The 72,089-nt window shown below is 40.4% G+C and overlaps 1 protein-coding gene across 1 annotated transcript; it reads left to right on the top strand.

Moving 5' to 3' along the window:
• The first annotated feature begins 16,428 nt into the window (after nucleotides 1-16,428).
• Nucleotides 16,429-71,067, top strand: NTN4 (netrin 4). The gene is made up of 10 exons (XM_060777294.2): nucleotides 16,429-16,682; nucleotides 24,432-24,961; nucleotides 45,371-45,649; nucleotides 52,401-52,527; nucleotides 53,055-53,243; nucleotides 55,556-55,769; nucleotides 58,873-58,988; nucleotides 60,377-60,445; nucleotides 65,439-65,609; nucleotides 68,214-71,067. Exons 1-10 carry the CDS (start codon nucleotides 16,583-16,585, stop codon nucleotides 68,345-68,347), a joined length of 1,929 nt encoding a protein of 642 aa, XP_060633277.2. The 5' UTR covers nucleotides 16,429-16,582; the 3' UTR covers nucleotides 68,348-71,067.
• Nucleotides 71,068-72,089: the final 1,022 nt, after the last annotated feature.

The raw sequence follows: 72,089 nt of genomic DNA, 5'->3' as shown, positions 1-72,089 counted from the left end.
AGAGGACCCCATTACACTTCCAAGTAGCATATTCCACAGACAAACAGTTCTTATCATCCAGAAGTTCTTCCTAATGTTTAGGTGGAATCCCCCCCCCCTGCAATTTGAATCCATTATTCTGTGTCCTACTCTCTGTAGTAGCAAAAAACAGCTTGCCCTCTCCTCAAAGTGACATCCTTTCAAATATTCAAACATGGCTCTCATGGTCTCCTCTTAACCTTCTCCTTTCCAGGCTAAACATCCTGAGGTCCCTTTGCCACTCCTCCTTGGGCATGGCTTCCAGATATTTTACCATTTTGGTTGCCCTATGCTTCTGGCTGGATGCATTACAATAAATATGTCCTTCCCAGGAGTCCTCCAGAGGATCTGGAGAATGATTATGTAGTGGTATCTCTGGCTATAGGCACATAGACAGAGGTTTAAGCACAACTGCACTGCACTCTCTATCGGCCACTAAATGGCCAGGGTGTAGGTGCCCTGCAGGAGCAAGGTGGATCCTGTGACATAAAACCAAACGATATATATATATATATACACACAGAGTTTTCAGTACAGCCACGCTGTACTCTCTAGCCAGAGATATATAGAACATTAAATTAGATAGATAGAGTTTAACGTTTTGTTTTACCTCTTCTCCCTCACAGGTTCCACCTTGCTCCTGCAGGGCATCTCCTCCCTGGCCATTTAGTGGCTGATAGAGAGTGCAATGTGGTTGTGTTGAAACCCTCCCCCCCCCCTCTCTCTATATATATCCCATTCCAGGATCTCAGCCATAATTGTTTATGGATCTACAACAACTTTGCAAAGATCAACAAAAAGAAGTAAAGTTCAAGCACAGAATAACCATACCTGTTTACAAAGGTTTTGTATACTTTATATTATAAAAAAACAACAACATGTGAATCATGTATTTGGAAAAATCTATATATGATGTTCATATATAAATTGTAAAAATCAGGAATTCAGATCCCGTATATGAAAACATGCATTGGTAATATGTGCAAACGGAACAGAAACCTCCATTTTAATAAACAAATTATCTCGAAGAGAACATTAAACATAAGCTACATCCTTCAGATTGCAATCCTATACATGTGTTCGTAATATAATCTATTCTTATAGCATTATGGGAATAATCATTAATGCACACAGTTATGTGTGAATGGGTGTGTGCATGTATGATTATTCCCATAATGCTATAGGAATAGATTCTATTGAGTTCTCAGACTTTCAACAGGCATACATACAAAGGATCGGGCTGTAGTGTACTTCATTGTATCCTTTCTATTGATTGCAACAGGATCCAAACAAGCTTAGGTTAAAACCCTACATGACACTTACTTCTGACAATGCTGTTAATTTTCTTCGGACGGTTTTTAATGTTTTCATGGTTTTTAAGGTACTGTTGCCAATCCCTATGCATTTATTGGCTAACTAGAAATTTAGGAGGAAATGCTTTCTTTTTTGGCCAAGTTCCATCAAGAATTTTGAATACTGTATAATTTATTTCAACTTTCAGTCCTTCCAAAACATAATACATACCGGCATTATGTATGAAAGATGAACATGTCTGAACATCAATGAGCTTGCACTTAAATTGTTTGCCTAAAGCTTCTATGGGCCACCACCCTTACTAAAAAACATGTACAAGTTGAGTATCCCTTATCCAAAATGCTGAAGACCAGCATCATTTTGGATTCCAGTTCTTTCGAGTTGTCTAATACCAGTATTAACATAAAGGCGCACAATGAGATATAGGACCAAATCTATACACAAAATTAATTGATGTTTCATGTGTGCTTCATATGCATAGCCTGAAGGAAATTTTACAAATAATATTTTAATAAATTTGTGCATGAAATAAAGTTTGTGTACATTAAACTATCAGAAAACAAAGATGTCATTATCTCAGCCGCCCAATGTGGAACATTTTGGAGTATTTTGTTTTTGGAATTCCAGATAACTGTAGCTTCCACTTGTCTCCATGTTGGGTTCTTACTTTATCACCTTGGCTAAAAGTTCTTCATTTTGTCCAGAAATACAGGCTTGCAAGATAACAAGTAGGCTACATATATTAATTAATTAAGTTTACCAAAGTAAAAGCTGGAGAGTGTGTTTTAATACTTTTAATGGCTATGTAGAAGAGGAAATTTCAGAAGGTATTTTTGCTTTGTAGGCAAGTAACAAGCAACATATTCTGAAATCCCCACTTCTACACAACCATTAATGCTCCAGGAACCCTGCCCAGTTTTGAGTCTGGCAGCCCTGTGATCTGATTGCCTGTCACAGAAGTTGGCAATTTATGTGAGTCAGGAAGCAAATTTTGGCTTACTCCCATGTATCCTGCCTGCCATGGGCTACACTCCCCATCTACTGTGCTGTGTGGTACAATAACACTTAAAAGTAGACTTCCTACCCTTCTGGCTGAGGCAGAAGACAGCATGTTTTCATGTTAAAACAAGGCAGGCAGGGGAGTGTGTACCTTTAGTACAGGGATAGAACTGTGTGTCCCTCCAAAGATTGTTGAACTTCAACTTCCTGCATTCCTCACCACTGGCAGCACTAGCACTAGCTGCAGAAAGACAACATAAAGACCTATTTGGGAGGCTTCCTGGAGACTTTGGAGAATGTAAAATAGAAAGAACTAGTGGGGAGAAATATATTTCTCCTCAGCTTTGCAGACTGCAATGACCTCTTTAAAATAATTTTAAAAAATCACTTTGGAGGTCATTCAGCTGCTGAATTCAGTAGTACCCAGAGGGAATTACTGTGAAAACAGGACATTGTAGAAAATACTGAATTTTATTGAAATAATCAACTTCTACTGGAAGTTAACATAGAATTATTGGAGGACCCAGAATACCTCTCAAGGAATATGCAGCTAGACCCTCAAACATATTACGGAAACATAACATAGAATCACCTAGAACACATGTCATACTCAAGGCTCGCAGGACAAATCTAGCCCACCATGTCATTTTATGTGGCCCTCCAGATGTTAGACTGCAACTCCTGCATTCCCCGTCATTAGACATAAAGAATAGAGGTGATGGGAGTTGTGATACAATAACATGTGGAAAGATACCAGATGAGAAACTCTCTCCTGGGCACACAGAAGACTGGTCAACTTGAAAGATGCAGAACAGACTGTGCTCTGGTATCATGAGATACAGAGCCAATTTTAAGAAAGGGGACGACAAAGTGGAGTCCACGACATCTGGGTGTAGAGAAGAACAAACCGCAGACCACTTACTATAATACAGCCTGAGCCCTGCCACATGCACAATGGAGGACCTTCTTACAATGACACAGAGGCACTCCAAGTGGCCAGTTTCTGGTCAAAGGAAATCTAGCATAATACCAGGTTTTTAACTTTATGTTTTTTATACATTATAACTGTATTATCAATTTGCTTCTGATATGATAAATAAATAAACATCTGGAAGGTTACAGTTTGTTCTATTCAGTCATGATCAGTTGGTTTGGATTTATATACAAGGCTTGTGTATATGATGTCTGGATTTAAAATGCCATTTAATCCTTCCCCAACCTCAGAGCCACATGTGCTGTTGGGTTGGGATTCCCATTATCCCCAGTCTGCATGGTGGGTGTAACAGGACAGGGCGGGCATTCCCAAGGGTCTGTATATCAAGACCTTGGATATCCCACCTCTGCCTACATAGAACATATATGTATGTGCACGTGTGACAATGAGGCAAAACAAGGAGAGTGAGGAATCAAACTCACAAACTCAGTGACTTGTAGTTCTTGCCTGAAACACACTATTTCTGTCTCTGTGGCACCTTTCTTTATATGTGTTTGTTACAGGATGCAATTTTTAGATGTCTGTGTATATTTCTTCAATGTGTAACCCAAACCTGGAGTCAATATGTAGCCATGTGACATTAGTCCAGTAACTTGACACGAGACTTTAATATATATGTTGAAACAAAGAAATGCTTATGAATTCTTTTGCACATAAGCGTATCTGTTACAAAGTACTTTACTTCAGTTCCACTTGTAACTGTCTTTCACTCCTTTGAATACATAAAAATTGTTATTACATAACTTTCAATTTCTATTCTGTTAAGCCACTTTCTCCTCCTTCAAAATATATTTCTCCTCAGCCTCCTGGCTGGTTAGCTTATGACTTTTAGTCACTCTCTTCCGTCAATAGTTTCACTGAAAACTTAGTCCCAAAGGAATCTCTGTCTCTTGGTTTTACCTGAGAATTTAGACTTATATTATTTTGTTTACTTAAATATAACGATGGAAGCTACAAACTTAAATACTGATCCTCTTCCCTCTCAAGACTCCACTACTTTTTAAAATATTCCCTTCTTTCCTAGCTCCACCCCTTTTCTTGCTAACCACTCTAAAATGGACACATTTCTACTGCAAAGGCTATGTATCCATGGTAACACGACAACCAATCAAATGTAACCAGCTCCTAACTGCCCATGCCATAATATCAGCACTAATAACCATAGACAAAAAAAACCCCTCCATTATAATTAGTTTTTCTGTTACAGTGGGTAATAAGAAGTGATGGGAGTTTTTCAATAACATCTGAGAATCCAAATTGAGTAAAAACTAAAGAGCATTGACCCCTATGTAAATATATATATATGTGGTTGAATCTTCATGGAATCTCTGTCCATGGATAGATTCAACTTCCCTTTAAAGGCAACCATATGGCTAATGTGTCCCTTGGTTAAAATGAGTTTGACACCTTTGACCTAGAAAATGAGGAAAATCCCCAGAGGGCATTTATTTTGTAAGGTGAGAGTTTGTGAAACTGCAGATACCGGTCCCTTGAATATGATGGTCATATTAAACATAGCAAAATGGCTTGTGTAGCTCACAAACTGTATTGGCCACTTCTGCTTTTCCAGATCTTTGTAGAAATATTGTGCTTTTCTTAAACCAATATAATTAAGGTATTTTATATTGGTTGTACTGTTTGTTATCTTTTTCATGTCGTTATGAACAAAAGATTACAGTAAAGTCTTGCTTATCCAACCTTTGCTCATCTAACGTTCAGTATTATCCAGCACAGTCTGCCTCCCACCTGGATCTACCGCTGTTTCAATACATTGCGATGTTTTGGTTCTAAATTCATAAATACAGTAATTACTACATAATGTTACCATGTACTGAACTGCTCTGTCTGTCAATTTGTTGTAAAACATAATGTTTTGGTGCTTAATTTGTAAAATCATAATGTAATTTGACATTAATAGGCTTTTTCCTTAAACCCTCTTTATTATCCAACATTTTCATTTATCCAATGTTCTGCCAACCCATTTAGGATGGATAAGTGAGACTCTGCTGCATAGAATAGGTGTTGTCTACCTTTTGCACAATGAAGATATGACCAGATTTCCCTTGGTCCTCTGATGTGAAGTTATTTTCACTTGTCTGAAAATATCCTAAAAATTGCATGCCTAATTTTATTCGATTTTCAGTGCACATATCACAGAAGTTCATGTAGTTGTATTTTAAAGCGAAGTGGAAAAACTAGTGCTGTGGTATTACAATACAGAATTAATAAAAATACATCAGAAACTATAGAAAACACATCAGTCAAGATAAAAAGCAACAACCAAGTATTGTTTGCATAGGCTAATGACACAAAAAATATGTTAAGCTAACACAAGTACACTCACTTGAATTTAGCCTTGTTCACTCTTGTAGTTGACACTAGATGTCACTTTATCTCACTTACAATGTTTTGATTAAGACACCCTGTTCAATTTATTCTCAATTTTGGCAGTGTTAAGTGTGTTGCATGTTACATCTGTTGCAGCAAAATACCAAAGTATATTTGTGTCAACATATCTTATTTAGCATAACTATTTGTAAGCCAAGATGGGTAGAGTGTTACATTACTTTGCAGTGTTTAGTATATTCAGTATGATTAGTTTTTACTTGTTACTTCCTTCCTTAATGTTGCTTCATGGAAACATCAGTGCAATAACAATGACCACTATTTAATGTGTTTTACTCTTATACCTTTGTCTTTTAATATATGTATTTTAATAGTTCATGTTTTAATGTATTCTAGCTATGTTGTATCCTGCCTCAAAACTCGAGAAGAGTCAGACAGAAAATAAAATTGTTGTTGTTGTTATTTGCCTTTCGGTTATTTCACAGGACTTTCTTTGCAAAATTGGTTCTGAGTGGGTTTGCCTTTGCCTTCCTCTGCGGCTGAGATAGTGTGTCCTGCCAAAGGTTAATATGTGGGTTTCATGGCCAAAGTTTGGATGAAGGTTTGCTGTGTGAGGACTTGGCTGTTGAACTGTTAAGCAGGCTAAGGAAGAGTTAAGAAAAGGCTCAGCTGAGGAGTCGCAGTGGCACAATGGGTTAACCGAACTGCTTAACTGAAGGCTGGTGGTTCAAATCCATGAGACAGGTTGAGCACTCTACTATCAGCTCCAGCTTCCAACGTGGGACATGAGAGAAGCCTCATATAGGAGGTTAAAATATACAGGCGTCCCTTGGGCAACATCTTTGCAGACGGCCAATTTTCTTACACCAGAAGCGACTTGCAGTTTCTCAAGTTGCTTCTGACATGAAAAAAAAAAAGCCGAGGAGATCAGCACAACTTGCTGAGAAGAAGGCCGGAAATTGGGATCAGTTGTGTGTTACCTGATTGCTGGCTGTAACTTTTATATCCATGCCTGGTTTTTGGAACCTTGTATTTCATGTACTTTTTGGAATTTGGACTGCTCCTGGACTACAACTCTTGACTTGTGGAGGCACCCTCGTTAATTGATATTCTGGTATTTGGCTTTGACTCTGGACTGGATATTTGGCTTTCCTTTCTGCTTGTTCCCTTGGATTCTGTTTCTACCATGAACTGATTGGCTTGGCCTTGGACTCTAATACCCTCCTGTCAATGTTTCGAAGTTGAGGCTCATGACAATATCTTGCTGGCTCTCAAAATTATTATTATTAGTAGTAGTAGGAGTAGGAGTACAGTAGTAGATTACCATCATCCTTATCTTCCTCCTTGGCATTTTGACAATACTTCTAATCCAAGACAAGAATCTGATGTGAAACATCTGAGGCTAGAAGAGTTTGCTGTTAACACCATTTGGAATCACGAGTCCTTTGATTTTGTTCATTCATTTGTGAGCCTCTAAAATATCAAAGAGGGAAGTCTTTAGTCATAACTTGCAGTTTCTCATTTTCCACTGATAGCTCACATATGAGAAACCACAGAAACAAACTCTCCACCAGCGTAACAGATTAATTGTGAAATTTTATTTTAGGATTGTTTAACAACTTTGCAGACCTTTTTGAAAAGCTCAAAAGCTGGGTTGCAGTTAAACATAAAAAAACCAATATTATGGCATCAAGAATGATTGACAACTGGGAAATAGAGGGAGAAAATGTGGAGGCTGTGACAGACTTTTATTTCTAGGTGCAAAGATTACTGCAGATGCAGACTGCAGCCAGGAAATCAGGAGACGCTTACTTCTTGGTAGAAGAGCAATGTCCAATCTCGATAAAATAGTGAAGAGTAGAGACATCACACTGGCAATGATGACCCGCATAGTAAAAGCAATGGTATTCCCATAGTCACCTACGGATGTGAGAGCTGGACCATAGGGAAGGCTGAGTGAAGGAAGATAGATGAGATCCTTGAAGTGACTGGATTGACCTTGGAGGAGCTGGGGGTGACCACAGCCAACAAGGAGCTCTGGCGTGGGCTGGTCCATGAGGTCACAAAGAGTCAGAAATGACTGAACGAATGAACAACAACAACAATAATGAAAAGATAAGAAGCACACGGACAACTTTGCGCATATGGCATACATAGTCATTTGTACCAAAGGCTGGATGAATTAGATAGATGCCAATGATTTACAAAGAGCATGACTCATAGGAACTCAAATATAAGGCAGGTCAGTTTGAATAAAAAAATAGGAATTCTATTCAGATAGCTGATTTTAGTCTGCTGGGTATGTAGTAAAACCCTGTTTACCATTTATCAGGATAATACAGATTACCAGGCTACCTTTGGGTGAGTTCATCCCAGGACTGTCTGGCTATGTGCCTAGATTCATTCTCTGCCACAAGGCAACCTAATTTTTTAGTGTTCCGAAATGTCAGTTTAACAGTATTTACATTCAAAAATAAGGTTAAGTCTCAGAAGTACAAATGGCGTGGTTATCATCTTCCAGTTAAATAAAGTTGAAAAGCTATCCCATTACAACCAAATGACAAATAAAATTGGTAAAGTCAAGATGTCGTAGGTGCCCCCCCCCCCCCCCCCGTTCCCCTGGCATTAGATAGCAACGAGTGTATTGCCATGGACTAGCAAAGGTTTGAATTCCAAGTCCAAAGAAGCAAATAATTAAGACACTGGCTGAAACAAACTAAAACACATGACACAACTTCAAGTAGCCAGAAGAATCTGACTAATTGAACTCCATGCAATGACACCTAGTTAAAGTATAACAAGAATGGTGCATGGCCATAGAGGTGCCAATATATAAAAAGCGATCTTTGATCAGGCTTGTAGTTAAAAAATTAACCTTATTGTTCACATTTTTGAAATTCTTTTATGACAATAATATGCTTGCACTTTAAATTAATGATACTGTTCCATTATCCGGGCAGAGGCCACAAGGGGGCGCTAAAGAGGGAAGGATGGTCAATTTTACGGGAGGGGAGTTGAAGAAGGAAAACCACCCCCACCCCCGTTTTCACTGGTTATCCCCCTCGCCACTTTCTTTGTCATAAATGAGGGTTGTTTTCATGATGGGGATATGGGTGGGGGGAATAACAGGAAACAGTGAGAAATGGTTTTTCTCCTTCAATCCACCCTCAATCTCTCTCTAGTGCCCTCATGTGACCTCCACCAAGATAATGGAACAATACCAAATTAATTAGTAGGAAAGCAATTAATGTATCCCAGTTCAATAGTTTTTAGATTTATACATAAGCATATGCAGAATGCTGTAAGCATTTTGGGGTCCGACATTGAGTGAAAAGCAGGATACAAATCAAATAGAACAATAAAATCGATTAAATTAAAGGTCTGAATTATTTTGGTCAATTAGAAAATTATTGACCATTACAAGGGAAACAGTTGTGGATTCCCATCCCTATGTATATCTTATAATGTTAATTCAACAATAACAACAAAAGTTTATTACAGTCAATTGACCCACAGCTGTTAAATAAATAACATACAGGAATTTACAGATCCCTCATAACCGGGGGAAAAAAACTATACAGACACATACTACATAGTGTCAGGTAATACCCTGATCCAGGCATGTAGCTGGGGGGGGGGGGGGGGGGGGGGCTTGAGGGGCTTCAGCCCCTCTCAAAATTCTCATGTTGGTCCGTGAGAAGGCCTTACTGGTACATTATTTAAACTGTTATGTTTATTCATATCATGATCTGATCACCATGCTCAATATATCCCATATGCATGGGGGTATTTGGGTAATGATACAAAAGGTTTGCTAGGGTAGACCCTCTTTCACTCAGACTCAGCCCCCCCCCCCCCGAATCAAACTGAGCCCCTCCTGAATCAAAATCCTGGCTACGGGCCTGCCCTGATCGGAAACTAGGCTCTTTCTCAGTCTTGCTGCCACTGCAAGGAACTTTGCTGCCATGAGTGTCACCCTGTGGTGCTTGTCCTCCAAAAGATGTCTGACCTTCCCTTGCGGGGAATGGTCAGACAATCGGGTCAGGATTGGGTGTAAGAGTTGGCCATGTTGAGCTGAGTAATAGTGGCATTGCAACAAGATGTGTTCTAATGATTCTATTTCATTTCCACTGTAAGGGCATAATCTTTGGGAGTAGAGGATGCCAGATAGTATGCCGTTTAGTAACTCTGATGGAAATACATTTAGTCTCGCTTTTGTGAAGAGTCTGCAGTAATTAGACACTGAGACTGTTAAGATATTTACATAGCTTGAATGGCTCGGTGTATGGTAAGTTCAAGGATATAGGGGGACATGATGAATTTGAGCGGGCTCTGAGCTCTCCCAAAGCAATGTCCCTCATCCATTGCTTCAATGATTCCTGTGCCATTTTGAAACCTAGATGCAGCAAAAGGGATGCTGATTCAGGTTTATTTCGTTCAGGCATTTTCTAGGAAATGGGTGAGGAATACTTGAGCTTCCAATAGTTGCTTGGTTTGGTGTGCAAATGTCTCTGTATTTCATTTTTGTCTACCAAATCAAATAGAAAATAATCCTGGCTGTAAGGGAACTGGCCTTAGAGGAGCATTTGCACGAGAAGAGTGGACCTAGCACAGTGGTTCCCAACCTGTGGTCCGTAAGAATTAAAATATGGTCGGCAGCCTTACAATTACTACACTGTTGACTCAAAACCGTGCAGCACTGAGAGCGGCTAGTCTCGCAAAACCCTCCTATAATGCTAAGCAGTAGTGATGTTGGGAAGGGAGAGACTGACTACCCACAAAAGATTACTACTATCACATCAGTTCTAGATTATTAAATATGGTTTTCTGTGGGCGAGCAGATGGCAACGACTGGCTGGCATATGTTCTATATCAGAAACTTGAGCTGATGTGGTCTATCTGGTGCAATTTTCTGAATCAGCACCCCAAATAACCAAATCAAATCTAAAGTTGACAAAAAACTGATTTTTAACCCTTTTGGTACTAATGTTGGCATGTGGTCCCTGGTCAAGTGGTTCCTGGTTTTAAAAAAAAAAGGTTGGAAACCACTGGCCTGGCAAAAAAAACTCTCCCTGCAAAATTCTCATCAAAAATATATCAAAGTCGCTTTGGAGTAAGTTATAATGCTGCTTTTTGGTTATAATCCACAGAAACCAAAAAACCTCATGTTTCGTTTCCCTCTTTTTCTGAATAATCATCAATGCATCATGGAGGAAACTCTCTTCAGGACTTCATGAAATGCATACTTCCTTCTTGCCATGTTCTCAAAATACATGTATCAATATAAGGGAACAGATACAGATATTTTCTGAGAAATATTTTAAGCACACTAATCATAAGGAATATTAATGACTACTGCCTTGCTGTAGATATTTTTCCTTGCTCTTTGAACCTATTTAGACTTGACTTCAGTGGCTCACTCTACTTCTGTTGCTGTGTTGAAATGTAGATTCCAAAATATAATCACAGTGATTGTAAACAGTTATCACACTGCTATGCCTCATGATGGCTATGTCCTGTCATAATCATTATAATCACTGTATGTTAATAATCATTTAGCATTTGCTCTGACTTGTTTGATTATCTTGTTTCTCTAACCAGAAAAGCAGCCAAGGTGATATTTTCTGCATCTCTAATTTTCAGTGTCAACTTAAATAATCAGAGAAAACATTTCTATGTTCTGTAGTCCTATCATTTTCTCTAAATGCCGTGGCATGTATAGTATTTGCCACGTCTAGACAGACACTTTCTACTACTACACATCTAATCTCTTTGTTAGGTACTGTTTTTTACAATCCCAGCACAGATTGCTAACTGTTATTATTTTCAAGAAGCCTGGAAACTGTAGCTCCAAATAATTTCCCTTTTATGTCAGAGAGAACAGCAGTCATTCACAGATTATATTTGTTTTCAGTGGGCAAAACATGTTTTTCTTAAGCAATATATATATATATATATATATATATATTCTATTTTATGTTTGAGATCCTCTGTTTTAGCACTGTATGTGCCCCAATGTCTGAGAAACAACTATTTGAAGAATAAACTATAATTTTATTTTCAACACAAGTCTGACTACTACTATTACTACTAAAGACTGATTACTACATTTGTTAAAAGAAGTGCAGAAAGCCCCCAAGTTACGAACAAGATAGATTCTGTAGGTTTATTCTTAAGTAGAATTCATTTGGCTTGTTGTGGAAACAGGTATTTGGTAATAATCTTCAGTGGAGACACCGTTTCCCCATGATAACTCTTTCTGGAGTGAATTTTCCTTCCAAGGGGTAGATTCCTCTCACTTCCTCTTGTCTCACCCCTGTCCTTAACTGTGAGTCATTTGGAAGTCGGATGTTTGCAACTCAGGGACTGCCTATATATACATTCTCATGGAAATATTATACTTTGTTATTTCCGTTTTGACTGAATAATTAGGGATAACACATTATTAATAATAATTATTATTATAATTATAACAACAACAACAACAACTTTATTTTTATACCCCGCCTCCATCTCCTCGAAGGGACTCGGGGCGGCTTACATGGGGCCAAGCCCAATAACAAAGTTACAATACATTAGAGTGCATCACAGCAATTTAAAACAACATAAAACAACATTATACACAATATAAAAAAGGATCAAAACCAGTCAAGCCTCGACATAAGTGGGCGGCCTGTTGTACAACATTTAAATTATCAACATGACTCTGCATTCATTTTTCTGCTACTCGGTGCCATAGATTTTGAAGCTCTAGCACATGCACCAAGGTATGCCCTGTAACATTTGACAGAACACACATTCAGCCACATTCACCAGAGTAAGGGGCACCAGATCCCATAAAAAGTGAAAAAGTGTGAATAATTCAGAAAAATGCATGAGAGAATACCTCTCCAGTGGCATTTTCCCACCAGAGTTATAGAATGGAGGTCAATTGTCCAATCTGCTCTTGCAGAATTCCGAGAAATGTAATGTAGAGAAGCTAAGGACCTCTCTAGCTGAGAATTCCAAAGGCTCCACCCTGAACTACATTTCCCAGAATTCTGCAGGAGCAGCTTGGACGATTGGCAGAGAATAGCCTCCATTCTAAAAAGCTGATGGAAAGATGTCCTTGGAATCTCTAGATACTTTAGTATGACTCTACGGTCAGCTCCCACTGGATCGCACTGGAGGAGCTAGAATTTCTAGAAAAGTGTTCTAGAAATCATGTAAGAGGAAAACATATGATGAAGAAGAAGCAATTGATTATTGACAGATTTGATTTTAAAAATTATCTCTAGAAATCTCTAAGTACTCCAGCATCTACTGTATGATCAACACCTGACAGAGTTGTACTGGAGTGCCTAGAGATTCTTAGAGAGAACATTTAAATCGAATTCATGAATAATCAAGTCAACAAAAGTGAAATCTGCAAATGTGGAGGGTCGACTATATTTGTTTCATCTACACTGATCTCCATAGCATGAAATGAAGACCTGTGTCTCCAGCTCTCATGTGCAGTCATCCTCCTAAGTCATAATTATCTGGCAGTTATGTGTTCTATTATTGTGTTGTTGAAGTCTTTCATGGCAGGAATCACTGGGTTGCTGTGAGTTTTCTGGGCCAGATGGTTATGTTTCAGAAGCATTATCTCCTGACGTTTCACCCACATCTATGGCAGGCATTCTCAGAGGTTGTGAGGTCTGTTGGAGCAGCAACCAGCCAGTCTTTGAAGCTGCAAGGCCATTCAATGGTAATCAAGGTGGCCAACGGCAACATTCACACTTGTCTCAAGCAGACAAAAGTTCTTTCTCCCATCCTGAACAGTATTCCACAAATATATAAACCTGACTTGCCTAGTTTCCAACAGACCTCACAACTTCTGAGGATGCCTGCCATAGATGTGGGTGAATGCCCAGAAAATAAGAGAATGCCCAGAAAACTAACAGCAACCCTGTTCAATTACTGTTTATCATTTTCTTCTAACAACTGTAAGTTACTTTGTTATAGAAAAATGGGAGGGGGTGTAAAATATGTGTGTATGTATAAATACAGTATATATGGTTGCTACATGGCAAAGGGCATATGAAACAACTGAGCCATTTTATTCCCTGTAGTCAAGGATGAATCTAAGACATTTTGCTGCCTGTTGTGTCTTACTTCAGCACTGACAAAGGGACAGTGTCTTCCATCACAACTGAGGCAGCTGCCTCATTCTCTGGTTTCAGAGTTTTAAAAATGGAGGTGCACATTAGATTAGGTGGCGCATTAGACTTGAGGAAATAGGCATAGTGACGTTTTAGACCACTTTAACTGCCATGGTTCAACACAAAATTGTGGCTCAGTGAGGCACCAGCACTCTGGGACAGAGGGCTAAAGACCTTATAATACAGTGGTTCCCAACCTGTGGTCCACGGACCACCAATGCTCCACAAGAACTAAAATATGGTCCACAGCCTCCCTGTTACTATACCACTGCAAGACTTTTTTTTCATTTTAGGCCTGTTAATTGAGTTATTTGGGGTGCTGATTCAGAAAATTGCATTGGCTAGACCACATCAGCTCTAGATTATTAAATAAGGTTTTCGGTGGGTGAGTAGATGGCGACTACTGGATGGCATATCAGACACTAGAGCTGATGTGGTCTATCCAATGCAATTTTCTCAATCAGAACCTCAAATAACCAAAACGAATCTAAAGTTGACCAAAAACTAATTCATAACCCTTTTGGTACTAATGTTGGAGAGTGGTCCCTGGTCAAGAAAAGTTTGGGAACCACTGTTGTAAAAGGACAGCGCCCATGATTCCATAGTATTGTGCCAAGGCAGTTAAAGCGGTGCCGAAGTGTGCTAATTCTTCACACTGAACCCTGGTTGTGGCGTTTGGGGCAGAAGTGCTTAGAGAAGGCCTGGACCAACTTGGGCCCCCCAGGTATTTTGGACTCCAACTCCCACCATTCCTAACAGCCTCACGCCCTTTCCTTTCACCCCTCAGCCGCTTAAGGGCCTGAGACTGTTAGGAATGGTGGGAGTTGATGTCCAAAATACCTGGAGGGCCCAAGTAGGCCCATGCCTGGCTTAGAGAGTGTGAGAGCAAGTCCTCGCCTGCAGGAACAAGAAAGAGGTCAGCAGGAACTCAATCCCTTAGTGCAGGCATTGGCAAACTTCGGTAGTCCAGGTGTTTTGGACTTCAACTCCCACTATTCCTGCCCTCAGACCCTTTGCTTTTCCCCCTGGCGGGCCAAAGTTTGCCCATGCCCGCCTTAATGGCTGAAGGAGAGGAGAGGAGGGGAGAGGGCAGAAGGAGGAGAAGTAGGAAGTGTGGGTTGTTGAGGGGAGGGGAGCCCCCATCTTTTCCCCTTCCCTTTCCCCCTTCGCCGCCTGTCAACCCGGCTGAGGCCCCTTCGCGTGCCGCGAGGTGACAGCGGGGGAAAAGTCAGTGGTTTCTAGGAATGCCGTGAGGTTGGGGCGAGAGGTTGGGGGGGGGGGCGCCCCGGTGCAAGCCCCTCTCCACCCTCGGCCCCACTCCCCTCCTCGCCTTCTCAGGAGCAGAGGGAGAGGAGGGCAAGCGGGGCTGGCGGGTGTTTAGGGCAGGGGGCAAGAGAGGCGTCCTTTTTCTCCCTCGGGGTTGGCGGGACAAGGGTTGGGGGAGCAGCCCGGTCCGTCCCTGGACTGCTGTGGAGGCGCTGTCCGGCCACAGAGGACCCTCCCCTCCCCTCTTGGACTGTCATCGGGGCAAGGAGGCCGGCCCGGAGAGGAAGGTCGGCGGCGCCTGGGCTTGAAGCACCTGGAGGACGGGGCTCCGGAGGAGGAGGAGGAGGAAGAAAAGGAAAAAGAGGAGGCAAGAGAAGGAAAAAAAGGGAGAAAGGGAAGAGGAGGAGGAGGAAAAAGGAAGGACCAAGAACAGGAGGAGGAGGAAAAGGAGGAGGAGGAGGAGGAGGAGGAAGGGAAGGAGAAAGAAGAAGAAAAGGAGGAAAAGGGAGGGAGAGAGAAGAAAAAGAAAAGGGGAAAGAGGAGGCAGAGGAAGGAGCGCCAGAGATGAGAGAATAAAAGGAAGAAGGAGAAAAGAAAGAGGAGGAGGAAATAGGAACGAGTAAGGACAGGCAGGAGGAGGAAGGAAAAGAGGAGGAAGAGGAAAAGGAGGCGGAGGAGGGAGAGGGAGAAGAAAAGAAACGGGAAAAGAGGAGGAAGAAGAAGGCGTGCCAGAGGAGGAGGAATAAAAGGAAGAAGGAGAAAGGGAAGGCGAAGAGGAGGAAAAAAGAAGGCGTAAGAACAGGAGGAGGAGGTAAAGGAGGAGGAAGAGGAAGGGAAGGAGGAGGAGGAGGGAAAGGAGGAGGAGGGAGAGAAGGGAGAGAAGAAAAGGGAAAAGAGACAGAAGTAGGCGCGCCAGAGAAGGAGGACTATAAGGAAGAAGGAGAAAGGAAAGAGGAGGAGGAGAAAGATTAAAAGGAGGAGGAGGAGGGGAGGAAGAAGAGGAGGAAAGGGAGGAGGAGGAGGAGGAAAAGGAGGAGGAGAAAGAAGAGGGGGAGGGGGAGGAGGGAGAGGGGGAGGGAGAAGAAAAAGAAAGGGAGGCAGAAGAAGACGCGCCAGAGCAGTAGGAATAAAAGGAGGAAGGAGAAAGGGAAGAGTAGAGGGAGGAGGAACAAGGGAGGAGGAAGAACAGGAGGTGGCCCTCGGCGTCCCCCATCCTCTTGCCTGGTGTCCGGAGGGGTCTGTAGCGGCGGCGGCGAAGGAAGGGAGGACCGAGGGAGGGAGAGAAGAAGATGCCCTCCGGAGGTGCCTGGGCGGGTCCGGGCTGCGTGGTCCTCCCCGGGCCGGGCTCCGGCGTGGGCGCGTGGGCGAGGGAGCCCCTGTAGCGGCGTCGCGCGAGAGCCCTCCCTGGGCGGGTGGAGGAGCCCATGCCCGCCCTGCTCCCGCGCCGCCGGCTCCCTCCGCCATGGGCGGCCCCCGGTGCTGGCCCCCGGTGCTGGTCCTGCTCGGCTGCTCCGCCCTGGCTGCTGCTGCTGCTGCTGCTGCCGCTGCTGCTCCTGCTGCAGGTGGGTCCCTCCTTCCCTCTCGTGGGTCTCCCCTCCCAAGTTCACACGCAGCTCTGGCTCCGAGAAAAGCTGCCTGTCCGGACCCCTTTGAACCTGGCTCAGAGGTTCGGATTCGAACTGTTCCTCTCCCTCCCTCCCTCCCTTCTTGAAATCCTGTTTAAATGCCTCTCTTTGGTTTTCCAATACAGTTTGGGAAGGGGGAGTTCAGAGGAAACGTGTTAATATAGCCTAACTCTGCAGGTCGAGGGATGAAACACCTTGCGTGGCCATCTGTCGGGAGTGCTTTGACTGCATGCCCCTGTCTGGCAGAATGAGCTTGGACTGGCTGGCCCTTGGGGTCTCTTCCAAGACTATGATTCAGTGACACATCAGTCTAGCCCCGTTTCCGTTGAAGTTTGAGCCTGCAAACCTCTGAAACTTCACTGACAGGATGCAGGTGGTTGCATCAGCATGCTTGGCTTGGATTTCCCTTTATGGGATGCTACCAACTGCAGTTCAGCAGCTCAGCAGCAGTGGGTTAGGCTGCTGAGCTGCTGAACTTGCTGACCGAAAGGTCGGCAGTTCAAATCCTGGGAGCAGGGTGAGCTTCCACTGTTAGCCCCAGCTTCTGCCAACCTAGTAATGGTAATAGTTTCCCCTTGATATTAAGTCTAGTCATGTCCGACTCTGAAGGGTGGTGCTCATCTCCATTTCTAAGCCAAAGAGCCGGCATTGTCCGTAGACTCCTCCATGGTCATGTGGCCAGCATGACTGTATGGCGCGCAGTTACCTTCCTGCCAAGTTGGTACCTATTGATCTACTCACATTTGCATGTTTTTGAACTGCTACTTTGGCAGAAGCTGCAGCGAACACCACACTTCCCAGATTCGAACCACCAACCTTTCAGTCAGCAAGTTCAGCATCTTGGTGGTTTAACCGCTGTGCTACCAGGGGACTTACTGTGCCAACCTAGCAGTTCAAAAACATGCAAATAGGTATCACTCCAGCAGGAAGGTAACAACGCTCTATGCAGTCATGCAGGCCACATGACCTTTGAAGTATCTATGGACAATGCCATCTCTTCAGTTCAGAAATGGAGATGAGCACCACCTCTCCAGAGTCAGACACAACTAGACTTAATGTCAAGGGGAAACCTTTACTTTTATCTTTTCCCAACTTCCCAGTGTTGCAAGATTCTTTCCAATGTTGATATTCCAGAAGAGCATGACACTGTCTTTGAATTCCTGGAGCCAGAGAAACGGTGCGTCGCACAGTAGAATTAATGTGGTTTGACACCACTTTTACTGTTATGGCTCAATGCTATGGATCATGGGAGGTGTAGTTTTATAAAATCTTTTGCCTTCTCTTTAAAAAAGTGTTGTTTTCTCACCAAACTACAACACAGAGTTGCAGAATTAAACCACCTTCTTTAATACTGGACCTATTGATGAAACTTCAGTGTATTAAATAGAAAGGAAGACTCTGTGACTAATAATATGTATTTGTTTGGTCAAATGACATGTTCAAGATTAAATAAGATGTCCTTTCAATGTATGACCAGATTTTGTGTGCTTTTAGGTAAAAGGTAAAGGTTTCCCCTGACAATAAGTCTAGTCATGTCCAACTCTGGGGGTTGGTGCTCAACTCCATTTCTAAGCGGTTGAGTTGGCGTTGTCCATAAACAACTAATCTGAGGAGACCCCACATCTTTATAACGTGTGATCTGTCATGGCTAGAACATCATTGCATGGAGTGCTGTTAACTTCCACCAAAGGTGGTACCTATTAATCTACTCACACTTGCATGTTTTCGAACTGCTAGGTTGGCAGAAGCTGGGGCTAACAGCAGGAGCTCACCCCACTTCCCAGATTAGAACCACCAACCTTTCAGTCAGCAAGTTCAACAACTTAATCTACTGTGCCACTAGGGGGCCCTTTTTTTTAAAAAAAAAAAGTTAAATATACTGAGTTGGATGTTAGTCATATTGCAGTTCTATAGAAATCCATGCGAAGTGAGTCAGTCGTGTCTAATTTTGCCCACTGATTTCATTTGGTCAAAAATGTGACCTAAAACTCACTATCTGAACAATGCAGGAAGGGAGGTTTTCTTTCTGCAAAGGCCATGATCATGCCAGTAGCAACTGAATACTGAAATTGTTTAAGGAGGAGAAGCAGCAGGAAGTTATTTAAGGGCAACTAAAATAGTGTGGCTTTCAAAGGTGAAGTGCTCTCTGAGAATTACATATGTCCCCCTCTTGTAATCCTTTGAATGAAAAAACCCTGAATTCACAACTTCAAATCATTGCAAGCATGGGTTGCTGTGAGTTTTCTGGGCTGTATGGCCATGTTCCAGAAGAATTCTCTCCTGACGTTTGACCCTCATCTATGGCAAACATCTTCAGAGGTTGTGAGGTCTGCTCGAAGCTGGGCAAGTGGAGTTTATATATCTGTGGATATCTATTTCCAACAGACATCACAACCTCTGAGGATGCCTGTCATAGATGTGGGTGATAAGTCAAAAAGAGAATGCTTTTCAGGCCATACAGCCCAGAAAACTCACAGAAACCCAGCGATTCTGGCCATGAAAGCCTTTGACAACATATTGCAAGCATATTCAGCCAATCATCAAAGTCAGATGTGAACAGCTCCATTGTGGAATATTTGAACTGTATATATTTTGATCTATCAGAGGGATCTAGATTAAAAAAAGGACCATATCATACACTGCATAAGAAGAACGTATACCTTAGTGTATAGTGGAAAAACATCCTCATGTATACTATTTATAGAATCACATAATCATTATGTTCGAAGAGACCTCGTGGGCCATCCAGTCCAATCCCCTGCCAAGAAACAAGAAAATTGCATTCAAAGCATTACCGATAGATGGCCAACCAGCCTCTGTTTAAAAGCCTCCAAAGAAGAAGCCTCCACCACACTCTGGGGCAGAGAGTTCCACTGCTGAACAACTCTCACAGTCTTCTTCCTAATGTTAAGGTGGACTCTCCTTTCTGTAGTTTGAAGCCATTGCTCCACGTCCTAGTCTGCAGGGCAGCAGAAAACAAGCCTGCTCCCTCCTCCCTATGACTTCCCTTCACATATTTATACATGGCTCTTTACCATCATTTGTTCATATCTTACTGTGATGGGAAAGTTGAACACCTACATTCTTTCTGAATTGACGAATACTATTGTAATGAGCAAGAGATGACCTCACAGATCATAAACATGATAACATCTGGACCGGATTGACCTTTACCACTGATATCACTGGTGTCTGTATCCTTCTCCTTCTGATCAAAGGTGAGGGCCTGAGCCTTTAATGGGATGAAAGATTGAAAGATACAAGCGATACATACCTTTGTGGTTGAAACTCCACCTCCCCCACTTGATTCTTCTAGGTATTGTGGTATTTGGAAAAACCCTGCCCTCCCCCTCCCCCCAACGTTAAATTGCAACTCCCCTTAACCCTTGCCAGAATATCCAGCAAGCAGAATTGTGGGAGTTGTAGTTCAGAGACATCCAGGGGATGTATAAGTCATAGAATCACAGAATCATAGAGCTGGAAGAGACCTCTTGGGCCATCCAGTCCAATCCCCTGTCAAGAACCAGGAAAATCACGTTCAAAGTACCCCCAACAGATGGCCATCCAGCCTCTGTTTAAAAGCGTCTAAAGAAGGAGCTTCCACCACCGTCAGGGGCAGAGAGTTCCACTGCTGAACAGCTCTCACAATTAAGAAATTCTTCTTTATATTCAAGTGGAATCTACTGTCCTGTAGTTTGAAGTCATTGTTCTGCATACTAGTTTCCAGGCTTGCTCCCACCTCCCTATGACTTCTCCTCACATATTTATACATGGCTATCATGTCTCCTCTTGATAGCATATTTATCTATTGTCAATGCCACAAGTGAAATATAACTTGAGTATTAAATAGAGGGCAGAGATAATAATTCTATTAGTAATTGTATTAGGTTCTTGTGAGTTTTTTCAGGCTATAGGGCCATGTTCTAGAGGCATTTCTCCTGACGTTTCGCCTACATCTATGGCAAGCATCCTCACTACCTCTGAGGATGCTTGCCATAGATGCAGGCGAAACGTCAGGAGAAATGCCTCTAGAACATGGCCCTATAGCCCGAAAAACCCCACAAGAACCTAGTGATTCCAGCCATGAAAGCCTTCGACAATACATAGTAATTGTATTTCTTTTGTTTAGTAAAACATTCGTAGCAGATCAAAATGAATCCTTTTCTCAGAGACACTTTTGAAAGTTCTGTAGATGTAAATAATGGATCATACCTATGAATTAAATTAACATCTTCAGTGTCATTTTTTTCAAATGCTTTTGAGTGTTTGAAGATATTTAAAAATCTAATGATTAGCATTTGATATTGATTTCATACCATGTGCTTATAAAATGCTTGATGAAATATTGCAAAAGCAAGAATAGTTTGGCCCAAAAGTGCTCCAGCAGGAAGCATACAGTCTAGTCCTGAATGTTTTACAGGTGAGTCATGCTGAGCCTTGTATGCTCTTGTCATTACGACAGATTTTTGTCCAGTGGCATTTACTGTATGCAGGCTGGGAGGTAGTGAGCAGTTAACCATAAATATTAAGTGAGAGACAAAGAGGCAGGGAGACAGGAAGAGCAGGACATCTCTGAGAACAGAAGCTGGCTTTTATGATCTTGCAGTTGGCAAGGTGAGAAGAATATTTTGCAAGCTGACATAGTGTGGAATAGTCTAGTGCAGGCCTTTCCCCCCTCAGTCTGAGGCTGTTAGAAATTGTGGGAGTTGAAGTCCAAAACACTTGGAAGGCTGAAGTTTTCCCATGCCTGGTCTAGTGGCAAACATTACAATGCTAGAAAAATGTCTTAACTATATAAAGGGGTGTAATCTGCATCCTTGTACTACATGCATGAAAACTACAAATGAAAAAATGGACAGCAATGTCAGATGTCACAAAAGATATATTGTGTTATTTTGGCTAAAAACAAGCCTACATGCAAAGTTGTCTTTGACTCCATGCCACTGAAGCACTACTAGTCATGAAGCTAATGGAAAGATCCTAACTTGACCCAAAGTAAATATGAATATCTTTAGAACTGAAAAACATTACATTTTGCTAGATTCTTTGAGAAATTACAGCAGTGGCTTTTTTTTTTTTTTACAATATTCATGTTTCATCAAATGGAGTAATTCATGTTTCATCAAGTGGAGCTAGAAATAATATCATATGAAAGCTGACTGGCACAACTTTGGGATCACAATCAGACACAGTGAAGACATCTGCCCTTTCGCTTTGCTACTCTGCTACTGATTACGCATGTCCAATGTGGAATACATCTCACCACATTAAAACAGTGGATGTGGCTCTTAAGGAGACATACCGCATTATCACAGGATGTCTACGCCCTACACCACTGGAGAAATTAGTTTAGCTGGTATTGCACCACATAACATCCACTGGGAAGTAGCAGCCAATAATGAAAGGACCAAGGCAGTGACATCTTTGCCCATCCTCTGTTTGGATATCAGCCAGCAAGCCAATGCCTTAAATCAAGAAATAGCTTTCTAAGATCTACAGAGATACTTGCAGGAACACCTCAGCAAGCAAGAGTCCAAAAGTGGCAGGCGAAAACCCAGAACCTCAATCAGAGACTCCCTCCTGGGCACACAGAAGATTAGGCCACCTGGAAGGTGCTGAACAGGCTGCACTCTGGCATCATGAGATGCAGAGCTAACCTTAAATGTATGTGTGGAGAAGAGCAAACCACAGACCACCTACTACAATACAACCTGAGCCTTACCACATGCACAATGGAGGATCTTCTCACAACAACACCAGAAGTATTTCAAGTGGCCAGCTTCTGGTCAAAGGACATTTAGCATAATACCAAGTTTTTAACTTTGTTGGTGTTTTAAAAAACATTATAACTGTACCCTCAATTCGCTTCTGACATGATAAATAAATCAAGTGGAGTATTCAGTTGATACTGAACATTTTCAAATAGTTTTCCCCTATAGGGTTCATTATTTGGTTTTAAAGTCTAAGCTTCTCTAAGAATTAAACGGTTTCTCAGACTGCACACTGTTTGTAGTACCTGTTCAGACTTAAAGAATGTTCATGGCTTCTTGTTCAGAGTTATATGGAGGTCTTTTTCTACTCTGTGTTTAGTTTCACAAAAATGAAATAACAGAATCGAGAAACGTACTGCAGTAAACATGCAGTTGTTTACATAGCAGGTAACTGGCATAATGAGATTGAAGATTCTTAGGAGCCACCATGCAAATTAAGGCAATCTATGGCATGTCTAGCTGATAAAACACATGATAAGAACTTACTTCCTTGCTTCTTAGGAGAGCCCTGCAGATTAGTTAATGTTTGTACAGCACTTTGAAAGGCTCTAAATGTTATTGTGTGACTTTTACAGTTGTATTTGTTTACTTTAGGTGGCATAAGTGTGCTCTTTTCACTTGGAATGGAGGCCTGCAACCAACGTTCCTCTTATATTTATTATATTTATATCCTGGTCCTAAACAGGTTTAATTATTTCAAATGAGCTTTGCATAGAAAAAGATACATAAAATGAACGAGACACATAAAGAAGGGACTGCAGAAGAAAATCTTTTGTAAAAAGTGTATGTTGGAATGCTGTTTAAATATAAACAAAGAAGAATCTTGCAACATAAAAACTAACACATTTAATTTGGCATAAACATCTGTGGGCTCCAGTCCCCTTGATCAGATACATTTGCCAGATCTATCAATGGATTTAAGTTCACGAGATGTTGTTAAAAGTGCCACAAAACCTGCTGCAAAAGACATGGTTTTATTACTATCGGCCTTCAAGTCAACTCCAGTTTTTGTTGACTTTATGAAAGAATCTTCTTGGAAAGATTCATTCAGAAGAGGTTTGATTTCGCTTTCCTCGGAGGCTGGGAGAATGCAGCTTACCTAAGGTCACCCAGTTGGTTTCCATTCCCAAGAGGGTACAGTGGGGAGGAAAGTATTTAATCAGATACCAATTGTACAAGTTCTCCCACTTAAAAAGATGAGAAAGACCTGAAATTGACATCATAGGTAGACCTCAACTATGAGAGATAACATGAGAAAACACATCCAGAAAATCACATTGTCTGATTTTTAACGAATTTATTTGCAAATTATGGGGGGAAATAAGTATTTGGTCCATAACAAAAGTTCATCTCAATACTTTGTTATATATCCTTTATTGGCATGACAGAGATCAAACATTTTCTGTAAGTCCTCGCAAGGTTGTCACACACTGTTGCTGGTATGTTGGCCCATTTCTCTATGCAGATCTCCTCAAAGCAGTGATTTTTTGGGACTGTCAGCTCTCTCCAAAGGTTTTCTATAGGGTTGAGATCTGGGGACTGGCTAGGCCACTCCAGGACCTTGAAATGCTTCTTACAAGGCCACTTCTTCATTGCCCTGGTGGTGTGCTTGGGATGTGACCTAATATTGCTCAGGAGGGAGTTCCACAGCCGAGGGGCCATGACTGCGAAGGCCCTGTCTCTCATCCCAACCAGCCACGCTTGGGAAGAAGGTGAGACTGAGAGCAGGGCCTTCCCAGATGATCATAATCTCCAAGATTGTTCACATGCTTGCCTTCACCTCTCACCACATCAAGCCAAAATTTTACTTCTTCATTCTAATGGGAGATTAGAAAGCCAGAACATCCACTGTTGATTAGGTACAGTTGTGGATTAAAATGCTGTTTATTAATTATTTCTTTTTCTTCCTGTTCAGGACTGAGCAGTATCATTGGAGCTGGGTCATACTGTGAGAAAGCATGCAATCCTCGAATGGGAAACCTAGGATATGGACGTAAATTGTGGACAGATACAAGCTGTGGAAGCAACTCCACAGAACATTACTGTTCCTACAGTGAGGATGCAGACCTCATATGTAGATGGCTTAAGTGTAGCAAATGCAACTCAATGCATGCCCATCTGGCTCACCCGCCTTCTGCCATGGTTGACTCTTCTTTCAAGTTGCCCTATACATGGTGGCAATCAGCACCAGGGCTGCACGGGGAGAAAATCCAACTGAACCTGGAAACTGAATTTTATTTCACCCATTTAATCATGGTGTTTAAGTCACCAAGACCAGCAGCCATGGTTTTGGAACGATCTCAGGATTTTGGAAAAACATGGAAGCCTTACAAATATTTTTCCACTAACTGCTCAGTGACCTTTGGGCTTGACGATGATGTAACCAAGAAAGGGGCAATTTGTACTTCAAGATACTCTAGTCACTTCCCTTGCACTGGAGGAGAGGTGAGTTCATTAAGATATTAAATACTTACAAAAAACTAACAGTAGACTTTTTACGGGTTACTGGCAAGCACTTGAGAAATGGTGTTTCCATCCATATTATCTTTCCTTGCATATTCCCACTCCTATTTCTCACTTTCCCACTAGCGACTTCTCCAAAGTATATATTTAGAATGCCAGTGTTAAGAACAGTGCAGCCCTCAAGACAACGGTCACTCAAGCAGTGTTGGCATTGCATTGGAAAAAGTGGTGCCGCTAGCTAGTTTTAGATGATGAAAAGTAAGACTCTCATTTCCCCGCCCCTATTTTTAATGGGTCCCGGGTATTACGTTGATTGTGAAACAAATACCATTTCAATACTCTCCTCTCCCATGTGATTCCAAGCTCTATAAATTCTTCTATAATCCTCATACCTTAGAGCAGTGGATCCCAAACTGTAATCCATGGACTACCAGTGGTCCGCAAGAACTAAAATATGGTCCGTAGCCTCACCATTACTACACCGTTGCAACGAGAGCAACTGATCTTGCGAAACCCTTTTATAGTGGTTATTAAATATGGTTTTCTGTGGGTGAGCAGATGGCGACTACTGGATGTCTGTATCAGAAACTAGAGCTGATGTGGTCTATCCAATGCAATAGGAGGTCCCAATGCCGCAATGGGTTAAACCCTTGTGCCGGACTGAAGACTGACAGGTCTGAGGTTTGAATCCAGGGAGAGTGTGGATGAGCTCCCTCTGTCAGCTCCAGCTCTCCATGTGGGGACATGAGAGAAGCCTCCCATGAGGATGGTAAAACATCATAAAGAACATCCAGGCATCCCCTGGGCAATGTCCTTGCAGGCAGCCAATTCTCTCACACCAGAAACGACTTGCAGTTTCTCAAGTCACTCCTGACACACGAAAAAAATTCTAATGCAATTTTCTGAATCAGCACCCCAAATAACCAAACCGGATGTAAAGTTGAGCAAAAACTGATTTGTAACCCTTTTGATACTATTGTTTGAGAGTTGTCCCTGGTCAAAAAAAGTTTGAGAACCTACTACCTTAAGAGCAAAGTAAAAAACCAGAAACGTATGTGCCAGCCCTGATTTTTTAAAAGGCCATTGTCATGTTAGCATGTTATAGTGATCTGCCAATGTGAGGGTTTTAAGAATTACTCTGTCCTGGCTAGTGGTATAAACCAGGAATCTTATGATCATGCTGCTAACAGCTGCAAGAAACTGCTCATTCAAACATGTCAGCATTACTTGGGCTTCAATAAATGTTCAGACAGGGATTTGGAGAGTAGACAGGCCGCATATTAAAGTTCTCTGTATTTTAACACTACTAGTATTTATTTGGCAAATTATATTTTCTGGTGACCAGATGTTATGGACTGCAGAATTTGCAAACATGATATTCAGTTTATTGTAGCCTGCTACACTCAAGCAATTACTCCTAACTGCCAATAGAAACATGTAGCTCAATATAAGACCTTAGTGAGTAGTTTTGAATTATGGTGAGTTGACTCTGATTCATAGTAATACCTAATTTAGATAACAGAAAAGTGACTTTATTAAAACATTTGCTGACAATGCACAGTTATCCCACATCATCCAGCTAAAATGACCTTATAAACTAGCATACTGCATTCTGTAGCACACTGCTGAAGAAATCCCAATGGAGCATTGCAGTACACCAAAATACCTGGGTTACTCTGGACCGTTCTCTGACATAAGAAGCACTGCTTGGATATCAAGCAAAAAGTGGGTGCTAGAAATAACATCATACCAAAGCTGACTGGCACAGCCTGGGGATCTCAACCAGACACAGTGAAGACATCTGCCCTTTTGCTTTACTACTCTGCTAGTGAATACGCACGCCCAGTGTGGAACACATCTCACCAAGTTAAACAGTGGATGTGGCTCTTAATGAGACATGGTGTATTATCACAGGATGTCTACGCCCTAAGCTACTGGAGAAATTATGCTGTTTAGCCAATATTGCAGCATCTGACATCCGTTGGGAAGTAGCAGCCAGTAATGAAAGGACCAAGACATTGATATCTCTGGCTCATCCTCTGTTCGGATATCAGCCAGCAAGCCAATGCCTTAAATCAAGAAACAGCTTCCTTAGATCTACAGAGATACTTGCAGGAAAACCTAAGCAAGCGAGAGTCCAGAAGTGGCAGGTTAAAACCCAGAACCTCAATCAGTGGCTAATACCAGATGAGAAACTCCACCCTGGGCACACAGAAGACTGGGTGACTTGGAAGTCGCCAAACAGACTGCTCTCTGGCAACATGAGATGCAGAGCAAACCTTAAAAAAATGGGGTTACAAAGTGGAGCCAATGGCATGCAACTGAGGAGAAAAGCAAAACACAGACCACTTACTACAATGCAGTCTGAGCCCCGCCACATGCACAATGGAGAACCTTCTTACAGTGACACCAGAGGCACTCCAAGTGGCCAGCTTCTAGTCAAAGGGAATTTAGTATAATGCCAAGTTTTTAAATTTGTTTGTGGTTTTTCTATACATTATAACTGTATTCTCAATTAGCTTCTGACATGATAAATAAATAAATTCTGGTTTGTTTATTTATCATGTCAGAAGTGAATTGAGGGTACAATAAATTCTGGTGAAGAAAAGGAAGATAATATAAAAATAATGGAAGCTAAATTTGTATGTACGATTTTAAGTGTTGAAAAAAAAAAGATTTGTATTAACAAGTAACTAAGGATAGTCTTCAGATTTAACCAGGATCAGCAAAGTATGGTTTTCTAGTGTACATCAATCCATTCCCAGACTTATTTTCTGATTGCAATTACTAATATATAGAATATATAGATTTATATAGAAATTCCAATCTCTTCTTATGGGGAGATTTGGTGAATTGCACCGCTTAAAGGCCAGAGTTTACCATTTTGGCTACAGAGGAATTCATTATTTGAGTAGTTCATAATGATGATGCTGATGACAAAGATCATATTTTTCATCCCAATGTCATCAATATAACATATTATTTACAATATATGTATTAAGTGGCTGAGGGGGGGGGGGGGGGAGAGAAAGGGCCTGAAACTGTTAGGAATTGTGGGAGTTGAAGTCCAAAACACCCGGAGGGCCCAAGTTTGCACATACCTGATCTATAATGATTCCACAAGTTTAAAACAGTGAGAGAATATTGCTACATGCCACTAAACAAGAGAAACACAGGTAGGCAGGATTCAAGCATTCAATTGGGATTTCAGCCAAAACACTGGAAATAATGGGTTTACTCGCATGGAAAGTACCTTGGAATGTTTAATGACCACAGTAAGTTAGATTCTTGGCTCAAGGTCTCTTTACAAACACATTGCTTGGGAACTAGTTCAACTGTCAGGAAAAATAAATGATGCTTATTGACCTGCAAACTGAAACGTCTGCATCTCGTTTTGAGGGAAACATTGGCCTGATCTTGTACAGGTGTCAAGATCTGATCCAGTTATAAATAACCCAATCTGAGTGCTATTTTATAATGAAAGACATTGAATGGTTAGGGCTTTTTCCCTCTTGTTTAATTAAGTTCCAGTGTCAAGGCCAAGGTTCAGGCACAGAGCTTTAGGCTGGAAAGACAGTGGAGAACCTAAAGCTGTCTTCATAGCTGTCCTAACCATACCACTGAACGTGTTCCTAACTTTTCCCAGAATGGCTTTGTGTCCTTTTAATAGCTGGGGGACCATTCCCAAATGAGATATGGGGGAAGCAGAAACAAAATCAGATCTAGTCTCGAGACAGCTGACTCACATTCATAATATATAAAAAGGCATCTTCAGAGTCTTTCCTAAAGACAGAGTGGTGTCAAGAAAGGACCAGCGTTTTACCAAGGATGGATACTAGAAAATGGGAACTGTTGTAATATATTAAGCAATATCAGTTCTAAAATAAAATTTAAATGCCACGTATGGAAATTATCAGCAAAGAAAGCTTTTGCTAAGACAAATTAATCAGACTTTAATGCATTGCTTCTCAACCTGGGGGGTCAGGATCCCTGGGGGGGGGGGGTCACAAGGGAGGTGTTAGAGGGGTCACCAAAGGCCATCAGAAAACACAGTATTTTCTATTGGTCGTGAGGGTTCTGTGTGGGAAGTTTGGCCCAATTCTGTCATTGGGGGAGTTCAGAATGCTCTTTGATTGTAGGTGAACTATAAATCCCAGCAACTACAACTCCCAAATGTCAAGGTCTATTTTCCCCAAACTCCACCAGTGTTCACATTTGAGCATACTGAGTATCCTTGCCAAGTTTGGTCCAGATCCATCATTGTTTGAGTCCACAGTGTTCTCTGGATGTAGGTGAACGACAACTCCAAAATTCAAGTTTATGCCCACTAAACCCTTCCAGTATTTTCTGTTGGTCATGGGAGTTCTGTGTGCCAAGTTTGGTTCAATTCCATCTTTGGTGGAGTTCAGAATGTTCTTTGATTGTAGGTTAACTATAAATCCCAGCAACTACAACTCCCAAATCACAAAATCAATCTCGTCCCATCCCCCAACACCACGAGTATTCAAATTTGGGCGTATTGGGTATTTGTGCCAGATTTGGTCCAGTGAATGACAATACATCCTGCATATCAGATATTTACATTACGATTCATAACAGTAGCAAAATTACAGTTATGAAGTAGCAATGAAAATAATTTTATGGTTGGGGATCACCACAACATGGTATTAAGGGGTTGTGGCATTAGGGAGGTTGAGAACCGCTTCTTTAAAGCATCACAGAACTCTTTTTCAGCTTAGAAGCATTGCTAGTTGCTGAATATCCCATTTTGCAAGCCTTTGGTGTTGTGTTATTATGCTCAGAGGTAGAGAGGGTTTGTTTTTTGTGTTTCTGGGGAGCCAGCCAGGTTTTCTAATGACTTTGCCTCTGAACTAGAAAGCAAAGCAGCTCACTCACTCTTTGGCTTAGTTTTGGGATGAAGTTCAAGCTTTGTTGATCTGACATACATCAACAAGTAGTGAAGGCATGCCAAATCCAAGGACATAAATCTTTGGGGAAGAGGGAAACTTGCCCGAGGAAAGAATATTTAAATATCATCTTTCTTGTTGATGGACCAAAAGGCTTCTCTATAGTTCAGAGTAGGGGGTATTTATTGCTTTTCCCATGCAACGCAGTACAGTACAGTGTTTTGTTTTGTTTTTAAAGGAGCGCATATGATTAAAGAGCTAATTGAAAGGAAGATTTTTGCTTTTAAATGTGGGTATCTTTCTTTTGTCTACAAAAGTTTGTGGCAAGAAATCACAGACTGAATTTACAGATGCCTAATCTTGGTTTCCTGGTTAAATTAAAGGAGATTTTCAAACAAATCATTTTCTTGTTGAAATATTAATTACACACACGGAGACACTTCCAAGAAAATACTTTATATCATAGTTAAAATATGATTACTTCCTCAAGCCTGCAGGATAACGTGGATTAAATAAATATATAAATGGAAGGACTTTGTAGTTTTGGGTATGGGGAAAAGGTTTCAGCAAAAGTTTCTGCCAGCTCTTTGCTCAACAGCAGTGCAGTATCTCTAAAGAAACTGCATGATAAGCACAATTCTGTAGGTGTAGATCTTCTGTCATTAGGTCTCTTATGTCTAGAAATATTATTTTTGTTGAATTGTTATGACCAAGCCCAGGCCCGGGGTCCAGATGCGGCCGCTTGGGCTCTTTTCTCAGGTCCTCCTCTCTCTCACCATCCTATCCTTCCTGCCTTCCCTCTTTTTTTCCTTCTTCCCTTCCACCCTCACTCCTTTCCTTACCACCCTATTTCGCATTCCTTTCCTTCCACCTTTTCGTCCTTCCTGCCTTCCCTCTTTCATCCCTCCTTCTGTCTCTTTCTCCTTACTTCCCTTTTCTTTCTTTCTTTCTTTCTTTCTTTCTTTCTTTCTTTCTTTCTTTCTTTCTTTCCTCCCTTCTCTTCCCTCCCTCCCTCCCTCCCTCCCTCCCTTCTCTTTTTCATTCCTTCTTTCCTCCTGAGCAATGTTTAACTAGGAGAAGAGAAGGTAGACAAGGGAACATGAGAACCATGTTTGAAGATTTAAAGGGGTGTCCTGTTGAGGGGAGGGGGGGCTGACTTTCTGCTGCTCTAGAGACCAGGGCACAAGGGAGCAATGGGTTCAAATGGCAGGGAAAGAGATTTGACTGAAAAGTTTAGGAAGAACTTCCTGAGAGAAAGAGCTGTTTGAGAGTGGTATAGACTGCCTGGGAGTATGGTGGAGTCTCCTTCCCAGAAGGCTTTCCCACAGAGGCTGTCTGTCGGGAGTGCTTTGATTGTGCCTTCTTGCATGGCAGGGGGGTGGACTGGATGGCGCTTTGGGATCTCTTCCATCTCTAGGATTCTAGAATTCTATATCATAGTTAAAATATGGGGTCTAATGGATACACTTTTTCTCTCCCATCCACCATCTCATCCTGGCCAAGGCCAACCCTTTTGGGATCCAAACGTTTCCCATCTTTCCTTCACTTTCTGCCTCAGAAAGAGAAGAGGAAGGGGAGGAAAGGGCAGGGAGGGGACTTGGGGAGACCCCCCCCCCCTTCCCGGCCTTCTCTGGCCCACCATGCGGCTGCCAAGTTAGAAAGTTTCGCCATGCCTGTTCTAGCTATTAAAGAACACAAAGCCATTCTGTGGAAAATTAGGAACACATTCAATTAAAAATCTTCCCTTTTAATTAGAACTTATAGGAGAGCAGGGTGGGCAACTCGTAGTCCTCTAATATTTTTAAAGCTGGCATCTTTAATAAGCCGTAGCCATGATAGTCCATGGTAAAGCATGTTGGGATTTGCATTCTCAACAATATAGTACTACCCCATAATTACAGAGAATGTATTCTGAAACACACACGCTCTGTAGATATCTAAAACTACTTTAACAATATTCAATTTCTCTCTCCTCCTTCCATTGTTACTCTCCTTACTTCCATTGCTACAAACTGAGTTCAATGTGCAAATGTAGTTTATATTCAGTTAACTCAGCAGCAAGGGGCCACGTTGGTGCAGCAAGTTAAACAGCTAAGCTGCAGAACTTGCTGACCGAAAGATTGGCAGTTCGAATCCGGGAAGTGGGGTGAGCTCCTGCTGTTAGCCCCAGTTTCTGCCAACCTAGCAGTTGAAAAACATGCAAATGTGTGTAGATCAATAGGTACTGCCTTGGCAGGAAGGTAATGGTGCTCTCCATACAGTCATGCTGGCCACATGACCTTGGAAGTGTCTATGTACAATGCTGGCTCTTCGGCTTAGAAATGGAGATGAGTACCACCCCCAGAGTTGGAATCGATTAGACTTAATGTCAAGGGGAAACTTTTGCTAATTCAGCAACAGACAAAGAACATACTTTCTCGAAAGGCTAGGCAAAAGCAATCTGCTGCTTCTTCCATTTTAAGTGGTCTTTCTCATTACAAAGGCATGTCATCTTGAACACATTCTGACTTTCTTGGCCACACTTGTCACAGTTAGAGGATGTGCAAGCATAATAATTGCACAATATAATTTTTTTGGCATGTGTGAATAATAAGTTATTATGGAAACACTGTGGCTGGTTTCCTCACAATTCCCCTGTGTTTTCCCAGTGCTGTTTTTCCCTTTCTTTTTCTTTTCTTCCAGAAAAAAACTACCCTTTTTGAGAGGAGGCTTTCAATGCGGTCTCCACATAAGTATATATTTTTAGCAGTATTTTCTATCTTGAAAGGTGATTTGTAATAGGTCCAACTGCCCAATGAGTTGCCAACTATGTCAAAACTATATTTCTTAAAAAGATGATAGAATATGAACAAGAACATAGTGGGATTTATCCAGAGAAAAAACATGCTTTCCAATTATGTGAAGCATTAATTCTGCTTATAGCTTGCAATGACCAAGCAATGATTTATGAGCACCAGAGGCTGTGTGTATGGAAGCACCCCAGGTCAGCTTATGAGGACAAATGAGTCCTGAACAAAGACAGAGCTTCTGAATGAACGTTCATTTATTTTTTCATAATATTTGCTTTATAAATATTATCAAAAAGGCAAAGGAAGCATTGCCAGGGTACAAGTGGCAGTTGTCTGAATGGTTCCTTTTGTCAAACTCTTCTGAACAGTCTGCTATAATGGACACAAAACGTGCAGTCCCAGAGACTTAACAATACAAAAGAGCAAACTAGTCATTTATGGTTGATGCCACCCACTAGTGAATGGCAGATTTTGTCATGAATTCTTTAATTTCTTACATTAGACAAAATAATGAGAGTTAAAGTGCACAATATTGATCTATAAATACATCTCGTAGGAACTAATTTCATATATAAATACAGAGGCATCTGTCATCAAGAATCCACTTCATCTGATAGCCAAACAAAGATACTATATAATGGAAGAGACCTCTAAGCAATAGCAGTCTACTTAAAGCTTCATAAACTTCCTGTGTGTTGTTAATCATTTACACTTTCTGCCAAGATGTCTCTTTTTACAAAAGCCATGCTATATGCAAGCTTATAGTTTATTTCCATTTAAGATTTAAGATGACATATGGAAAGGAAGTCAGATAAATCTTTGATATTTGCAAAACAAAAATGCTAATTATAGCCTGGCAAGGATTTGGAGATATTTTATTACTATCTTAAGTTTAGGGTAAACAATATATTTCAAATTGGAAAGAGTTGAAACAATACCATTTTTTACATATAAATCCATGTAAATTGTTGTATACACACACTTTTAACAAACCCACGTCCAGAGAGAGTATATTAGAAGTATATCGTTTAGCACTAAAGGGTTTGGGAGAACAGTATTCTAAACATTGGCAGACAATGTATTATTTGAAGTCACTAATGCTTAAAATCGTATTTCAAACTTCTGAAATTTATGAGCTACCTTAACTCTTGGTTTGAGATATGGGGTAAAACCATACAAAAGATTCAATGAACATTGTACCTTCATGAAAGACTTCTCATGTACCCCCAAATTTTAATTTTTACAGTTCTAGATCAGGCCTGTTATATTATATTATATTATATTGTATTGTATTGTATTGTATTGTATTGTATTGTATTGTATTGTATTAATAGTATTTATATTCAGCCTTTCTCACCCCGAAGGGGACTCAGAGCAGATCACAGAACACATATAAGGCAAAAATTCAATGCTGAAATATACTGACAAGACAGACAACTGTACATAAATAGAGGTATATATAGGCTTTTCCATCTTTAACATCTTGGAGGCTGTGCTCGATTCTGGCCATGGATGGAGGGTTCTGTCACTCCACTTTTCCCTGGTGAAGAGCTTTGTTCCTAAACTTTCTCCTTGAATGAATCATTGGCATTTTTTCTGGCATTTCCTTATGGGTGCTTAAGGGGTACCTATTTATCTACTATAACCTGCTATGCCAAAGCCTGGGCTAGGGAACGTGGTGGCCATATAACATTAGGCTTAATAAAGAACCACTGCCAATCAAGTGGTGAAATAAATGTGCAATTTTTGGCCAAATTCAAAATGAACATTTTTGCAAGAATTGCAAAAAAAAAAAAAAAAGGCCATGGTTTTTCTGGTTACACTTGAAGAGGCTTGACCCAGCATGGAGCTCAACGACCCACCTGCAGACTGGTGGAGATGTCTTTATTTAGCTTGCCTGCTGGGTTGACCAGGAATAACAGATGTGGAATTTCATATTAGTAGTTAGCCACTGCGTGGTTGCTCTTCCACTTGAGAGCAAGGCAGAGCCAAATACTAATAAGCTACATGTGTCTTAGATGCAGATGTGTGATAGTTATTTAGGAAGTGACTAGCTATCTTAAACTGGATATGTTTGATATGCAAACTGGGTGTGAACCTCATGCCCAAAACACCTGTTGTGACAAATCAGGATGAAAGACTATAACATACAAAACTAGACAACGCATAACCTTTAAGAACTACAACCAAAAAAAGATCTAATTCAAGGAAGGAGGTGGAAAGCTGCTCTAAAATGAATTAACATAAATTTGGAACATTAATGTACTTCATTGTCTTCCTTTGTGGAAATATTGTAGACCACAATATTTGATATACAATCTTTCCACAAAGGCATGGCATCTTTGTGTGTTTTTAGGATAAACTTGAGTGGAGTGTGAACAAAGTCTTGTTATCTATGGTTTTTGTTGTTCATTCCTTCAGTCGTCTCCATCCAATTAAATTAGAACAGGTCCATTACATCAATGGGAACTTGGTAAATCAACACTTATTCACCGAGTGTACTTTCACTGGGACTACCAAATGAGTTTAGAACAGGAGTTCCCAACTTGTGGTCTGTGGACCACCTGTGGTCTGCAAGAACTAAAATATGGTCTGCGGCCTCATTGTTACTACACGGTTGCAATGAGAGTGACTGATCTCGCAAAACCCTATTATAGTGCTGTGGCTTATTAAATATGATTTCTGTGGGTGAATAGATGGTGACTACTGGCATATGTTCTGTATCAGAAACTAGAGCTGATGTGGTCTATCCAATGCAATTGTCTGAATCAGCACCCCAAATAACCAATCTGAATCTAAAGTTGACCAAAAATTGATTTGTAACTCTTTTGGTACTAAAGTTGGGGAGTGGTCCCTGGTCGGAGTGGTCCCTGGTCAGAATGGTCCCTGGTCAAATGGTCCCTGGTCAAAAAGATTGGGAACCACAGCTTTAGAACTATAACTCATAACCATTTTCCAGATATTCAGGGATTCCATATCTACTGTATTATCTACAAAATGAATATCTTTTGAAACTCTGTATTCATTCAGATTTTTTCCCAAAGTCTCTCTCTTGTAGTTATACACTTTTTTGGTACTTTCTTTGGATAAGTGCAGATTAGCATTTACAATGTGGTCATCTTTCTAAGTGGCTTAGATGATGGAATGGAAGACATGTTTATCAAATTTGTCACATCAATTTGGATGGGACTGGGGGAGGAGGTAATATCCCAGAGGGTAGGATCAGAATTCAAAAGAACCTTGACAGATTGGTAAGCTGGGCCAAGACTAACAATATGAATTTCAACAGGGAGTAATGTTAATTCTTACATCTACAAAGGAAAAAAAATGAAATATACAAATATAGAACAGGTAACACCTGGCTTGAAAGCATTGCTTGTTACAACAAGCTAAACATAAAACAACAGTGTGATGCAGTGGCCATAAAATCTAATGCAATTCTGTATCAACAGTATAGTGCCCAGATCAAGGGAGTAGTAGTACCAATCTACTCTGCTTTGGTCAGAATTCACCTGGAATACTGTGTGTGGTGCTCACAGTTCAAGAAGCATATTAACAAGCTATACTGTATCCAAAGAAGGGCAATGAAGACAACACATGGGTTGGAAACCAAACCTTATGAGGAATGACTTAAGAGAGCTGGTATGTTTGACTTGGAGATGAGGAAACCGAGAGGTGACGTGATAACTTTCTTAATATATCTGAAGAGATGTCATGAGGCAAATCTGTTTTCTACTGCTCAAGAGAACAGAATAAGACCAGGTGGGTTTAAATAACAGAAAGAGAGTTTCCATTAGGAAAAACCTGTCAGTGGATTTTCCATTTTTAGAGGATCTTTAAACAGGGGCGAGATAAGCATTTTTCAGGAGTGCTTTAAGCTGTGTATTCCTGCATGCCAAGGGATTGGACCAGATGGTCCTTGTGATCCCTTGCAACTCTTAGGTTTTATTATTCTTCATCTATATAAATAAAAACGTCATGTTCGTTTGTGGGATTAACATAACTCAAAAACCACTGGACGAATTGACACCAAATTTGGACACAATACACCTATCAGGCCAACAAGTGACCATCACTCATAAAAACACAGCAACAAAAACAACTCCAACACCAAAAGGCTGTTAAGAAGACTGTTAGGAATTGTGGGAGCTGGAGTTCAAAACCCCTGGAGGGCCCAAGTCGGCCCCTACCTGATGTACACCATGGAATTATTGAGCCATGGTAGTTAAAGGGGCACCATGGCCATCCAGCCATGGTGCCCCTTCCTTTTGCAGCAAAGGAAGACACCATCAAAGCCCTCCCGAGAAATGGCCACCCAGTTGGAAATGAGCCCCAAAGGCCATCCAGTCCAACCTCATTGGGCAGTAAAGGAAGACATCATCAAAGCCTAACCGACAGACAGCCAACGAGTTGGAAGAGAGCCCCAAAGGCCATCCAGTTCAACCCCCTTGGGTCCCTTGAAGATGTGTGCCTGTCTGACCATTCATCTACCTACCTACCTATCTGTGTTCTATCCATCTCCTTCTGTTCTATCTATTAATGTCCCTTCCATATATCTCTTCTGTCTATTGTTTTGTGCCTGGAATTCCTCTGTTTTCTGAGGGCCACAGCAACGCGTGGCAGGGGACAGCTAGTGACGTGTATAACAACCTCAAGGAAAGATGTTTTTGTTGTTTTGCTTCAAATTGATGGGGAAGGAGCAAAAGAGTCATACTTTCCTCTCTATATGATTAGCTGCTTCCTGTGTGATTATATGTGCATCACTATGGTCAGTGCTGCTGCTAGATAATTTTAGATTTTGGACTTAAAAGGTCCTCTGGAATGTGTGAGCTTTGGATGGCCCTGTGTTTTACTTCAGTTGTACAGCTCACAACTAACCACATATCTTCCCCTTACTCATGCCACTCAATGCTTTATCCTTGCTTCAGCATTACTGTATTTTTAAAGCAAAAAAAGACCAGTTGTTTACCAACTTTGACTTTAAAAAGTTGGTATTTTAAACTGACTTCAGCTACATCAACATTATGGCTTGCTTCTGACACGATAAATAAATAACATTATGGGTTTCTCCTGCTGCCTTGATGCTAAAAACATTTCCTCAGCTATTACCATAGAACAATCCTTGATGCTGTGAGCAGGCTTCAAACCAGCTGATTATCTTGCTTCAGCAATGGTTGAACGTGTTTTATTTTGCCCTAACTGCATTATCCAACAGGACACACTGAAAGTGGGGAATTAAGAGCTGTCATGTGTATAAAATATTCTGTAAAGGATAACATGTATAACAGAAAGGATCGCAAGGCAAGGAATGAGCTACTGTTCTAGTGAGAAGCATGGATTAATAACACAAATAGGAACATTGATAAACTCAATCAGGAAGTATAAACATGTATGATAATTAATAAGAAGAAATAAAACAATCTGATCCCCTAAACCAGGAGTCCTCAAACTTTATAAACAGAGGGCCAGGTCACAGTCCCTCAAACTGTTGGAGGGCTGGATTATAATTTGAAAAAAACATTCCTATACACACTGCACATATCTTACTTGTAGTGCAAAAAACCCCACTTAAAAACAATAAAATAATTAAAATGAAGAACAATTTTAACAAATATAAACTTATTCGTATTTCAGTGGGAAATGTGGGCCTGCTTTTGGCTGATGAGATAGGGTTGTTGTTGTTGTTGTTGTGTGCTTTCAAGTCATTTCAGACTTAGGTTGACCCTGAGCGAGGGCAATATCCAGCCCCGGGGCCTTAGTTTGAGAACCCCTGTCCTAAACAGTTCCAACCCAGTTTACCTGTCTGAACGCATCTCCCTCTACGAACCACCAAGGACCTTAAGATTGTCCAGGGAGGCCCTGCTCTCAGTCCCACCACCATTGCAGTCGCGTTTGGTGGGGATGAGAGACAGGGCCTTCTCCGGGATGGCCCCTCGACTGTGGAACTCCCTCCCTAATGAGATCAGATGTGCCCCCTCCCTCTTGACCTTCTGGAAGAAACTCAAATCCTGGCTGTGGTATCAAGTATTTTCAGAATCGACTGATTTACTGGTGAAGATAAGATTTTAGTGGACTGCAATGGACTGATTTGGATAATGATTTGAACCGACTAACTGTTTTAATGTATAGTTATAACTGTTTATAATTTTATGGTAATTGTATTTTATATTATTATATTGTATTGGCATTGAATAGTTGCCTGCTGGAAACCATCCTGAATCCCTCTTTGGAGGTCGAGGAGGATGGGGTATAAATGTTCTAAATAAATAAATAATCCCATTTCTTCTTAGATGTTGGGAAACTATAGTGGTTCCCAGCAGTGAGAGAGAGATGTTCATATTTATCATTATTTTATACATTTCAAACTATCAGGAGATCCTGGTGGCACAATGAGTTAAACCCTTGTGCTCACAGGACTAAAGACCGACAGGTCGGAGGTTCGAATCTGGGGAGAGTGCACATGAGCTCCCTCTGTCAGTTCTAGCTCCCCATGTGGGGACAAGCCTCCCACAAGGATGATAAAACATCAAAACATCCAGGCATCCTCTGGGCAACATCCTTGCAGATGGCCAATTCTCTCACACCAGAAGCAACTTGCAGTTTCTCAAGTCACTCCTGACACGAAAGAAAAAAACATTTCAAACTAGAGTTGAGTCTTGGTATTTAAAACACAGTTTAGGTCTCATTCTAGTTGTCTTTAGTTTTAGCAGATGCCAAAGCAGGTCAGAGACCTAACTAGAATGTCCAGTGTAGGATTGACTTATTGTCTAGACAGGAAGACAAATAGTATATTTCACAAAAGTTCAGATTAAGCGGCTGAGGGGGGAAAGGAGGGGGCCTGAAGCTGTTAGGAATTGTGGGAGTTGAAGCCCAAAACACCTGGAGGGCCCAAGTTTGCTCATGCCTGCAATAAACTGTCCTAAGCCAGTGGGAGATGACAAAGCTTGCTGTGAGGGACCCAATTTCCAGCCCTGTGGAATAAACTACACTAGGAGCTCACAAGGCTCAACAGGTGTGATCCTTGTTCTCTCCTGTGTTCAGAGGTGTGGGAAAGAACCTGCTTTGATACAGGATTGTTTAGCATGGACCATGCTTTCCCAATGTGAAGGCAAGTTGCATATTTTGCTTTAAACATTTAACCAACATATAATCTATATTTATTATTCCCAGACCAGTCTCCTGGATAGAAGTTGAAAGCGCCAGCAACTCCTGGAGCCTTTCCATTATGGAAATTCTCTCCTTGCGCACACATGTTTTACCTCCTCCCCAATTACAGTTACTACAAATCAGTGCAATTGCCAGCTGCAGAGCTCCATAACAGTTATCCGGGGAACGCCTGCTTTTTACTTTGACATCTATAAATAGAGTGTAGTTGGTCCAGTAAAATATCCAACTTGTGTTTTTCATATAAGAATAATAAAGGTTAAATGCTCACTGCTGTTTCAGATACTGCCTGTAGTAAAATTCTACAAATATTGGTAGGGCTGGGTGTAGAGAAATGCGGCACATGTGCAGCAGAACAAGTAGGTGGTCTTTAAGATAGGAGCACTAAAAGCTTTTTTGCTAGTTTCTGCAGAATTCCAGCTGCATGTGGAACAAAACAGAAAGAAGGCCCCCAAAAAGGAAAGAATAGAAAGGAGGACAGAGCAGAGCACTAAAGCACAGTCAATGTTAATTTGCATTAAAAATGAGCAGGCATAAGTGCGTGAATGACAAGTTGCCTTAGAGGACACTAGTCCCATGACAGAATTACACAAATAACCCCCCAAAAAGGTAACTACATTTAATTGCTTTCTGATCTTCTAACTTCCACAAGCTAACTTGGGCATTGCTAACTCATTAATCCATACAGATGCATCGTTCTCAGAAACCAGTGTAAGAACAGTCAAGGGGGGGGGGGGGTAAGGAATACATTAGGTTTCTTGAACTATAAAACTATAAAATGCAAAATGTGAAATAGCTATTAATTTACTTGCTTACTTCACTGTGGAATTTTAAGGTTGACAGGCTCTACAAATCTTAGTTGCTGTGAGTTTTCCGGGCTGTATGCCCATGTCTCAGAAGCATTCTTTCCTGACATTTCACCCACATCTATGCCAGGCATCCTCAGAGGTTGTGAGGTCTGTTGGAAACTAGGCAAGTGAGGTTTATATATCTGTGGAATGTCCAGGGTGAGAGAAAGAACTTTTGTGTTGTTTCATGTCAGGAATTCCCTGATTTTTAGTGTTGCTCTTTAATTATTTTCCTGACTTTAAAGTTTTTTAAACATACTGGTAGCCAGATTTTGTTCATTTTCATGGTTTAAAAAGACTCTAAAATCAGGACAGTAAATATTATTTATTTATTTATATATTTAAAACCATTTATATTCCACTCTTCTCACCCCGAAGGGGACTCAGGGCGGAGCACAGCATATATATGGCAAACATTCAATTCCAGAAAAAGAATTCATTAAATGCATACATAAACATTAAAAACATTTATCACCATTACAATACACTGCTTAAAACCATCTCAATCATCGGCATCAAATCTAATTGGCCTGGTAAAGTTTCTTATCGCTGCTTTATTGCACTGTCCTGAAAGTTTGGTCCCACAGCCAAGTTTTTACTATCCTTCTGAAGTTCAGGAGGGAGGGGGCTGATCTGATCTCACAAGGAAGGGAGTTCCATAGGCAGGGGGCAATCACCATGAAGGCCCTCTTTCTTGTCCCCACCAACCACGCCTGTGACAGTGGTGGGACAGAAAGCAGGGCCTCCTCTAAAATAAAGAGCAACAAGGGAATTAAAAAAACAGGGGGATTCCTGACATGAAACTATCAGGGCCAGCTAACACCTCCCAGCAGAGGATTCCCCCAGGCAGGAAGCAGCAAAGCTTTGAAGCTGCAAGGCAATTCAATGCTAATCAAGATGGCCATTTGCAACATTCACATCTGCTTCAAGCTAACAAGAGTTCTTTCTTCCACCCTGGACATTCCACAGATATATAAACCCCACTTATCTATGGCAGTTTCCAACAGTCTCACAACCTCTGAGGATGCCTGCCATAGATGTGGGTGAAATGTCAGGAGAGAATGCTTCTGGAACATGGCCATACAGCCCAGAAAACCCACAGCAACCCGTGATTCCAGCCGTGAAAGCCTTCGTCAACATCAAATCTGACTTAGTTGTGAAAAACAGTTCCCAAATATGTTCTCCTCTTACTTCTCTGCTTCTTTCACCGCATTGAGTCGCCTGTTTGGGCTGAAAAATGCGGTATAGAAATAAAGCAAATAAACAAATAAATAAATAATTTCAAGTTTCAATGCTACCAACATTCCTGCCCTGTACTCAGCAACTCACTGTTATTCACCTGCATGTTCTCTCTGCATGCCGAAGTAGCTAGTGCCTCCCAGAAAGTGCAAATCTTAGAAAGTACAAAGATACTTTGAATACTATTTTGTATACTATTTGTATACTATTTTTGGAGCCCTCAGTGGCTCAGTGGGTTAAAGCGCTGAGCTGCTGAACATGCTGACCTAAAGGTCACAGGTTCGAATCTGGGGAGTGACGTGAGCTCCTGCTGTTAGCCCAAGCTTCTGCCAACCTAGCAGTTCAAAAACATGCAAATGTGAGTAGGTCAATAGGTATCGTTCCAGCAGAAAGGTAGCAGTGCACCATGCAGTCATGCTGGCCACATGACCTTGGAGGTGTCTACGGACAACGCCGGCTCTTCAGCTTAGAAATGGAGATGAACACTCTAGAGTCTAACATGACTGGAATTAATGTCAGGCGAAAACCTTTACCCTATACTAGTCTAATGTTGCTTTAATCAAAGTGTTAGTTCTCCCTCAAGCCAAAATTTCTTAGCCTAAATTTTCCATCAGTCCCATGGAAGGGAAGGCATTAAGGCAATGTCTACAACTTGGATGGCCTCCAAGCAATTTTCTTTCATATCCAAAGGCATCTCATGTTCACAAAGCTGCTAAGAAGGCATTGTAGTCAGAACTTTATGTCACTAATTTGAGATAAATAGAAAACCCTAAAGATGTACACAACTCTTGGCACTAAGATTTCTTTGAGTCTGTGTTCATACCTGCCTGACACAGCCTTTTTCTTGGGTAAGTATAAAAGTTTTAATGGGTTGTACAAAGGGAAACAAAGGCCTTTTGAAATGTGTTACTAATTATTTAGATCTCTCATCAAAGGCTCAACACTTTTACTCCTGGCAAACAACTCGGGAGCTTTGTATCGTCCCTGCCTTTCCCAATCTAACTTTTCTCTATTTATATTGTAACAGTCCTGTAAACAAAATGATAATATTCCAAATCCAAAAGAGCAGGTGCAGAACAAGTACCTATAGGAGAAAAAAAAAGATGTGTGAAGTACATCTCTTTTACACACTAATATAGGGCTTATATTTCACATTAGAAAAAGCCATAAATATTTCCTAACACCCTGCTTGTGCTTGTCTCCGCCACACTGGCCGCTGCCACATTTGGCATGCTGACAAGGTGCACAAAAGCACACTACCTCCATTCAGTTCAGAAATGTAAATGCTCCAAATCCTTTTCTGTCGCCTTAGAACTCCTCTCCGCCCCGGCTGCCCCCAGTCTTTTAAGGGAAGTCTGGCAGCTCTGGAAGGGAGCCAGATCTTGGCCAGGAGAGAAGCACAGCTAAAATGTTCAGGGGACAAAGAAGTGATTAGGCACGATGACACTAAATCAATATCACAATCTGCAGCCGTCAGAACTGACAGTCTAGTGAAGCGGTGGAATGATACACACGAATAAGTAAGTCATCATCTTTAGTAAGAGAAAAGGCTTTTCACAAAGGATGATGAATACTCTATACATTTGTCACATCCTTTAACAAGGGAGTATAAATAACATAATTAGTTCCTCTGAAATGTGTGGACTATTCCTATTGAAAATAAGAAAGAGCCTTTTGGTTAAGGCCCTAAATTAAATTGGATGAAAATCTTTATTTGGGTTGTTGTAGGTTTTTTGGGCTATATGGCCATGTTCTAGAAGCATTTTCTCCTGACGTTTCGCCTGCATCTATGGCAAGCATCCTTAGAGGTTGTTACAACCTCTGAGGATGCTTGCCATAAATGCAGGTGAAATGTCAGGAGAAAATGCTTCTAGAACATGGCCATATAGCCTGAAAAACCTACAACAACCCAGTGATTCCAGTCATGAAAGCCTTCGACAATAAATCTTAATTTGTTGATTTATTTTGCCACAATAAAGGCATGCTAATCTCAAATGTCTAATATCCCAAACCCCATCACTTCTTTGGTGCTGCACTCCCCTCTTCTCCAATTCCACAGTTCATACAAGTTGTGTGTTTTATTCAAAGGAAAGAAACACAGCAATAAGATCACTACAGTTTACTACTAGGAGAAGGTAAAGATTTTCCCCTGAAATTAAATCCAGTTGTTGTCCGACTCTGGGGTTGGTGCTCATCTCCATTTCAAAGCCAAAGAGCCAGTGTTGTCCATAGACACCTCCAAGGTCATGTGGCCGGCATGACTGCATGGAGCACCGTTACCTTCCCAACAGAATGGTACTTATTGATCTACTCACATTTGCATGTTTTTCAGCTGCTAGGTTGGCAGAAGCTGGGGCAAACAGCAGGAGCTCACCACGCCCGTCGAATTTGAACCCACAACCTTTCAGTCAGGAAGTTCAGCAGCTCAGCGGTTTCAATTGCTGCACCACTGGGGGCTCAGTTTACTACTATTACATTGCAATCTCATATAGAATTAGCACACAAACAGAAAAACCCCAAGTTTGGGAGACACCCATAAACATATGCTAGTCAACCTGAGAAAAGTGGAAGAAAGGTATATCTCTTTCTCAATCTTGCAGTTTTAATCCAAGGTGCATCTACATTGAAGAATGAATGCAGTCTGACTTCACTTTAACTGGCATGGCTCAATATTATGGAGTCCTGGAGTTGTAGTTTTATAAGCCATATCTGCCAAAAAATCCTAGTGCCTCATAAAACTACAACTTCCAGGATTCCATAGCATTAATTCATGGTAGTTGAAGTGATAACAAACTGCTTTAATTCTACTGTTGATGCACCTCAGATGAAACTGGTAGTTTGTGCAGGGATGCGCGTGTGTGATAGGTTTTTCATCTTTTGAAGCTTCTCTGCTAAAGCTGCCAACACATTTTCACTGTCTAGAAGAGCCCTGTTATTTTATTCATAGGCTTTTCCATGACATAGGAGCAAATTCTAAAATCCTCACCTTTTTCTCAAGTACAATTCAGGGAGAAATCCAGGCATTTTAATTAACAAACACTTATTTAGGTTCTTCTATATAGCAGAGAGGGGCTGCAGTGGCACAGCAGGTCAAACAGCCAAGCTGCAGAAGTTACTGACCAGAAGGACAGCAGTTTGAATCTGTGAGCGCCCATTGTTAGCTCCAGCTTCTGCCAAACGAGCAGTTTGAAAACATGCAAATGTGAGAAGATCAATAGGTACCGCTTTGGTGGGAAGGTTATGGTGCTCCATGCAGTCATGACCTAGGAAGTGTCTATGGACAATGCCAACTCTTCGACTTAGAAAAGGAGATGAGCACCACCCCCCAAAGTTGGACTCGACTAGGCTTAATGTCAAGGGGAAACCTATACCTTATCTAGCTAAGGTGTGATAGACATCCTGCCTTTCTGCATTGTTACGACAGCATTGTTTTATACATTCCAGGTTATATATCGGGCCCTATCACCGCCGTATGCTGCTGAGGACCCCTACAGCCCCGAAGCTCAGGCCCAGTTGAAGATCACTAACCTTCGAGTGCAACTGCTTAAGCAACAGTCCTGTCCCTGCCACAGCAATGACTTGAATGCAAAACCTCCACAGCTGAACTACTACGCAATCTATGATTTTATTGTAAAGGGGAGCTGTTTCTGTAATGGCCATGCAGACCACTGTGTGCCCATCAAAGGATTCAGGCCCATTAAAGCAGCAGGGGTCTTCCATGCGGTAAGTTGATGTTGCATTACCTTTGCAAAATAAAATTTAAAAAGAATTTCAGACAGACAGATCAGACTTTTACGAATTAGTAGCCAGCTCTGCAAAGTCTTCCAAAGGCAAGTTTTTTCCACCTAAGTTATCTTAAAAGTATGTTCCAGAAAAAATGAAAGTCTATGAAACGAATCTTTGTAAGTAGCACCTAGCAAACGTGCCTGTCTAAATTGGGCAAGATGGCATTACTGTCTCAATGACATTCATTTTGATTTAGGTGGCCAGTATCTTCATTTTTGAACATACGTTATACTTAGTGTTATCATAGAGCCGCGGTAGTGCAGCGGATAAATCTGCTAAGCTGCAGAGCTTGTTGACCGGAAGGTCAGCGGTTCAAATCTGTGAGACGAGCTCCTACTGTTAGCCCCAGCTTCTGTCAAAAACATGCAAATATGAGTAAATCAATAGGTACTGCTCTGGTGGGAAGATAACGGCGCTCAATGTAGTCATGGAGCCACATGACCTAGGAGGTGTCTCTTTGGCTTAGAAACGAAGATGAGCACCACCCCCCAGAGTTGGACATGATTAGACTTAATGTGAAATGGAAACCTTTACCTTTACTTTTTACATAGTGTTAAGTCAAACTAAAAGTTTAATATATCAATAGGAGACTTTGATTACTCACATCAGCTTCCAAGAACTATGATTCATAGGCTAGTTTCCATGAATATTTCATGATAAATGTATGTGCAGCAACCATAGCAATCTTCACAAAAACACAAAACCTGAGATAAACTCTGCAAAAGGAAACAAGTGAAGGATTCAGCAGAGGAAGACCTGTAGTTGTTCTGCTTTGCAGCTGCTATGAGAAGGGTTAAGTTCCAATGGATCCTCCAGACTAACTATTCTCTCGGCTTGATCTACCTTACAGGCGTGTTGCAAAGATAACATAGGAAGCAGAGACACACATACCATTTTGACTAATTAAAAGGATGGCAAATGTCAAAATAAATAAAATAAAATAAAATAAGAGCCACAAATGGTCCTGAAAGAGAGGCCTGGAAATGGATTTCCAGATGCCAAGTATCATCCTTTTTTACCACTCAGTTCTGGAAAGGTGTGGATGGCTTCAGTATGTATTTATATTCAATTTTCTTAAGGGTAACTTCGAAGCTCTGATTCCAGATGGCAGTGGTGTGGTATTAGCTAGAGAAAAGATATAAATAGCAACACTTGTAAATTGCTTTGGATCCAGATTATATGCAGCACATGTGTTTATGTCTATTATGAAGGGAAATTTACAACCAGTGGCCACTTGGAACAAGGAAGCAGCAGGAAGGAAAAGAGATTAATGCCTTCTGTTCACTTCCTCTTGGTCACTTCTGCACTGCCATTTACCTATAGTAAATGTAACTTTTCCTTTTCTATGTAGGCTGCTGGGTTACCATTACATTTATTTGCATGTAAAATAGGAATGCTCAACATTTTTTTAAGTGTTGGTGATTAGTTATATATATATATATATATATATATATATATATATATATATATAAATGGATATGTTAATTTAAAGTTCAGGCCAAAATTGCTTTAGGGTAAATAATTACAACCATTCCTATTTTGCGTAAAAATATGTTCGAAATATTATAATATAATAAAACTTTATTTATATTCTGCTCTATCTTCCCAAAGGGACTCAGGGCGGATTTTTGCAGTTTTTGCACTTAAAATGCACATTAGAATAAAAATAGGAAGAGTGGACATATGGACAGAAACGTGAAAATGATACATTCTTCTGGTGGCTCTCTTAAGGGCGAGGCATGGAGCCTTCGTCTCACCTCGCCAGCTGGCAGGGCAATCACATGGAGGAAAATGAGGAGTGTGCACGCGGCTTCCCCCCATGGAGCTGGCAGTACAGAAGGCTTCCCATGTTGCCAGATCCCCCATGTGGGGAGGGGGGGGGGAGCCGTGCACACTACGTGCACTCCTCGCTTCCTTCCATGTGATAGACCTGCTGGCCATCAAGGCAAGACAAGGGCTCCATGTCTCACTCTGAAGAAGAGTGCCCCCGCCGGCTGCCACCAGCCATATGATGAGTTCATAAGATATTATGGTAATCTAATGTGCATCATAATTTTGGTGAGGCAATTTAGCCAAAAATTGTGATCATTAGATTTGAGTAAATTCAAAAATAGAAAACTCTACAATCCCAATAAACCAGGCATGGGCAAACATTCTAACTTGGAGACCACATGTTAGCACTCCCTGCTAAGAGGACTGCCTTCCTGGTGATGGAAGGAAGGAAGGGAAGGAAGAAGGAAAGAGAGAAGGAAGGAAAGACAAAAGGAAAGGAAGGAAGCATGCAAGGGTAGAAGGGAAGGATGGAAAGAAGGAAGGAAAATGAAGGAAAGAAGGGAGAGCAGAAGGGAAGGGAGGGAGGGAGGGACGAAGGAAGGAGAAAGAAAGAGGGAGATGGTGGAAAGAGGGAATGAAGAAAGGACGAAATGGTGGAAGGAAAGGATGGAAGGAGAAAGAGGGATGAAAGGGAGAGAGGTAAGGAGGAAGGAAAGATAAAAGGGAGGGAAGGATGAAAGGGTAGAAAGATAGGATGCAAGGGTGGAAGGAAGAGGAGGAGGAAGGAAGGAAAAACCCAAGGGGAGGGGGAGAGAAAGGGGGGAGATAGGAAAGGAAGGAGGGAGGGAGCGAGGAAGAGAAGGGAGGGAAGGTGGAAGGAAAAAAGGAAAGAAGGAAGGATGGATGAAAGGGAGGAAGGGAAGGAGAAAAAGGAAGGGAAGGAGACAGGAAAGAGAGAAGGAAGGAAAGATAGGATGGTGAGAGAGAGGAAGGTCTGAGAAAAGAGACCAAGAAGCCGCATCTGGCCCCCAGGTCTGGGTTTCCCCATACCTAGAATAAAATATGGACAATATGAGATTCATATATATAGAATTGACGCAGCTTGAGACCATTTTAACTGCAATGCCTCAATGTGATGGAATCTTGGCAATTGTAGTTTGATGGAGCATTCACACTCTTTGGCAAAGAAGGCTAAGAACCTTGTAAAACTACCATTCCCATGATTCCATAGCGCCGAGCCATGGAATCGCTCGTGTCAAATTGTATTAATTCAATTGTGTAGATGCACCCTGAATCTCATATTGTCGATCTTTTATTTAGATTGTTGAGTTTTCTATTTTCTCAGCATGCATTCCTATAATGTTTACTAAGCTAAAGCTATGAGTGTAATATAATGTTTAAAACATCCATCAGTATACACAGTAATTAAAAGGGGGTTCCAGGCAAACTAGCCGACTAGTAGCTAGTTAAGTATGTACATGCAAGAACAAAAGCCATGAAATATTTCCTAAAATATAGACAGTTTGAAAAGAAGCAATTGAATATATTAATTCTTGAAGCAAGAGGCAATGGAAGGAAACATGCCCTGCAACTGTCTTCATGTGTGAAAATCTGGCTCTCATTCATCTTACACAAGTCAACGTTTGTCACAGTGTTGGCCTTGTATAGCATATTGAGTGATGTTACCAGTGAGCTGTCAAGTGAAGAAGGAAAGCAGTCTGAGAGGAAAGTAAAATGGGAAGACCTAATGACAGAATGAAAAATAGTGTGGGGCAAACTAATTCTGAGCAAATGAACTCCCTTGTGTCAGTTCCTAAAGCAAAACATCCTGGAAAAAGCTTGCCTCTTTAGGAATGCCTCATAAAGATTCAAAACAGCAATGTTTTAGTAGTATGACAGTAAATGGAAACTGCTGGAAAATGTCTCCACTATAGTTCATAGCTGTTAACAAGTCCAACCAGGAGCAGACAAATAACAGTTCAAGTGCAGAATTATACCCTAATATAACAATGATTGCTTTTCATTAATTCTACTTCAGTTTCTTTTACATTTTGTTTTCAAAAGTTGTGGTCTTATTGTTTATAGCTGGGTGACCTGAACTGTAAACCTTGACAGTCTGTCTGGGGCCCCATCTACACTGCCATTACAAGGCAGATTGAATTGGATTATATGGCAATCTAAATTCATATGATACAGTCAATGCAGTTCAATCTATATTATATGGCCTGACTGTGCAGTGACTCTGACAGCAATATAAGGCTTTCAATAATAATATACAATTGCCAGGTATTTATTTATCTTACAGCCTTTAAAATTAAAAGTGGTTTTGTCATTACTTCTGTAGAATAGGAAAGTAGTTCTAAATAAATTATAATAATTTTGGTGCTTGGAGTTAAAAATAATCATTTACAAAACATCTAAAACATGCCCCCAAAATAGGTAATATTTACAGGATGTAGTGGGCATTTCCACATCTTTGGATTGCTCCTGCATCTCCCCCGATCACAAAACAACATTTTGGAAAACTGGGTTGCTGTGAGTTTTCTGGGCTGTATGGCCATGTTCCAGAAGCATTCTCTCCTGACATTTCACCCACATCTATGGCAGGCAACCTCAGAGGTTGTGATGTCTGTTGGAAACTAGGCAAGTGAGGTTTATATATCTGTGGAATGTCCAGGGTGGGAGAAGAACTCTTGCCTGTTGGAGGCAAGTGTGACTGTTGCAATTGGCCACATTGATTAGCACTGAATGGCCTTTCAGCTTCAAAGCCTGGATGCTTGCTGCCTGGGGAAATCCTTTGCTGGTGTGTATGTGTTTATGGGTTGCCTTAAAATGTCCCAAAATGCTCCCTAGAAGCCCAGAAAGACCCAAAACGTGTCCCCATATGACCCCTCCCCCCCCCCCCCCCCCGTCTTTCGCAGTTACATGCCCCTGGTTTAGACTCTTAACTGCAAAGCTAACTAACTTAAACCTGTACAGAAGTTAGGAATTGATAAAGAAAGAAATAACTGTAGCCAATAGGCACAAATATGATGCATGTTTATATGTCCTATGGCCTGTGAAGCATACTTTATGCTTCAATCCTGTTTCCATGTACCTGAGAGAAATCCCCCAATGACACCAATAGAATCTGTTATATACTAGACATTTAGGATTGTTCTGCTACTGATTCGGTTAGTTCCAGAGAGTTTGCAAAGAGGCACAATACCCAGCATTGTAAAGCTAGCAAGCATCAAGTGGAAATATATCTGCCAAATCCCCATGGATTCATTTATACAGTGTAACACAAGCAGAAGAGAGGGTGTTGACAAATAGCTTCAAGTAACTGAGACAACCCAGATGTTATAGGGGAAGTCGAAATGTCCCTGGGATCACTGCCCATTCTGATATGAAGGAAGTTTCTTCTGGATGTAAATACTGTATAGTGTCAGAGATAGATATGATATATCATAATAATGTCATCTGGACAAACAAATTTACTGTTTCTTTAAAAAGTTGTAAATAGAAAGAGGGGAAATAAGCATTCAGAAAGTATTTGTGAGCAGCAGCCCAGTTATAACTTCATCAAGAGTCTTTCTATTTTTCCCTCCCCCTCTGTTATGATTTATCTTGGCTTTCTGATTACTCATATTTTCTTGATAAGAGTGGTTTTCCCTGGAGTTCAAGTTCAGATTAAGAAGTTCATGCTTCACTAAGTTTATTTTTTTTGCTATATAAGCCTTACCACAAGGAACATGCTATCGCATCCACACCGGTCTCCCTGGCTCCAACATATTCCAGCAAGAAAATATATTAATCTATTGTACTGAAATGTTTTTTGTAATTATACTTCAGAAGACATGGGGAAGAAGTTTTCCAAAATTAATCATTGCTGTAAGCCAGGGGTCTCCCCAGTCTGTTTGGGGGGGGGGGGGGGGGGACGGACTATAGTTTGAAAAAAACCTAACGAATTCCCATGCACACTGCACACATTTTATTTGTAGTGAAAAAAATCATGAAAGAACAATACAATATTTAAAATGAAGAACAGTTTTAACCAACATAAACTTACCAGTATTGCAATGGGAAGTATGGGCCTGATTTTGGCTGATGAGATAGTCAAGTTAATTAGGATTATTGTTGTTTTGTTATTTCAAGACTTAGTATTGTCCAGACTCAGGACAATACTAAGTCTAAAGTTTAGGGCACGGGGCAGGTAAATGGTCTAGCAAGATTTAATCCAGGCCACGGGCCTTCGTTTGGGGGCACCTACTGTAAGCCATATTCCCCTGCCATGGAGAAACAAACTAGTGGTACAATGGGTTAAACTGTTGAGCTGTATCTGCTGACCTAAAGGTTGGCAGCAGGTTGGGAGAGCTACCACTGTTAGCTGGTGGTGAACAGGAACATTAATGTATTAAAGCTATATATATCCTACTTCTTAGTGGTATCCAGAAAGGGCTAAATCTAAGAATAGCTACACATATGAAATATACAGCAACTTAAAATGAAAAACTGTGCCAAGGTTGTTTATTTATAGAAAGAAGTGAACAGTGGTTACTTGTTTATAGTGAGCTAGACAAACTTCTTTCAAGAATATTTTCTAATGTTAAATGACAAAATACTGTTGCAAAGATGCATCCAGTATTATATATCAGAATTGCAACTACCTTGAGGAAGATATTTGCTCAGCTGTGAAAGGTTCTTTGTAGAGCTCATGCAGCAAAAAAAATATATGCTACAACTATTACTCTTAATTCAAAAAGGAATACTTGTACACTTGCTGTGAAAACTGCAGGAGCTTCCTCACACCCAGTTTCCTATGTGGATTCCTAGTCTTCTTTGAAAGAATATATCCTTAGCACATATAGTCTGAATCATTTGTGTAGCAGGTATATTTGCATGTTTATTTGCTTAGTTTGTTTTCCGCTGTTAGGTCCATGGAAGGTGCATGTGCAAACACAACACTGCAGGGACCCATTGTCAGCACTGCGCTCCTCTCTACAATGACCAGCCTTGGCAAGCTGCAAATGGCAAGACAGGAGCCCCAAATGAATGCAGATGTAAGTAGCAAATTAAAATTCATACAATTTCTCTTCTATCCCTGTTTGTATATTTCCAAAAATCCAAGTGATTCCATCGATATTACATTTAAACACTAGCATCTACAAAAATGTTAATGTGCATTTCACTAAAAGGGAAACTATTTGTTTGGCATAATTTTGGAATCCAGGATGGGTTATTCATATTGACATAAGATACCTAAATAATTATACCGGACATTAAAACACTTAGTATTTCCCACATTCCAAAAATGGGAAAATGTGTTATAAATAAATAGCATGGCAAGAAGCTTTACTGAAATTTAATTAATATATACTTTGTAAGATATAGCAACGTCATACCCTTTCAGTTAATTTAAGTAAAAATAGCAATGGACACATTTTAGAGACATCTTCAGTCTAGCAATACATTCGATTTCATTATTTACAGTAATTTTCATGGGTAGTTTCCTCTCTTCCCCCCAGCATTATTTTGTAAATAGCAGCAAGTTTAATGTATCATTTAAAAAAATCTTGGCATGTTTCAGCCTGTAAGTGCAATGGGCATTCTGACACTTGCCACTTTGACATGGACACCTGGCTGGCATCAGGAAACCATAGCGGTGGAGTCTGTGATAATTGTCAACACAATACCGAAGGACAACATTGTCAGCGTTGCAAACCAGGCTACTACCGAGACCTCCGAAGACCATTTTCTGCTCCAGATGCCTGTAAATGTAAGACAACATCAATATGCATTCTTCTTATGTCCTAGCAGGCAGTATGAAGTTTCTCATCGTCCCATCTGTAAATAGATGGACAAGTCCAATATCTCATTAGTCAACAGCCATCCATTGTATCCTACACGATTTATGTGTACACATGTGAATGAAAGACAGGAAAGCTTCACCCAAGGACCCCTTTATTAAAAGCTTAAGTTAGTTACAGATTCTCTGAATGGCCTTGTAAGCATGCCTATCTCAGGGTCCATTCATCCAAGAAACACAAATCTTCCCAATTATATCTATGTAAGGACTCTTTGGAAGCACATACTCAGCTAAGCTTAACTAAGTTGTTGAAGGCTTTTATGGCCAGAATCACTGGGTTGTTGTGAATTTTCCGGGCTATATGGCCATGTTCCAGAAGCATTCTCTCCCCACAACCTCTGAGGATGCCTGCCATAGATGCAGGCGAAAGGTCAGGAGAGAATGCTTCTGGAACATGGGCATATAGCCCAGAAAATTCACAACAACCCACTTAAAAAGGATACTTGCCTGGACTAAATCCCCAAATCCATGCTAAGTGAGAGATTCTGGGGTTTAAATCCAAAAAATAAGCGAAGGAGAGGGCTGTTTCTGAGAACCCAAGTGGTGAGGGGAGAGCAGGCATGTGTGGTGCATGGCAGTGTGGTGTGCATGTGCGGGCGACATGGCAGTGTGGTGTGCATGTGCGGGCGAGGGGGAGTGTGCAAGGCTGGAGGGAGGCTCGTACCAGTGATTCCATTCAAGGCATGGTGGTTCTGTGATGGAAGTTTGGCCCAATTCTGTCATTGGTGGGGTTCAGAATGCTCTTTTATTGTAGGTGAACTATAAATCCCAGCAATGAGAACTCCCAAATATCATGGTCTATTTTCCAGAAACTCCGCCAGTGTTCACATTTGGGCTTACTGAATATTCATGCCAAGTTTGGTCCAAATCTATCATTGTTTGATTCCACAGTGCTCTCTGGAGGTAGATGAACTACAGCTCCAAAACTCAAGGTCAATGCCCACCAAACCCTTCCAGTATTTTCTGTTGGTCATGGGAGTTCTGTGTGCCAAGTTTGGTTCAATTCCATCGTTGGTGAAGCTCAGAATGATCTTTGATTGGAGGTTAACTATAAATCCGAAAAACTACAACTCCCAAATGAAAAAAATCAATTCCCCCACCCAACCTCACCAGTATTCAACTTTGGGCATATCAAGTATTTCTGCCAAATTTGGTCCAGTGAATGAAACTGCATCCTACATATCAGATATTTACATTTCGCTACATAACAGTAGCAAAATTACAGTTATGAAGTAGCAACAAAAATAATTTTATGGTTGGGGGTCACCCCAACAGCAGGAACTGTATTAAGGGGTCGTGGCATTAGGAAAGTTGAGAAACACTGCTCTAGATGATAAAAACATTTCCTCACAACAGGACACATCCTGAAAGTGTTCCTTTCGGACTTTTTTCTTTTTGATCCATTCAATGGTACTATTTCGGCAAGAGCTATGGATTCAAAGGAAATACTTTTCAGCTGTTGCCTGTAACCAAGTCATCATGAGCTTCATTTCTGGGCAGCTCTCCCAGTTTCATCTTCAGCTGCTATCATCTGTATAAAGTCGGCATGAATGGAGTCAGAGTGACACATGATAGAGCCAACAGAGGAGACAGATATTTCCTGCATGAAATTGTTCTGTTAGAGATGCTTTTCCCCACTTGGATAAAGTGCAAGGAGCCTTTTGGATAGCTCCAAGTGAACAGAAAGCTTTGAGCAGACAGATCACAGTCTCAATTGGGAAATAGTAGCCCTTGTGTCATATTTTGTTTATGTTGATAACAACCTGTCTGATAACCTCTTTTTCATAGATAGCAGAGAATGGAACTCTGAAGCTATTCCCAGTTCAGGTCAAGACTTTTGCTCCATCACTGGGAAACAACTAAAATGAAAAAGCTGCAAGGTCAAAACAAATGAAAGGGCTGTTAAAACTAATCCTTAGCCACACTAAGCATAATCATTAGTAAGCAGTGTGTAATATTTGTTCAGGAGTCAGTATTTACTTGATAAAGCAAGTCGTACCCTTATTTAGCATAGTAAACACTGGCAGAATGCTTGAAGGTTATACAGATTGTTCCCCTCTCTCCTATTTTAACTACCCATATGAGTATTTAAGATGTTGCTGCAAAGTAATCTGAGATTTTTAAAAAGGTGAATGGCCTTTTATAGTTATTAAATTTTAAGCAATTTTAAGCAATTTTCCCTCCAAGCAAAGTAATCCTTTGGGTCTATGTTAATTTTACAGTGTGCTCCTGTCACCCGATTGGATCCGCTGTGCTTCCCTTTAGCAATAGCACCTTCTGTGATCCCAGTAATGGTGATTGTCCTTGCAAACCTGGAGTGGCTGGTCCTCAATGCGATAGATGCATGGTAGGATACTGGGGTTTCGGAGACTATGGCTGCCAACCATGTGATTGTGCAGGAAGCTGTGACTCATTGAATGGTGACTGCATCAGTAGGTGAGTGATCAGACATTGCTACATGTGATCAGACACCATTTGCCCAAGAAATATCTGTTTGAAATAGAAATGATAAAAATTACAGAAATCTCAGAACATATCCTTAAAAAGCTGGGCTTTTTTTCACAACCATAACTCATGCTCATTACTCATGTTTTTTACTTTCTGGACAATGGAGCCCCCAGTGGTGCAATGGGTTAAACCTTGTGCCGACAGGACTGCTGACCAAAGGGTTGGAAGTTCGAATCTGGGGAGCGGAGTGAGCTCCCATCTGTCAGCTCCAGCTTTTCATGCGGGGACATGAGAGAAGCCTCCCACAGGATGGTAAAACATCCAGGCGTCCCCTGGGCTACGTCCTTGCAGACAGCCAATTCTCTCACATCAGAAGCCACTTGCAGTTTCTCAAGTCGCTCCTGACACGACTTGAGAAACTGTATGTTTCTCCCAGTCAACACAACACGTCTCAATTGGGAGAAACAATTACTTTTTATCTGTTGTTTATCTTGAAGCCATTAAGGCTTGAAAATCAATTGGATTGTGTCAGATTTCACCTGAAATTACTGAAAATTAGATGGGCAAGTGATTTCCATAATTTTGAAACTTTGAAAGTATTGGTTGTGATGATGATGCATGATTTAGATCTAGAAATAACACTTCTTCTAAGAGAGGAGATGTAAGAGTAGCCACTTAAAATAGTATTGAAAACATTGAGAAAGGAAACACAACCCATATTATTTTGTTGGCTCTAGAGATATCAAAATCACTCTAACAAACTTTAAGTTATGAATGGAGTCCTTACTAACTTAGTGTCTTGGCGATAGATTGATAGTTGACTGTGGAGCCCTATACTTAACCTGCATGTTCTTTCACAGTGAGGGCAGGCAGAAGGCAGTCTCAGTCAGGGTTGGCTTCATGTGCCTTTCTCTTGGAATGGGGCGAATACCCCCACTGAATGGGGTATCAGTGTGTCTCTCAATTTAGAAGTCATCGGTTCAGATAAATTTTAAGCAAAAATGAAGCTCTGATATTCCTAAGCTGTTTCTACACATTCAGTGATTTTAGCTGCATTTCTTTAAATCTGTAGATTTGTGATTTGAAACATTTTACATTAAAATATTTCTGGAACAATTCAAAGATTATTGCTTGTTGGGTCATTACTGCCCAGTTATAGCTTCTTGGTCTGTTAGATATAGTCCAAAATTCTGGAGCTTTCATTCTGAGAGTAAGTATTGTGAGAAACTGAAGAACATCTTGGTTTGACTGCAAAGACAATGGAGATAGAAAATCTAATATTTATATGGCAGAAATCTCACTCACTTCAGAATCAAGTCAAGCTGTAATCCCTGAGATGCCAAAGAAGAACAAACCATATAAAGGTCGACACAGAATGCTGAATTCTATGCCTTGCCAAACTATACATAGATTTTTTATAGATACTGTGCATTCTACAACACATAGACTTTAATTGTGTATATATCTTAAATGTTTCCATAACAAATGTACTACTAAGCATAAACTACAGGCATTTAGGTATCAAATTATATATATATATATATGAGAACTACGATTTCCTTTTTTGTATGTTTCTTAATAAAATAATTTACTGGGAATGAAGTTTTTTTTAAGTATTGTCAACATGAATCCAGTTAGAATTAGGTGAACTTTAATAAAGTTGGACTGTGTTGGAAATAGCAACCTTCTACAAGCCTCCTCCACTAGTTATTTGTTACGTATATAATTCAGATTGCTTACTGTATTATATATTAGTATGCAGTTTTCCTTAACTATATGTTGTGGGAAGGACTACAGACCATGTGACCAGATCTGGGACTATTCAGGACTCAGACTCCTTTTTTGTAAAGCAGAAGCCATTAGACTTTCAATGTAGAAACAGTATGCTTTTAGACTCCATTGGACTTTCAGACTAGATAGAGACTCTATTAGACTCTCAGAACAGAGAGATGATTTAGATTATGGGCTGTTGATAACAAGAAAGATGCCCTGTGTTATCTGCACAGAGAATCTGCTTCAAATCCTATCTGTAACTGGATTAATATGCAAAGTACCTGTATGCTGAATACATGAAGTTTGTGAGTAAAGCAACTATGTTATTTCATCAAAGACTACTTTATTTTTTTGTCTCTTGAGAGCATGATTTAAAGGCAAGTAGATTTTTTGGGGGCAATTGAAATAACACTTCTGAAACTCTGCTATGCTTTTGGACATTGGCGTATCTGTCCCTAACAGTTCAAAAAGATATCTAGGTATATCAGTTTATCAGCTGAGAAACCTAGCTGCCTTGCATGAATGCTAATGGATGTTTACCATTAAGGAGAAGGTTTCCTCAAGCGCGTTTTTAACGCTTCTCAGGGAGATTCTATTCCCAAAAGGTTGTGGTGAATGCCATTTTCCAAAAAGTTACGGCATCATTTCCCCAAAAAGTTATGATTTCTAACAAGGTCATGCCTTTCCAAAGATCATACTTCCTCCAATCTGGAAATGGATACACAATGTACATAGACTCTATATGAATAAACTCAAACACTTTATCTTTTCAGTCTTTTAATGGCCTTTTCCATAGACTGTGATCATAGACACAGGGACAAAGGAGAACCAATTGTTTCAGCAACTCCAGTGGGACCATTGCCTAGTGCAAGAATTCAACTCAGGGAAAATGGTGGTGCTTCAGATTTTTGATATTGTGTGCAAAGTTGTCTTTTTTGTTGGGTTTTTTTTTTTGTTAGATCCATCAAAGAATTATAGATAAAAAGGCAGAAAATAGACCACAACATAGATGGATTGCCTCAGTCAATGAAGACACGGCCTTGGGTTTCCAGGGCTAGGAGGAACAGGATATCTTGAAGGTCTCTCTATCACAAAGTCACTGCAATGCGAAGCCAACTTGACAGCCGTTAACAGTAACACAATAGCTTTGCTGACAGCATATTTCCATATTTTGGAAACATGAATGCCAACACAATCTGCTGGATTTTTTTTTCCTATCTGCTTCTAATTTCCTAAGTGTTGCTGAAGCAACCTATAGGAATATGCTTAACTTATTTTATGCCTGAGCATGTCACAATGTTTCTTTTTTTTATTACAGCAGTGCAGCCATAGACTGGCACCATGAAATCCCTGGTTTCCATTCTACAAATAACAAGAGTGAACCTACATGGGGATGGGAGGATGAACAAGGATATTCTGCTCTTCGGCATTCAGGTGAAAACATGAGCTCAAGATATAAGTAATTTTTAAAAAACTTAATATAAATTTGAGACACAAAAATAAAGGCAAGAAAATAAAATGCACTGAGACCAATCTACAAATATATTATCTTTGTTGTTGTTGTGTGCCTTCAAGTAGCTTCTAACTTTGAGACACAAAGGCATAACAGTTTCTGGCCAAGATTTGTTCAGGTGGGGTTTGGCTTTTTCTTCCTTTGAGGCTGAGAGAGTGTTTTCAATCATAAGAAAAAGAAAGAAATAGCAGAGGAAAATCACAGGAGAGTTATAAACAAAATCCCAGTGCAATTCCATGGATGAACCATGATGATTTCACAATAAATGAACTATCTTTAAAAAACAGTAATTCAGGTGTTTATAGATTCATTTTAAAATGCGGCATTTATTACACATATTTCTTTTTAAAATAAGGAACATAAGAACATAATGAACGAACTGCTGGAAATGAAATAATTATTGTTAGAAAAGTTCAATGGAATGTGTTGTTGTAGGTTTTTCGGGCTATATGGCCATGTTCTAGAAGCATTCTCTCCTGATGTGACCTCACAACCTCTGAAGATACCTGCCATAAATTCAGACAAAAAGTCAGGAGAGAATGCTTCTAGAACATGGCCATATAGCCCGAAAAACCTACAACAACCCAGTGATTCCGGCCATGAAAACCTTCGACAATATATTCAATGGAATGGTTGTTCTGAGAGAAAGCAGGCCAACCTTACCATTAGACCAGAAAAGATATATGAAGGTGATGCGGAGAGATGCTGTGTCCCTACAATTTCTTCTGATCCCACAAGCCACTCTACTATACTGAAAACAAAATTCTCTGTCATATGGCCTACCCTGTCTCTTCTCACCCAGCCTAGTCGTTCCAGTGCAGTGGAGGACGTGGTCCTTTTGCCCAATATTAAGTTCAATTGCTATTTTAATTGGCTTCTTCTTATAGAGTTAGGGGTTGCAGTGGTGCAGCAGGTTAAACCACTGAGCTGAGGAACTTGCTGACCAAAAGATCAGCGGTTCAAATCTGTGGAGCAGGGTGAGCTCCCATTGTTAGTCGTAGCTTCTGCCAACCTAGCCGTTCAAAAACATGCAAATGTGAGTAGATCAATAGATACCGCACTGGCAGGAAGGTAACGGTGCTCCATGTAGACATGCTATCACATGACCTAGGAGATGTCTATGGACAACACCGGCTCTTTGGCTTACAAATGGAGATGAGCACCACCCCCCAGAGTCAGACTCAACTAGACTTAATGTCAAGGGGAAACCTACCTGTAGAGTTAGGAGATGGGCAACTTTATTATTCACCTGAGATAGCAAAATGTCCTGGGACATCTCAAATAAAAAGCTGCTTTTGTATTTCCATAGGAAAATGTGAATGCAAAGAACAGATTTTACGAAATTCCAAGATCTTTTGTAACATGAAATATACATATGGTGAGTAGAAATATATGTATAATGTTATTCAACTGACCTAACACTGCTGATTTGTTCTATGGATTGTTCTAAACTCAGATTGGTAGTAGGATGGAACTTGTGGAAATATGGTGGAACTTCTCAAGTGATTGTGTTCCATGTGGCCAAATTAGAAAGTTGTCATCAAGAAACCACAGATAGAAGAGAGGTCTTTGGATACAATGACCGCTTAAGCATTATTCCAGGTCAGCCATAAATGTGTTTGCATCCTTTGGTTTGCTCTGTAAGTGTCTACTGTAATACCATTGGCTTGGAGATCCATATCGTACCCAAAAGTGAAATTGTTATGAGTAAGTACAAAATAATAGCAGAGTTTGGTGGCTAGGTCTGTTGTTGCTCCATTCAGGATAGTATTCTTGATGACCCCTAGTCCATCCTAGTGTGGGATTTTGGTGTATAGGGATTCCACATCCATAGCGGCTACTATGGTATTTTCTGGGATTTCCTTCAGGAAATCAGTTGTTTTCTTCAATTTAGAGGTTTGATCACATATGGACTAAAAACCATCCCAACAATCAGGGCTCTGACAGTGGGTCTTCTGGATGACCTTGTCTATGTATTGTGAGTAGTAAATAGAAGCTGTCCATTTGAATTGAGTTTTGTGCATCAGTAGAGAATACTCTGAATAATATGTGCAGTTCCTTCAGATAGTTGTAAGTGTTGTTTTTAAAGAGAACCCTGTAAAATGTGGTGTTGGAAACCTCCTCTATGCATGATAATCAGTCTCATAGGGTGTCACTCTACCTGTTACAATTAAAGCCCTGCTTCAACTTCCATCAAAATATTTTGCACAAACAGCAGATGAAGTGATGGACCTCCACAAATATATCACTAAATAGTTTGTGCACAATTTGCATATGTTGACTTGTATGCATCCTGTGGGCTGGATCTTCCTGTTTCCAGCTTATTTCAGAGGGGTGGATATATTTTTGGCGGTTTGAATCTGGGGAGCAGGGTGAGCTCCTGCTGTTAGACCCAGCTCCTGCCAACCTAGCAGTTCGAAAACATGCAAATGTGAGTAGATCAATAGGTACCGCTTCTGCAGGAACGTAACAGTGCTCCATGCAGTCATGCTGGCCACATGGCCTTGGAGGTGTCTACGGACAACACCGGCTCTTTGGCTTAGAAATGGAGATGAGCACCACCATCCCTGAGTCTGACACAACTAGACTTAATGTCAGGGAAAACCTTTACCTTTCTATGTTTATGCATGGTTTCAGGAAGTTTCAGAACATTTTCAGGCAAAAAAGAGAGCTTGAATATTGGCTTGATTAATTTTTTTAAAACTAGAAGGGATTTGAGCTCCAGAGCCAAACACTCACTGCCCCTAGATTGCATGGATGCACACTGGCTGTAGAAATGGCACTCAAAGCCTGTGATCTACATCAGGGACCTTCGTGCACAACATGAACTGCCCTGCATATCACCCTTCTATAATGGGTGTATCCGCTGAAATGATGCACTTTGAGCGAGTGCAATAATACTGTGAATATAGCCCATGGAGATGAAATGGCAGGAAAGGCTTTATCTGTTCATGCCAGGCAGCTGATAAAGACATAGGCAGTCCTAGTAGAATCAAGCTGTCAGTTCAAATGAAGATTACATGCAAATTTTTGTCTGGCAGAACGTATCACAAAGGGCGTCTATGATTAATCACAATGAGGCCTTTGTTATGTTCATTCCCTGAGTTTTTCTTGGTGTAAATCAGGGTGGGCAAAGTGCAACCCCATAGCTGCATGTGGCCTCACCTCTATTTTTGCATTTCTCAGCTCCATAAGCTGGCTGGACTGCAAAACAAAACAACCCCCCCCCAAAAAACAAAGTGAGCTGCTTCTCTTGGAAGCCTTCAGGAGCAAAAGTTCACTGTTGAAATAGGTTGCAGCTCTCTTTTACTGTTTAGCATCAACATTTTTGGGTTGTTGTGAGTTTTCTGGGCAGTATGGCCATGTTTCAGAAGCATTCTCTCCTGAGGTTTTGCCCACAACCATAGAAATCAGCCATAGCAGAGCACCTGATGAACCAACCTGGACACAGCATTTTATTTGAGAACACAAAAATACTGGACTACTCTATCAACTACTATGCCAGACTACACAGAGAAGGCATTGAAATCCACAAGCATGTGGACAAATTCAACAGAATGAAGGAAACCATGAAAATGAACAAAATCTGGCTACCAGTATTTTAAGAACTCTAAAATTGGGACAGTAAATAAAGAACAAAACTAAAAAAACAGGGGAATTCCAGACAAGAATAAATCGGGGCCAGCTAACACCCCCCTCCCCCGACTATTCAAGCTAATTAAAAAGCTTTCTCTTTTTTTCTCATCTGATTAATAATAATTTCATTGCACATAAGAAGCACTATGTAATGCTGATTTTATTTCGTGATCTTTCAAAACTGTAGCTCACACAATATATCCATTAAAAAACTGAACAGAACTAATATACCTAAGAAGTTCAATACACTGTTTTTCCCTACGTTCTGGGCCAAACCTTGAAAATATTAAAGGAATTTCTGTGACGGCAACTGCATTTATCAGTCAAAAGTAATTCAGATATTAAATGTAGCTTATACATACACTCCCGCATTCTAAACTGCATATACAAACATAAACTTTTTATCTAACCAGTCTAGATATTCAACCCAAGATTATTAATTTGGAGTAAATAGCAGATAATTGATTAGTGTGCCCTTTAAACGCAAGGTGCAAAAATATTATTTCAAGCCACCTAAACTCAGTACTTATCAACATTGCTACTTTCAACACCATAAATGGTTTTGGTGCTAGCAAGAAACACTTGAACTTGTAAACATTTCTGAAGGGGTAGTCTTCTGTTGCACCAAAACAAGGGCTCTTGTGCCAACTTTCTGGGTTGTTTGAGTAGATACCTTCCAGATTGTACAAAATTTTTGGCCTTTGCTGGCTTGGAGAAGCAGTGTGGCTTTAATGATGAATTCTACCTATTGCTTTCAAACACACCAATCGTTTCAAAAACAACTGATGTTCTGAATAATTACTGGTACTTTCACATAAGGGGGCTTTCTGTATATATTTCAGATTTCAATATTAATGTCAAAAATACATAGTATGATTTTACATAGGATTTGTGCTACATTAGAACAGTAAAGAAAAATATCACATATCTAAAATAAACATTAAATATTACATAACCAGAAAAATAAAATAAGGTGTAAACACTAAACTAATCTGGGAATCTGCTATTGCAACACATCCAATGAAGTGGTTTAAAACCAGTATAAATCAAAGCATCTGTCTTTCAGCCAGATGCCTTGATTTAGGCATTCTATCTCTGAGCAGTAATCGATCTGAATGCTAAATCATTGGGGGGGGGGGGGTCATGTCAGGAGCAACTTGAGATACTACAAGTTGCTTCTGGTGTGAGAGAATGTTGCCCAGGAGACACCCAGATGATTTACCATCCTGTGGGAGGCTTCTCTCATATCCCCACATGAGAAGCTGGAGCCGAGACACAGGAGCTCATCTCACTCCCCGGATTCGAATCGCTGACCTTTTGTTCAGTAGTCCTGTCATCATAGCGCCACTCTGGGCTCCACTAATCATCGTCAGAATGACGCTTAGGCACTTCATAAGCAGTTTCAGAGTTCAGAACACAATCTGTGAACAGCTGTGTGTTGACAACACTTTCTACAAATCCAGTGATACCACAGTTGCATAGTTACTTAGGATGAACACAACCTTCCTAGGTAATGAGCAGGCTTCTGCATTTATCAGAAACCTCCTTTAGGGGTGATGTTGGAGTTGGAGAGCAGAGAAAAAGATGGTTTTGGACACCATATAACAGTGGTTCTCAACCTGTGGGTCCACAGATGTTTTTGGCCTACAACTTCCAGAAACCACAACCAGTTTACCAGCTGTTAGGGTTTCTGGGAGTTGAAGGCCAAAAACATCTGGAGACCCCAGGTAGAGAACCACTGCCATAAAAAGTCCAAGTCTACCCTTTGGGATAGTGTTAAACAGGAAAAAGAGTTACACAACTTGATTGGAGACAGATGGTTCTAGTTAAAAAGGCTCTCCAGTTGCAGCAAATCCTATTGAGGTGAAGAAACAATGGTTGCTTTTTACTTGACAATATGAAAGCTAGCAATTATCTGGACTTGCATCTAGAACAGGGCAGAATGCAAAAGAATCTTGTGAAGGAGAAAACATCTCTCCTCTCCTTTCCCATATTTTGTCTACTACATGGAATTCTCCCGGTAGATTTTATCTTCCCGTTTGAGTCATGGAGAAATCGCTTTTACATACTTCCCCAATATAATGTGCTTATTGTACTATTTGCATTGTGGTGCCAATTAGAAGCTTCCTTTGAGAACAACTGATAGGCCTCTAACTTGAAAGCCATCCATGCATGACTTCAGTGGCTGGGTGGGGAGCAGGGAGAGAAACCCTCAGGAACATTTTATCCACAAACTTTTAGGACCTAATCTAACTCTGAATAGAGAGATTAGTTCTCCTTGCCAAAATATAAGTATTTAAACTTGTAATGAGATGTGGCAGCCAAGCTACAGAAAAGCACTGTTTTATTCTGTAGATTTCTGCAGACCTGCAAAACGATGAGTAAGCAGTCATTCCCAGTAACCCCAGTCGGAAGATGCAGCTGTGTTCCTAAAAACCAGGTCACTGAGCATAATACCATGTCTTTGGCAGAGCCTTAACTGGCTCATCAAGTACAAGATCTGGCACAGTTTCTCTTTCACTGAATCACGTTCCGTTCTCCACACCAAATGGAGTGTTTGGAAAGCTTTCTGTGTTGCCTTGTTGGTAAACAAATTGTGGTCATCCCAAAAGTGTAAAAATGGCTTAGGCTGTAGTATGCACACACATGTCTCATACTCAACAGAAATGCATATGGACTTTATTGGAATGAATATATATATATATGTTCTTTCTTCTGAAACTGTCTTGACACAGTGTTGAAAGCAAAGATTTTGTCAGCTCATGATAAAGGCTCCCATGCTGAGGTCAATGTGAAGATCCAGAAAGTACTGAAATCTACAAAACTTAAGATTTTCCGAGGAAAGCGGATTCTTTATCCAGAATCATGGACAAATAGAGGCTGCACTTGCCCAATACTTAATCCTGGTAAGTATTTATTGTAATAAGCACATTTTGATCAGTTGTATACTGACTCTTATTTTGTATTTCATTATTTAGCAGAGGCTGAATCGCCATTTGTCAGGAGTGCTTTGATTATGTGCTCCTGCATGGAAGGACATCGGTCTGGGGTTTTTTTTATCACCCCACTCTTTCCAGAGTAGAACCACTGACCTTTCAGTCAACTGTCCTGCCAGCACAAGGGTTTAACCCATTGGGCTACCAGGGGCTCCTGTTGGACTGGATGACCTTGTGATGTCTTCCAATTTTATGATTTATTTCCAGCTCTTATTCAGCCTTTTTTTTAAAAAATGCACTTTATGCACAGATCTCCTGTTGTTTGCATTTTGGGATTAAAATAAAACATTATATAGATGCTACAGCAAACTAAACTGCCAATCATGGTTCTCTGTGATTAAGGTAATTTAACGTGATGCCAAACAATGGTTAATTTTAGTTTGTCATTGGACCTGTTACATCATACAGTAATCAGCATGTCTAAATTCTATTACTTTTCGGAATTGCACACGTGCAGAATTCCCCCCCCCCCCCAACTGACTTTAATTTAGACATAATAGATAAAAGCTGATAGCATTATTTAGCAGTGGTTCTCAACCTGTGAGTCTCCAAGTGTTTTGGTCTGCAACTACCAGAAATCCCAGCCAATTTACCAGCTGTTAGGATTTCTGGGAGTTGAAGGCCAAAACATCTGGGGACCCACAGATTGAGAACCACTGCTTTTAGAGAAATAATAGAAGGTCTCACAGCATCAGTTTTAATTGTCTAGCTGGGGTCCTCAAACTTTTTAAACAGAGGGCCAGGTCACAGTCCCTCAAACTGTTGGAGGGCCAGATTATAGTTTGGAAAAAAATGAAGGAATTCCTGTGCACACTGCACATATCTTATTTGCAGTGCAAAAACATTTTAAAACAATACAATAATTAAAGTGAAGAACTATTTAAACAAATATAAACTTATTAGTATTTCAGTGGGAAGTGTGGGCCTGCTTTTGGCTGATGAGATAGGATTGTTGTTGTTGTGTGCTTTCAAGTCATTTCAGACTTAGGTTGACCCTGAGCAAGGACTGGCTAAATTACCTTGAAGGGCTCTCAGGCTTTAGTTTGAGAACCCCTGGTCTAGTAAAGCAATATATACTACCATTGTAAGAAAGAAAACCCAGACTTAAGCTTCTTAATCCAGCTCTCACTGTGTGTGCAATTTTTTGTATATACACGACTAGTACTGCCTCCACATTCATAATCTGGCATATCCAAGTGTGTGTCTGGGTTTACTTCCCAATCACATTAAAATATATTCCTAGTAATAATCTGTATATGCAACTGCTTTGTAGCCACAGTTCCAGCAACATATAGGATAATATGCAGCACAGAAGCATTCTAGGAGGAAACAGTGACTTTGAAAAGAGACACAGAATAGCTGCTCTCTTTTTGTGACAGGAATGTTATTTGGCAATTTTACCATATGCTCCTTAGATGGAGTCTTTGGGTGAAATTGTCATATCATGAAAATCCAAACATTGGCAGAGTCTCTGTTTGGGAGTTGGTCTTGTTGTGGGCAGCGCTGCGGTAAAACATTAGCAAACGTTTGCCTATCTCTGTCTCTCAGCCTAACTTATCTTACTAGAAGTACTCTGGGGATCAAAAGGCAAAATGTAATTATCATTCAGTGTGTCCTCTAGAAAGGGCAGGATACAGATGCAATAAACAATGTAAATATATTTGATAAGGAAACTGCCCTACAAACTTCAAAGCAAGATTTCCAGGAATCCTGGAAAATGTTTACGGGCTTGTAGAATGGGATAAAACAACTCATTTAACTTTTATTTTTATACCCACAGATATAACCATTATGTTCATTGAAAGATTCTATCTGTTTGTATAATGAATCAACAATTGCACCCATATAGCGATATTTTGTGATACATTTAGATTCAAGTACCCTCATATGTTACATTTACAACAATTATGTTGCAATAGTCCATATTTTCCAAACATTAATATTATAAATTGCATTGGCTGGAAAATAGTATAAAATATGCTGTATTTTTATTTCCAGTGTTTTTAAATAATTATCTCCTTCTCTAAACATGCATTCCTTCTTAGGATTATGTATTTATTTTTTACTGTATTTATGTCCCATCCTTCTTACCATGAAGGGGACTCAGGGCAGCTCACAGAAACGGCATAATTCAATGCCACATATACTTACATAGGATAAAACAACACACGTAACTTAAAATCAATAATTAAAACATCATAATCATAAAACCAATGACTTAAAAACCACGTAATCCAAAGGCATATTCCAGGAGCCAATCCAAACATAAATTGCACTATCCTATAGTCACTTATTGCATTGCAGATTACTGTCCAAAGGTTTGGTCCCACATCCATCTCTTCACTCTCTTTCTGAAGGACAGGAGGAAAGGAGCTGATCTAATTTCACTGGGGAGAGAGTTCCATGGCTGAGGGGCCACCACTGAGAAGGCCGTGTCCCTCATCCCCACCAGTCATATCTTTGATCAATACTGTTTAGGCACTGATCCAATAAATATCTGCTTATTTGTTGTAGGTCTGAAATACCTTGTGGCTGGATATGAAGATGTTCAAGCGGGAAGACTGATAGTCAATATGAAAAGTTTTGTCCAGCAATGGAAACCAGCTTTGGGGAAAAAAATATTGGATATTTTAAAAGACTGTAGCTGAGAGTGCCGAACAAGGCATTTGTCTATACACGAAATGCAAACATGGAGAAAATAAGCTCTCTTAAATGAAAACTGGAATGTAAGGGAATAGTGCCAAATGTGTGTAAAGAGGTACTCCAATTTCCTAGCCTTTCACCCTGATTATAAACACAGTAACCACTATTGCATCATTTATGAAAAAAGAAGAATGAAGCCTCTCCACCAGCCCTGCTTGAATGTAAAGAGGTGTGTAAAAGGTATACCAATCCCAAAAAACAGTGAACACATCCATCCATAGCTGCACTCTTAGATCTTTTTCAATTCTAACAATTTGGAGGAAGAGCAAGACTGTAAACAGAGCTACATGCATCTAATCTCTTTGAATTGGACTGATCTGCTTGAAAGTAAATGACTTCAACACAACAGAACACTTTTTACAATCACCACTTTTACATTATATCTCCATAGTCAATGTGGATTTGGTATCTGGCTTTATCGGTGCTTTCATGGTTCACACTGAAGTTTGTGGAACATCATAAAGTTATTTGAAAGTTTGAAGTTTGTTTTCATGTTCTGCTTTAGAAGAATGAATACATGCTTAAGTGACAGACAAAACAACGATTATGTACTGTATCTGTTTAAATCAGTGTTTCACAACCTTCCTGATGCCTCAGCCCCTTGATACAGTTCTTCATGTTGTGGTGGACCCCAACCATAAAATTATTTTCATTGCTACTTCAAAACTGTAATTTTGCTACTGTTATGAATCGCAATGTAAATACCTGATATGCAAGATGCATTTTCATTCACTGGACCAAATTTGGCACAAATACCCAATACGCCCAAATTTGAATATAGGTGAGGTTGTGTGGGGGATTGTTTTTTTTTATTTGGGAGTTGTAGTTTTTGGGATTTATAGTTGGGATTTATAGTATTCTGAGCTCCACCAATGATGGAATTGAACCAAACTTGGCATACAGAATTCCCATGACCAACAGAAAATATTGGAAAGGTTTGGTGGAATTGACCTTGAGTTTTGGAGTTGTAATTCACCTACATCCAGAAAGTACTGTGGACTCAAACAATGATGGATCTGGACCAAACATGGCACAGATACTCAATATAGCCAAATGTGAACACTGGTGGAGTTTGGAGAAAATAGACCTTGACATTTGGAAGTTGTAGTTGCTGGGATTTATAGTTCACCTGCAATCAAAGAGCATTTTGAACCCCACCAACGATAGAATTGAGCCAAACTTACCACACAGAACCCCCATGACCAACAGAAAATACTATGTTTTCTAATGGTCTTTAATGACCCCTTTGACACCCCCTTTCGACCCCCCCCCCCCCCAGGTCCTGACCTCCAAGTTGAGAAACGCTGGTTTAAATCTTAAGAACCAGTCAATGAAATCTATTGAAATGCTTTTCTTTCACAGTTCTGTATAAAAACAAATAGGAATATGTTGACTAGGTATCCCCTGAAATTTTTGAAGACTATACATGTATGGAAATGTCACACATCTGTAGGAAAGCCCCACTGGATGGTACACAAATTCAGACTACATCCATTCCCATTAAAATGAACTCAATAACACAATGAGCAACTGAATTACGTGGAAGTCAAGTATCAGTAATTTAAAATAGAGCAACCAATAAGACTGGTAATTCCAGCATGCCTTTATCCAACAGATTTTTGTGGAACATTATTTAAAAGCAATTCAAGGGATGGTCATTTGTAACACCTAGAACATACCAGAGTCACATTTTGTAGCCTTTGAAACCAATAGTCAAGTTAGACTTTTGGGGGCTATCAGAAATTAAGAGAATTTATACTTTTCTGGATTTTTTTTAAAAGGCTGGTTCCATTATATGTAGCTAAAAGTATAAATGGCAATGTCTCCATTATGGGGCATTACATGCATTTAAGTATTTAATTACATAAAGCACTTTATTGTCTGCCCCTTACCAGCCTGAATTTTTTAATGTTCAGAAACAGATTACAGCACAAGACAAAGTATTCTGAAACAGAAGCACTCCCAAACTGTTAGGACAAAACTACTAGTGTACTTCATACCTCGCAATTGCAGCTCAGAAAAATCTAGGGATACATTTTGAAAAACTAATGTATTTACATTGAAGCCCCAAATTTTGACTAATAACTTGATTCTATGGATATCAAGTATGATTAGGCTATTGTTGTTGTTTATTTGTTCAGTCACTTCCAACTTCGTGACCTCAGGATTAGACTATATATTATTACAAAGAGAAATCTTTTAACAAGAATAATAAAACATCTGCTTGTTGCAATGCGATAGACTTCAAAAGTCATGATGGTCTTGACCTTTGTTTATAGTATATAATTTTGGAGAATACGTTCAAGTTTTCTTATATATACAATCAATACAATCTGGAGTCTCTACCCGGTTCTGCCCATAATTTACTAAGAATGAATTCACTTCCATTATTAGATTATAAAGATCTCTGGTAACACATCTTTCAACCAGCACCAAAATGGTTCTACGTACCTACATAAATACACATAAACTAAAACACTTATCCACATATGTATGTTTGTGCATGAAAGGCAAAAGAAGAGTTACAATGCCATTTAAAAACAAAACACCACACTGAGTCATGTCTATATTTTCTATTGTGGTCCTGTGGATTCACATAAATGATGCTGTTTTGAAATTTTGCTTTTGTATCTAATGTATATAATAAATATATGATTTCAAGAAATGTGTCCTGCAGACTTATATTGTACAGTATTTTCTTTAGTGCTAAAATCTAAAGTGACAGTAGGTTACTATTAGATACTATAAGTATCCCTAGCAAGACTGACTTTGAGGAGCTCAGTTAAAGCCATTGATGGAAATCAATTACAGGCAAACATTTGGAAGAAGGTAGATTTTGAGTCCTCTGAAAAAGCATCTTGGAATGACTGATTTAGCTACTGTAAGTGACATTTGCAAAATCAAGTGTTCTTGGAAAATCACATTCCTGGAACAAAATAGGTACTGTGAAAAAGGATTTCCTATGTTCAGAATGTATGCCAAGATAAGCTTTCCATGCCACATGTGCTGTTGACAAACCTTGTTCACAACTGGGATTTGTGACTGGATCAAGGTCATCCATTAACTTTCAAAGCTGAGTGGGTATTTGAAGCTGTGTGTCCCCAGTCTCAGTTTGGCACTGTCCACACCCCACACTAACTCTCATTTGAACTAGAGCCGGATATATGGAGACAGAAGCAGCCCGATCCTAAAATTGTTGTGGCAGTTTGTGGTGTTGGAGTTACATTGCACAAAGGTCCTAAGCAGACAGCCCTGCTCTTTGTTGAATACTGAAAATTCTGTTGTTGATGGAAAGAAATGACCAAGAAGGTATTGTTAGAGAACAATGAGGTTTTGCAGCTTGGATTTGCTAAGATAAAATGTTATTCCATTCCCCATAAACCCTTTTATAAAACACAGTTATTGCATTATTATTCCTCTTTCACTGCCATGGTTCCATCCTATAGAATCCTGGAGTTTGTAGTTTGGTGAGAGACTAGAAAACTCTGGATGAAAAGTCTAAGGGCCCCTCCTTATCCTGCAAATCCTAGGATTCCACAGATGGAACCATGGCTGCTAAAGTGCAACAATAGTGCTATCATTCGGTAATGTAAAAAAGCTCTTTGGAAAATTTATTGTCCAGCATCACCCAAAAATGTTCTGCTAATATGTTTATTTGAAAAGAAACATCTCAATAATGCTAATTCT

The sequence above is a fragment of the Anolis sagrei genome, chromosome 5, assembly GCF_037176765.1.
Source record: "Anolis sagrei isolate rAnoSag1 chromosome 5, rAnoSag1.mat, whole genome shotgun sequence".
NCBI lineage: Eukaryota > Metazoa > Chordata > Lepidosauria > Squamata > Dactyloidae > Anolis > Anolis sagrei.
Note: the sequence above shows the minus strand (reverse complement) of the source record. Positions and strands in the feature narration are given on the sequence as shown.

Coding starts and splice junctions, on each gene's coding strand:
- NTN4 (XM_060777294.2), top strand. CDS start 16,583: ATGGGCGGCCCCCGGTGCTGGCCCCCGGTGCTGGTCCTGCTCGGCTGC. Junction 16,683..24,431: donor CGCTGCTGCTCCTGCTGCAG/GTGGGTCCCTCC, acceptor CTTCCTGTTCAG/GACTGAGCAGTATCATTGGA. Junction 60,446..65,438: donor TAACATGAAATATACATATG/GTGAGTAGAAAT, acceptor GTCTTGACACAG/TGTTGAAAGCAAAGATTTTG.